We start from the raw sequence: 72,089 nt of genomic DNA, 5'->3' as shown, positions 1-72,089 counted from the left end.
ACGCAGCGAGAAAGCACTTTGTGAGTGACGGCTCGGTGCACTTATATGTGTGAATGTCAGGCCTGTGATGATGATGATGATGATGATGATGATGATGATGATATATGTGATCCATGTTGATGTAATGTGATTGAGAGAGAAAATTAAACCTGAATGGAAGAAGAAGTTCAGCGTGGTTGAGTTTGTTCGGCTTCCCGGTGTTAATGTCGGAGTGCAGTGCCCGGTGCATCACTAATTCATTCATGCAGAAGTTTAAAAATAATCAAATCAGAGAGTGGAAAATGAAATCAAATTGACCCTTATGGGTTTGTTCTGTTTCATGATACACTCTTAAGAGTTAAAGATCTATGAGGGTCCATTTGGTTACCAACTGTCCATCATTTGTGACCAGATTTGACTGAGAGCCTGCCATCGCGCAAATTCCAGCTTTTCACCAGAGGAGAATTTTCTTTTCTTTTTTTTTTTTCTTAATGAGTTAATATCACATGCAGACTCTTCACATACTAGAGCATGTCTGGAATAAGTGTCAGAGCTGAAAACGACATGTCAATATGAAATAAATGCTTAAACTAGGTGCTAGGTGTAATGTTAGAGACCACAGAAGTGAACCTTTCAAGTCTGTTTTCTCAACTTGTTGTTTTCTGCAAGACATAACTCTATAAGCAGTATCTTCAAAACTGGTGGGTCAAACTGAACAACCAATATCTCTATTTGAAGCTATGACTCCCTGCTTTCATATGATATGACAAAACGAAAATTCAAAAAAATCCAATGGCAGTCCCTCAGTCAAATTTAGTCACATTTAGCTGCATGGGGACCACCAGGAACCCCCTCAAGGACCAGTGGTGGTCCCCGGAAACACTGGTGGTCCCCGGACCACTGCGTTGAGAACCACTGTGATTATGTCTGTTCTCCCCCAACTGTATCTTATTGTGTAGTATTGCTGTTGGGTCTTCCTGTCTGCCCCTTGTATTTTGCTACCTGTCTTGTCTCACCACCTGATTATTGCAACCCTGGTCACCTGTGTCCTGTTAATCATCCAGCCTAGCGCTGTGTTGATTGTCTGGTTGAGTTCACCTGTGTCTAGTTAGTCTCTGTTAAGGCCTGGGCTATAGGGTGTACCAAAATCTCCTGGAGGGGGCGTCAACATATGTGTCACGTGGTAGCGGCCGCCATACTTGCTGGCTTGTCTGGTTTGTTTACATTGAGCGACTATCCAGTGTGCTTGTATACGTTCTTTTTTAAACTGACCTCACAATGGTGCAGACTTGCTCAGTAAATAAGTGCCACAGCAGGTCACGTCGAGGAAATGAGCCAGAAAACGGTATTAGATGTTCAGCTTTCCAGCATGGAGACAGCATCAAGGAACCCAGATTGACGAGTTTACAAAAAGACTTAGAATGGCTTGGATCGGCGCATAGACAGGCTATTTGCAACTTTAGGCTAAACAACACAATAATTCCAAAAGTCAGTGGTAGATATAAAGGACTGGAAAGAAGTCAGAGGATTTGTAACTTATGTAATGAAGCCAGAATTGGAATGGAATGTAAGAATGCTAACATTATGAATTTCAGACAAAAATACATTCAATTTTTTTGTATTACCCACCTATCTGTTTAAATTAATTGCATTACTAAAATCTGAAAAACAAAAAGTAATTTATAAATTGGGTGCTTTTCCACTGTTCAAATAGTGAAAGCCTTTCGATATGTCTGTATGTATACTTTTTATTGTATACTTTTTATGAATCTGTGCTCCATACCATGTGATCATGGTCATGAGTTAAATAAAATGAATGATGATGTAATTTGACATGTAGCCTACTATGTAGCATTGAAGTGTCATTTTGTTTCTGCCTCTTGGCCAGTTCACACTCAATGTGTTTTTACTGGCTAAATAAAGGTTAAATTAAAAAACTAAACAAAAAAACCACAACACTGCAGCCAGAATCCTCACCAACACTAACCATAGAGCACACATAACCCCGCTATTAGCTGGACTGCACTGGTTACCCATCAAGGCCAGAGTAGACTTTCAAATCCTTTTAACTACTTTTAAAGGCGTAGTGAAATGAAAAATACGTTTTTCACACTTTTAGACCATATCCGTGGTCATCGTATGGGCATACCTAACAATGGATGCCAAAAAATGGGCAAATTCTCATTTGTGTGTTTTTATATCAAAAGTCCATAAAAATATTTTTTTAATTACTTCCTGAAAACGTACTGCGTGATGACGTGTAGAGATACAGATACATTATTCCGTTTCCCTACACCTTTAAATCACTTCATGGACTGGCCCCACTATATATTGTGATGATTCTGAGATAAATAGGACACGGGGCAATGGTCAACCAGAGTCTGGGCCTTTTATGGCCACGGTTTTTATTTTGCACAAGTGATTCTCAGGCAGTCTGAGAGACAGTTCCGTGGACAGGTGGTGGGGCGAGGCCCTTTGTCCTCGGGCTCCAAGTGCCCGTCCGGGCTGCAGGGGTGAGAAGGCACTGTTAGACACTTTGCATAAGTCACAGATAATAATACTGGGGCCTCGGGTCCGCCCGAGGCGATCTACCAGATTTGGAATTAAACTCTCTTCTTGTCCTCTTCCTCTCTCTCTCTCTCTCTCTCTCTGGGCGGCAATAGCGGCAGCGAGCCGCCGGGTGGCGCTCTCTCGCCAACAGACAGTTCAGTAGCGGGGTCTAAGCCCAAACGTTCTCTCCTCTCACCACCTCTTCAGCCAAATCAAACAACGGGCTTCTCTAAAGTCTCTTCACAAAGGTGCGCTCTCTTCTTTCAGAGCGCGTCAGAATAACAAAGGGGCGGTGCCCGTTTAGCGACACTCAAACAAAGGCTGGCCAGGCTCGGTTGCTATGGTGATCTTCAACATTCTTCTATATGCCAGAGTAGAGAAAGAGGGGGCGTACAACCTGAGTGGCAGGTAGGCGGCCGGGAGGAACGAGGGGTCCTCTAGTCACTCTCCTCCTCCGCCTCGGCGTCCGGCCCGCTGTCTCCGCTGCTGTTGCTGCTGCTCGCGTTGCTGCTGCCCGCGTTGCTGCTATTATTGCTGCTGCTCCATAAAGCCACCCAAGGCTTTTGCTACGAGCGTGCTGTCTGTCTAGCCGCCCTGCGTGGTGAATCAACCTGCCCTGACCCGCGAGCCGGCAGGCGGTTATATAGTGGTTCAGACGCGCAGGTGCGTGTGGTTACCTGGCGAGTAGGCATTAGTGTCAGCTGGCCGAGTAGGAGGTTGGGCAGGTAGGCGTGTTCTGCTACGATGCCTAAAGCGGCTCTCTGTACTCGGCGCGCCTGTCTGAGTGGCGCGCTACTGGTTGCCATGGCAACGTGTGACTGTGTATGCCGGTGGTTGTCGCCGGAGACGCCACACATCCTCCCCCTAAGCTTCTTGCCTGTATAAGATGCTTCACTGACTTCCTCGTCCTCGTACATCCTCGACAACGCGTCTGCGTGTTTCAACTCCTTGCCCGGGCGGTGTTCTACTTGGAAATTATAGTTCTGCAGTTCCACAAACCAGCACGTCACCCTGTCATTCCTATCCTTGTTTGTTGACATCCACTTGAGTGGCGCGTGGTCGGTAAACAGCGTGAATTTCCTACCCCATAAATAATACCGTAAGTGGTGGATCGCCCACTTTACGGCGAGGCACTCCTTTTCCACGGTCGAATAGTTTCTCTCATGTTTTAATAACTTGCGGCTAACGTAGGTGATCGGATGCTCGTCCCCGTCGATCATCTGCGCGAGCACGGCACCAATGCCCGTGCCGGACGCGTCGGTGTGCAGAACAAACGGTTTATCAAAGCTCGGGGTGATCAGAACCGGTTCGTTGCAGAGTGCCAACTTCAACGCCTGGAAGGCGGCCTCGGCGCTGTCGGACCAGCTGACATGGTGCGGCAGGTTTTTTTTCGTCAGATCGTGGAGTGGGGCCGCCAGCGTGGCAAAGTCTTTGGCGAACTTCTGGTAGTATGATACCAGACCGAGGAATGATTTAACTTGTTTCTTTGTAACGGGCCGAGGCCAAGCTTGTATTCTTTCTACTTTTTTTTGTTGAGGGCGGATACAGCCGCGGCCTATTGTATAACCTAAATAATCCGTTTCAGTCCACCCGATGCGACACTTTGTCGGGTTGGCGGTGAGCCCGGCGGTGCGTAATGCGGCCAGTACCGCTTCTACTCGCTCTAGGTGTTGGGCCCAGGTCGAGGAGTGGATTATTACGTCATCGATGTATGCAGCCGCGTATTCTCGGTGCGGACGGAGGACTTTGTCCATCAGGCGTTGGAAAGTGGCCGGCGCGCCGTGGACTCCGAACGGCATCACTTTATATTGGAATAACCCGTCGGGGGTCGTGAACGCGGTCTTGGGCCGGGCTCGGGCCGTCAATCTCACTTGCCAATAGCCTTTTGTCAGGTCCAGTGTGCTCACGAACCGCGCGGGACCTAGCCGCTCCACGAGTTCGTCGATTCGTGCCATGGGATACGCGTCAAACGCCGCGTCAAACGCCGAGATCTCGTTTAATTTGCGGAAATCATTACAGAATCTCAAGCTTCCGTCTGGTTTTGGGACGAGCACAATGGGGCTGGACGATTCTTCTATGATGCCTAATTCCAGCATTTTCTTTACCTCCTCGCAAACCGCTGCTCTCCTGGCCTCGGGGATTCTATAGGGGCGGAGGCGCACTATTTTCCCCGGCAGCGTGTCGATGTCATGTTGTACGACGCTGGTCTGGCCTGGCAGTTCAGAGAACACGTCTGTGTTTCTATTCAGCATTTCCCGGACGTCCTGAACCTGCGGGGGGGCCAGGTCTTCGCCTATGGCCACTGGCGGGGTCTGTGGGGAAATGACAGTTAGCAATGCCGGTAATGGTGCCGCCTCGGGCACATGCCATTTTTTTAACACATTTATGTGGTATACCTGCGTCTCTTTTCTTCGTCCCGGTTGACTGACGTGATAGTTCACCGGGCCGATTCTCTCTATCACCTCATATGGTCCCTTCCAACGAGCGAGGAACTTACACTCGGTCGTGCGTATGAGAACTAACACTTGCTCTCCCGGGTGGAACTCTCGTATGAGCGCGCCTCTATTGTACACACGCGCTTGGTCTGCCTGCGCTTTCTCCATGTGCTCACGCACCAGGGGCCAGATGCGCTTTGCGCGCTCCTGAAGGGTGGCGACGTGCTCTATTACGCTGCGTAACGGGGACGGTTGGCTCTTCCAGGCCTCTTTGGCGAGGTCCAACAGGCCGCGGGGTCTCCTCCCATACAGGAGTTCGAATGGAGAGAACCCGGTGGAGGCCTGCGGGACCTCACGGATCGCGCACAGCACGTACGGGATGAGGCGGTCCCAGTCTTTGCCGTCCTTAATGTTTGATTAAAACGCTCCACCAGCCCGTCGGACTGGGGGTGGTAGACGGAGGTTCGGATCCGTTTTATTTTTAGCCAGCGATAGAGCGCCGTCATGAGTCTGGACATAAAACATGTACCCTGATCTGTCAGGATCTCGTCTACGACCCCCACCCTGCTAAACAATAGCATGAGTTTGTGGGACACCGTTTTGGCCGTGGCGGTGCGCAGAGGAATGGCCTCCGGGTAGCGTGTAGCGTAGTCTACTATGACCAGTATATATTTGTGGCCCCGGGCCGACTTGGGCAATGGTCCAATTACATCCATTGCAATGCGTGAGAACGGCACGCCGATTATGGGCAACGGTATGAGGGGGGCGTGGGCTACGGCGCGGGGGGCCACCAGCTGACACTCCGGGCACGATCTGCAAAATTGTTCAACATTTTTTTTCACGCCCGGCCAGTAGAAACGGGTGACAATTCTGTCATAGGTCTTCTGGACCCCCAGATGCGCTCCTAACTGGTGTGAATGGGCCAGATACATGACACGCAACACATATTCTCGTGGTACTAGCAGCTGCTCTACAAGCTCTCCCACCTTGTCCTTATAACAACGATATAACAGGCCGCGCTTTACTACAAAACGTGGTAAAGAGTTCTCACTCACCCCAGGGTTCAGGACGCCATCGATGGCCGCCACGTTGTTCCGGGCGGAGCCAAGGTTTGGGTCGGCCCACTGGGCGCTGGCGAATTTCCCGCCAAGATGAGCCGGGGGCGTGTCGAGCTGGGGGAAATGAGTGAACGGGTCGTCGCTTGCTTCTGCGTCAGGGGCCTCGACGGTGGCGGGCGGCGTGGCGCTGGGCCCGGGTCGGTCGGGGTCCGTGGAGCTCTCGTCGGACGGGGGCTCGGTCGGGACCCCCCTGAGGGCCGGGCAGGCCAGGCGGGGGCGGTCCTTCGTCGGCCCCGGCGGCGTCGTCCCCTGAGGGGGGGTCCAGCCCGCCAGTACTTGCGGAACAGTGAGCAGTCGGTGCCAATCAGGAGGGGCACCGGGAGGTCAGGGACCACGCCCGCTGTGACTTGGGCATCGCCTCGTGGAGTCTGCACCATGAGCTGCACTACTGGGTACTGTCGAACGTCCCCATGTACGCAGGCGACTGGAAGGGTCGGGGGCCCGTTGCCGGTGGCGAGACCTTCCCTTACCAGCGTCACCACATTGCCGGAGTCGATCAACGCATGGGTGTCTGCTCCATCCACGCGCACCGGGATGGTGGCGCATCTCAGACTGCCCCCCGTGTGGAGGCAGGGGCGGCCGGGGTCATAACTGGCTGCTGACGCCATGGAGGCGTCCGGGTCGGGTGCCCGGTCCGGGCAGGACCAGGAGAGGTGGTCTCCTTGACCACACACGTAGCATCTCCTGGGCTTCTGTGTTCGCTCGGTCTGTTGACTAGGGGGGGGGGGGGGGGGGGGGGGGTGCGCGAGGGCGTCGGCGTCTGTCGCCGCTTCTCTCGTCCCTGTCGATCATCGGGCTTCTGGGTTGGTTCGCCACGCGTTTGCTTTGCCATATCGTTGCTCACCTGGTGGTTCTCCAGCAGGGCCACCAGAGCGTCGGCGGAGGTGGGGCTAATGCCTGCAGCATATTCTTTGGCCTTGGGTGGCAGTGCACGGATGGCTTGGTCGACCACTATCCTCTCTAACCATGGCATATCCTCTCCCGTGGTTAACCAGTTCTGTGCCAACCTCATTAAACTTGCGATCTGGGGCCTGGGGGCTTCGGAGGGCGTAAACGACCAGAGATGGTACCGGTGGGCTCTGGCTGGGAGACTGTATCCCAGGCTTGACAAAATGGTCGCCTTTAACCGGTCGTAGTCTTGGGCCTCTCTAGCGGGTAGGTCGGTATAGGCCCGCTGGGGCTCTCCTGACAGGTACGGGGCCAGGATGTTGGCCCACTCTTCGGCTGGCCAGTGCTCCCTGGCGGCGGTGCGTTCGAACACCTCCAGGTATGCCTCCACGTCGTCCTCGGGGCCCATCTTGGTGAGCGTGCCCCCTCGTGGTCGGCGCTGTTCGCCTTCACGTTCAAAGGTGCGTGCCAGGTCCCTGACCGCATTTTGGAGTTCTGCCTGGCTCCTGAGTAGAGCGGCAATGGCGTTTCCATGCTCCATTGTCGGCGATTATTTGGGTCGGGACTACCCACATTCTCCACCACTTGTGATGATTCTGAAATAAATAGGACACGGGGCAATGGTCAACCAGAGTCTGGGCCTTTTATGGCCACGGTTTTTATTTTTCACAAGTGATTCTCAGGCAGTCTGAGAGACAGTTCCGTGGACAGGTGGTGGGGCGAGGCCCTTTGTCCTCGGGCTCCAAGTGTCCGTCCGGGCTGCAGGGGTGAGAAGGCACTGTTAGACACTTTGCATAAGTCACAAATAATAATACTGGGGCCTCGGGTCCGCCCGAGGCGATCTACCAGATTTGGAATTAAACTCTCTTCTTGTCCTCTTCCTCTCTCTCTCTCTCTCTCTCTCTCTCTCTGGGCGGCAATAGCGGCAGCAAGCCGCCGGGTGGCGCTCTCTCGCCAACAGACAGTTCAGTAGCGGGGTCTAAGCCCAAACGTTCTCTCCTCTCACTCTTCAGCCAAATCAAACAACGGGCTTCTCTAAAGTCTCTTCACAAAGGTGCGCTCTCTTCTTTCAGAGCGCGTCAGAATAACAAAGGGGCGGTGCCCGTTTAGCGACACTCAAACAAAGGCTGGCCAGGCTTGGTTGCTATGGTGATCTTCAACATTCTTCTATATGCCAGAGTAGAGAAAGAGGGGGCGTACAACCTGAGTGGCAGGTAGGCGGCCGGGAGGAACGAGGGGTCCTCTAGTCACTCTCCTCCTCCGCCTCGGCGTCCGGCCCGCTGTCTCCGCTGCTGTTGCTGCTGCTCGCGTTGCTGCTGCCCGCGTTGCTGCTATTATTGCTGCTGCTCCATAAAGCCACCCAAGGCTTTTGCTACGAGCGTGCTGTCTGTCTAGCCGCCCTGCGTGGTGAATCAACCTGCCCTGACCCGCGAGCCGGCAGGCGGTTATATAGTGGTTCAGACGCGCAGGTGTGTGTGGTTACCTGGCGAGTAGGCATTAGTGTCAGCTGGCCGAGTAGGAGGTTGGGCAGGTAGGCGTGTTCTGCTACGATGCCTAGAGCGGCTCTCTGTACTCGGCGCGCCTGTCTGAGTGGCGCGCTACTGGTTGCCATGGCAACGTGTGACTGTGTATGCCGGTGGTTGTCGCCGGAGACGCCACAATATCCTCAATCTTTTAAGCCCTAAGGATAATGTGAGACCTCTCAGGTCCTCGGATAAAGCTCTCCTAAAAATCCCTGTGACCAAGTTGAAGACAAAAGGTGACAGGGCCTTTGCTGTGGTTGCTCCTACTCTGTGGAATGCCCTGCCTCTGCCTTTAAAAAAATCCAAGACAGTTGACATTTTTAAAAGCGGTTTAAAAACGTTTTTGTTCTGTAAACATTTCCCACATGTTGTCGCTTGTTCCCTTCTACAGGTCTATGTTTGTTTTTGCTTCTGTTTTAATTCCTATAGTATTGATTGTGTATATTGTATTTTTTGCATTATTATTATTATTACTACTTTGAAAGAAAACAATCCGATCCGTCATATAACACGCATCGTAAGAAACATCCGGTTCCGGTTTGTGGGGTTCCTGTGGATCCTTCAAAATAAGGGTTTGCACTGGGAAAATGCTGGCCTGTATACGGGTCTCATCTGAAAGTGTTAGTTAAGGGACCAATTGTCTCGCTGTTGGTAGTCATGGCTCTCAGTTCCCACCTGATGTCATGTGGGAGTTCAGACTGATCCAGACCATACTGAATAACTGCTAGCTTACATAAGGTCTTCAGGCTAGGGCTCAAGTCTAGGATGTACAGGTCATCAGGGGTGTTATATCCTCCAAAGAGGATGACACAATCTCCCATCATGCAACAGCACATCCTGAATGTCGTAGACGGGCCTTTCCCCTTGGGCTCAACCTTCTTCCAGGAGAAGGCCTCTGGACTGAATTTCCAAGTATTATTAAGGTAATGTTTAGTACTGCCAACACCACCATATATGTACAACTCTCCATTGTAGGTAAAGGCTGAATGAAACCTGCGTGCTTCTGGAAGAGGCTGTGCAGAAGGCGTGCTCAGCCAGTGGTTGGTCTCTGTGTCAAACACTCTGATGGTGTTGTAGTACTGATCCCAACTGAAGCCCCCAAATACAAACATCTTGGTCCCGATCATGGTGGCAGAGTGACATGTAGCAGGAGGTGGAGTTCCTCTGGTGTTGATTAAAGCCCAGACCATTGTGCTGGTGTCCAACTTGTAGATTTCATTAGTGTATCTAGAATGCTTGGCCCATCCTCCATGGATAAACATGACCTTCCCCAAGACACAGGCTGAGGGGTTGATACTCTCCTCTGGAACGGTTCCAGAAACCTGTGGTTTGAACCATATATGGGTGTCAACATCAAATGTATAAAGCACGTTGCCGTAAACTTGCTTAGTCCACTCTCCCCATAGGTAGACAGTATCTTCAATGAGAACAGCTGTGTAGCCCAAGCACACGGATGGAGCCTGAAGGTGGGGTTTTCCTCTTCCTCGTGTCACAGGGGACAACCTCCTCCAGTGCAAAGACACTGTGTTGAAGACTTGAACTTCAAACTGGTCACTGTCGTTCACGTTACCGTCGCTCACTCCGATCGCGTACACCTCGTGTCCGACGGTCACAGCCGCACAATATCCTCCTGGTCTGTTCAGATTCACAGTCCACCTCCACATTTTACACACAAAGACAAGGGCGGCAAAATCTCAACTTCTCAAGTGTTGCTGTAACAGAATGCAGTCACTTTGCTCACACCACCACTTATATATACGAACCTACCATCTTGATGACATCACACTCCAAATATGGAGTTCCACCCGGCCTAGAGGAAATATGCGCTCCACTGAACAAAAACACACATTTCACCTTCATTAGTGTGTAATTAATTAGTAATTATTCATTAGTGTGGTTGCCAGAGACAACCACACTATAGTAATTGTCCGACTTTATTTGGTACAAACGTTATTTTTCCGTATTTCAAAACTTCTTAGGACTCTGTTACGTCATGTGGGTCAATACATCATCAGACATAATCACCACACCGTCATCAACAAATATACTATACTATTAGTGTGGTTGCTGTAGGCAACACACACATTATTGTTCTCTGTAATTATTAGTGTGGTTGCTATAGGCAACAAACACACTATTGTTCTCGGACAGAGAATATTAGGATATTAATGAGCCTGCTACATTAATGCCTGGACACTGGACACCGTGTGTGTGTGTGTGTGTGTGTGTGTGTGTGTGTGTGTGTGTGTGTGTGTGTGTGTGTGTGTGTGTGTGTGTGTGTGTGTGTGTGTGTGTGTGTGCGTGTGTGCGTGTGTGCGTGTGTGCGTGCGTGCGTGCGTGCGCGCGCGCGCAGGGAATTTACACTCTGCGTGAATGGAGGGGGTGTGGCTTAAGATAAGCAGTGACCATAATATGGTCACCATAATATGGTCACTGCTTGTGACCATATTATATCGGTCGTACAACGGCTGGTCGAGTTCTTACTGGAGTACCTGTTTATATATTCCCAGTTTTTAAGTCGTGTAATATTTCCTCACTATTTCACTTTTATTCTCATTGTGAAGAGATGGCGTCCGCCAGCAGTCTCCTGTCTGAAGAGCACTTCCTGTGTTCCATCTGTATGGATGTGTTCATTGATCCAGTCGCCACTCCGTGTGGACACAACTACTGCAAAGCCTGTATCACACGTTACTGGGACACTAGGGATGTGTGCAAGTGTCCACTGTGTGCAAAGATCTTTGATAAGAGACCAGAAGTATCTATAAATACTTTTATTTCTGAGATGGTGCACCAGTTTTTTTTTTAATTCTTTATTTACACAGGGAAGTAGCTGAGCACAGATGCTCATTTTCAGCAACGCCCTGCACATAGAAACACACACACACACACACACGCACACACACACACACACACACACACACACACACACACACACACACACACACACACACACACACACACACACACACACACACACATTAAAACCTGGGAGCTGACCAGTACAACCACAGTCTTATACTGTTGGCCACTAAGCAGCTCCAGGGGGAGCAGTTGGGGGTGCAGTGCCTTGCTCAAGGGCACTTCAGCGGTGTTGGGTGAGTGATGACAATCACTTCGCCACCCAGATTTTTCCTGCCCGTCCGGGGAATCGAACCGGCAACCTTTCGGCAACAAGGGCGCTCCTCTAACCCTTAGGCCACCGCTGCCCCAAAAGTTCAGGAGTCACAAGTTGAAAGAAGAATATGAAGCAAAGACAGAGGCTGAAATCCAGCAGATGATCCAGGAGAGACGAGTGAAGATTCAGGAGGTCAAACGCTCAGTAGAGCTCAGCAGGAAAGATGCAGACACAGTGATAGCAGACAGTGTGCAGGTCTTAAATGCTCTGATCAGCTGTATTGAGAGACGCCAGGCTGAGCTCATTGGTGTGATTGAAGAGAAGCAGAAAACAACAGAGAAACAGGCTGAAGGCTTCATCAAAGATCTGAAACAGGAAATCACTCAGTTGGAGAGGAGAAGCTCTGACTTGAAACAGTTCTCACACACTGAAGACCACCTCCTCCAGAACTTCATATCCATCAACACTCCTCCACCCACCAAGGACTGGACAAAGGTCAATGTCCATCAGTATTCATATGTGGGGACTGTGAGGACAGCTGTGTCTCAGCTGGAGAAGACACTCAGTCAAGAGATAGAGCAGATGGGTGATGTTGAGCTGAAGAGGGTCCAGAAATATGAGGTGGATGTAACTCTGGACCCTGATACAGCAAACCACTGGCTCATCCTGTCTGACGATGGAAAACAAGTGAGTCTTGGAAACATACTGAAGAATCTCCCAAACAACACAGAGAGATTATCTTACTATTTTGATGTCTTTTCCTCAGAAAGGTTTTACTATGAGGTTCAGGTTGGGAAGACTGACTGGATAATAGGAGTGGCCAGAGAGTCCATCAACAGGAAGGGACAAAGCGGTTTGAACCCCAACAATGGTTACTGGACTATGATGTTGTGGAAATGCATACTGGGATGAAGCTGTCCCTTCTGTCCTCCCTGTAAGAGAGAAGCTCCAGAAAGTGGGAGTGTTTGTGGATTATGAGGAGGGTCTGGTCTCCTTTTATGATGTGGAGACCAGAGTAAATCTCTACTCTTTCACTGGCTGCTCCTTCACTGAGAGACTCTATCCATTCTTCAGTCCTGGGAAGAACCGTAGTGGTACAAACTATGCTCCTCTAATCATCTCTCGATCCTGTCAATCACTTCACTGATAAACTATATCCACACTTCAATCCTGGGCCTAATGCTGGTGTTAGAAACTCTGCTCCTCTAATCATCGCTCCTCTCATCACACTACTAACTGATCCTCTGGAAGGAAGACAAGGGTTCATTTAATGGTTTTTCAATCAACTGCCAAAATTATCCAATTGTTAACACTAGCATGTCTAAGCAATATACATATATATATATAAACAATATACGTGTCCGACTTTATTTCTCCCGACATGAAAACAAAAAGTGAAATATGGTGTGTTGACTGACTGGCACGATTGTTTCCACCAAGCACATAGCTCAATATATATAAAATGTAGGCTATACACGCCATCATTATAGCATAATTCGTTGCTGTCGGGAAGAAACCTCATAACTCCATTTTTGAGGTTTTCAAAAGAAATGTGGGCATAAATCAGTGCTATTGAACACCCTTTACGTCTGTGTGTTGTTTCGAAAATATTGAACCAATGGAAAGTAGTAAAAAGTGCTTTGGACAAAACCTCTTAACTCCATTGAACCCTAAAAAGGTCTACTAAAACAACTAACTCCACCACCTCTCTCCCTCTCATGGAAGTAATATATAGTAATATAGTCCAGATGACACAGTCCAACATCGGTACTGGTCAATATTTGAAAAGGAAAAAAAAGACGAGGTTATGGCTGGTTACAGTCGTGGCATGGTCAGAGGAGGTCAGAGGTTATGGCTATGGTAGTCGACGAACATTTTTCGTCTTAAAACTTAGCCTTAGTTAAAACAATTCAGTACGTTTTCCACCACTGCCCAAAAGAGAGATGAATACATCAAGCTAGTGAAAATAGCAGATCTACAAGGTGTTGTAGATCTGCTATTTTCACTACTAGTTAAACATTTTCTAATTCATAAAATGTATTTGTTTTTTTATTGTATTTCTTCATGAAATTACTGAAAAAATGTGGGGGATTTTTTTTTTATGTTTGGAAATAATAATTAAAAACAAAATGCAGGAAACAAACTGTTTGTAGCCTACCCATACAAATTGCAGGCTGGCAGGCAGGCAGACAGACAGACAGACAGACAGACAGACGATCCAAGCCTCTTTCTGCTAAAAAAAATAAAAAAATAAAAATAAAAGGTTGCTGCTGTGAAGAAGTAAGCATGTTTACCAGGGGTCAACAGGTCATCAACATGTCCTCACACGGACAAATGTGTCCGTGGCAAAGACCTGGCCTTGCCCATGGGCAAAGACCTGGCCTTGCCCATGGGCAAAGACCTGGCCTTGCCCATGGGCAAAGACCCGTTATGGTCGTTCGGGCCTATCTCTCCATGTGTCCGCCCTGCATGTTGTATGTCCATGGGAAAAAAATGGAAGTTTGACAGAAATGTCCACCACAAGCCACCACATGGGATGAGCCCTGATGTTTACAGTGTTTCTGTCTTTGTCCAGTTTGTTCAGTCACTGCTGTCTGTTGTGACTGAGTCACGTTGGTTGTCATGACACGTGCGGTCCACAAGGGGGCAGAAATGACAACAGAATTAAAAGAGATCAGTGAGTCATCTCAAAATATGATGTGAATTTTACAACTGGAGCGCTATATATTATTATATTATATATTATTATATTATATATTATATTATATACCAACGACTTGGTTTATAGTTTTTTTCTTTTGCTTTTTCTGCCTTTATTGATAGGATGAAAGTAGTCTGACAGGAAATGGGGAGAGAGATGGGGGGAAAGACACGCGGCAAAGGGGTAACAGGTCAGGTCGCCCCAATTCCATCTCGCCCCAGCTTTTTTCCGCCGACCTCACGCCGACAGCTCGGTGCGGCGGTTCTTGTATTCTTTATTTTGTTTTACTGAGAATAAGGTTTAGGTTTAGGGTTAGGCATAGTTTTACTGGGGTTAAGTTTAGGAATAGGGTTAGGGTTAGGGTTAGGCATCGTTTTACTGAGGTTGAGGTTAGGAATAAGGTTAGGTTTAACCGTTTAAGCATATTTTACTTAGATTACTTTAGGAATACCAGGCCGCGCTGTTCCGCCGGCTGTACGCCCGCGGCGAGTTGGTAAAGGGGCGAGCAGTCTCGTATTCGGCAAAGGCCGTCGGGCTCAGCAGCCTAGGTGCCCAGACAGTTGAGCTAACCGCCCGGGCCTTGGTTAGTGTTTTAATTACAAAATAACTCGTACATAAATTGATCATCATTAAGTTATTAACTTATTAATGACACCTGAACTATGACTTATAAATAAATGTACAGTAATACAATTAATTGTTTTTTGGTGACTTGGTGGCTTAATTGTTCCAGGTGTTATTATAAATAATAAAGGCCTCTTGATTCTCTTTCCCTGTTTATCACTATCACACCACATGGGGGTCTGCAGACACACAAATCACACCTGTGTGAAGTGAGGGGCGCTACTATATTAAAGTCTAACTCATGTTGATTAGGTGATGTAATGGTGATGTAAAACATACGGTGCAAACACAAACATTAAACGCCATTAACAATAAAGAGACAATATGACGTAAATGACACATTCATTATGACGTAAATTTTCCCTTCATTGTCAATGGCGTTTACAAAACAAACGTTTTAAACTAAAGACAAACATTAAACCTGTGTAGGCTATAGGTTTAATGTTACATATTAATAGGTTTAAATACATATTAATGTATGGGGGAGAGGGGGTCCTCCTGGACAGGAACATCCCACGGACCCCCATTTGTAAAGATATGCCAGGGACCCCTATAAGGCTATAAGAGAAGATTTTCACGGCTCTAGCAGAGATTCTCAACCTGTTTAATTTCAAGGACCCTCAATTTGATATGCATTAGGCCACGGACCCCCATTTAATGGCATTTCTATCTCTGGGACCCCCAATTCATATTGTAAAATCAATATTAATTTAACTCTGAGAGTGTATACAAATGGAACTCTCAGTGTTACAGTCCCATAAGGATCCATTTGGTATAAACTATAATTTAGCTGGGGACCCCCTGGAACTCCCTCAAGAACCCCTGGGGGTCCCCGGACCCCACTTTGGGAACCACTGGTTTAAACAATGTCACACACAGCAAACCCCTATATGAGTAAGCCCAAAACAATGTATGTTAAGCAACTACACTTTTTTTTAGAAAGAACTAAACAAGCCTACAATTATTAATCAACTACACTATTTAGAAACCTAAAAACAGCTACCACCAATAAATGTTTACAGGCAACTTTACAGGGAAAAAAGAAAGCCCACAGCTGCTTATAATAAGCGGACATGGCAACACCGACACGGAGGAGGAGACGAGTCTCTGCGCACGCGCAGGTCGGGAAATAGCAGATCTACAAGCCCACAGCGACGCGGTTAGGTTAAAAGGTTCCCCCACAACATAAGATCCCATAGTTCCAGAGAAGGAAGCTGCCGTGATTGCCTAAGTTGGGTTGTCCGCCTTGCCTCTGATTGGCTAAGAGCTCGTTGCCTTGACAACTAACCCAACTCTATGCAAGTGTATGCAAGTAACCCATAGCTCATATGACGCCAGTCATTAGAGTATGATTGGCGATACCTGCGTAATGTGTTGGAAGGAAGAGACGTCACGTTACCCAGTGCAGTCTGGACTTTTTCCAGTGAAAACATTAGTACTGATAGTAGGAATTGTAACTAACGGCCTACAGAAATAGACACACCATCATCCACTACCTTAGGTAAGTTCAGCCAATGATATTGTTCTCATTTGAAACAAAGCATAGGCTACAGGTGGTCTCCGAGTCTAATGTTATTCCTCATTGTACACACAACGTTTTTTTTCTTTCCCCTCCAATAATAATAATAATAATGCACAATGCATAATTCACTTTCTGACATGGCAGGATGAGTTTTCTCGCCCCAACTTTCCGTTGGGGCGAGTTGGTAAAGGGAAAAGATAGACAGCTCGCCCAACAGTATTTTTACAGTTAGACCCAAACGTCATAACTACAGTTAGGCCCACTCTGTTGAACCTTCATAACTACAGTTATAGTTTTATAGACTAATCAGTGACACCATCCACTACCACATATAGCTCAGTCAATGCTAGTTTTGAATTGGAATACTGAAAAGAAAAAGTTTGATTACATTTCAAATGCATTTAGTTATACTTTATGAACAAACAAAAAAAAGCGTAACTTTTGAATACTAGGCATTAAGCTACTAATCAATATCTCAGTATTCTGATTCTCACTCTGTTTTTTCTTTTTTCTTTTCCTGCGGGCCGCTGCCACATTAAGTGATGGTGGGGGCTGAATGGGGCCACATTAAGTGATGGTGGGGGCCGCATGGGGCCCCAGGGCCCCATTAAGTGATGGTGGGGGCCCCAGGGCCACCATTCATACTATGTAGCCCATGGCTACATAGTAAAATGTTCTGGTGTTTGTCACAGTCCTGTGGCCCTCTGATCTCCTGTCCAGACTTGTGGCCCTCTGCTCTCCTGCCCAGACCTGTGGCCCTCTGCTCTCCTGCCCAGACCTGTGGCCCTCTGCTCTCCTGTCCAGACCTGTGGCCCTCTGCTCTCCTCTCTCCCAGAGCTGTGGTCCATCATGGCCTCGGTCAGCGGCGTCCTGTCCTCTTCCTTCCACTGCTCCATCTGTCTGGACGTTTTCAGACACAAAAGCGCGATTAAAACCGTGACCATTCCATGTGGGCACAGTTTCTGCAAGGTGTGCATCGCCCCGTACTGGAGCTGCCCCGTGTGTCGAAGCCCCTGCGATCCACCAGACAGACCACCGGATGATCTCTGCGCCAACAACAACAACAACACCGCCGCCATGTTCTCTGGGACGGCCGCCGTGCGCAGGATATTGCCCGCTAGTTGGAGCAGACCATCCTCGGTCAGTGAAGGTTCGCATCGAGACGCGGTCAGTCCGGGAGAGGAGGAGGTTCCCCGTGACGTCCGTCCTCCCGAACGCACCGCGCCCGCGAAACGCAAGGCCCAGAAGCGCAAGGTAGGGGTGTGGGCGATATCGGCATACATATCGTCGAGACGATACAATGTCTCCATGATTTCAGAGATATCGTATATATATCGTGATGCACATTCTAGGATTTGCAATTCTATACCGTAACCCGTTCAGAACGGGAACTCCTTTTGGTGTTTTAAAGCATTATGTTATACTTTATCTGTTGAAAAATAGCAGATCTACAAGCTCGTAGCATCTTGTAGATCTGCTATTTTTGAAAAATCTTGAAAATGTGGCGCAAATCTTTGAATATTCTTTCAGAGCGAATGTTTTAAACTAAAATCTTTGCTTCTGGGGGGTCCCTGCATGGAACAACATATTTTCAGATGGGGGTCGGCGGCCAAATGCATATAATTTTTGCGGTCCTTGACATAAGATAGTTTGAGAACCACTGATATGATTTAGAAGACATTTTTTTCTGGTGTCAGGTCTAAATGGCTTAATTTATACTTCTGTAGAACGTCGGTTTCACAAAGAATAATGAGTATTTAGTTGTAAATGGTCTCTTACTCCTTTTTCTTGTAGTTTTTGAGTGGTGTAAACCACTCCTACAACTGGCTTTGTTAGTGCAGAAAAAATGAGCATGGTTGCTATGTTCACCCTGTTCACCCGGGTGTGATTTCATTACCTGGCTTTGTTAGTCTGTGCAGAAAAAATGAGCATGGTTGCTATGTTCACCCTGTTCACCCGGGTGTGATTTCATTACGTCAGACATGATTTAATTACGTCAGACAGGCTATATAAGACCTTACACCACTCAGTTCACACGGGTGTGATTTTTTTGTTACATTGCAGGTAAAATTAACAATACAAACCGCATGAAAACATATTGTGATAATGTCATGCATCGTGATACTGCTGGACAAAATATTGTGATATTATATCGTTCCAAATTGCCCAACTCTAGCGCAAGGCCCAGAAGCACGTGGCCCCTGAGGCCCCCCCACCTGGGGACCCCCCGGAGAGCAGGACGTGTCAGAGCCACGGCGAGCCTCTGAACATCTTCTGCCGCAGCGACCTGGAGGTCATCTGTCTGGAGTGTCTGAAGACGGAGCACAAGGTGATGTGAAATAATGTGTATTTAAGCTGTGAAATAATGTGTATTTAACCAATCAGCTTAAAGGACAACTCTAGTTTTTTTTCAACCAAGGTTCATGTTTTAGTTTATTAGAGAAAGTAAAAGATGAGTGTTGATTGTTTTTCATTTGCTGCTTTCTTTCGTTTTAGCGATTTTAGCTATTTTTGACAGGGCATTCGAACATGATCCTAAATATGTATTTTTTTTTACCAAAAAATATGGTGATTTATTTTTTGTATTATTTACTATAGTCCTACTAGACCCCAAGAAATTATATCTGGCCACAAAAGATCACGGAATCTATTGAATGTGACTCTAGTAGGACTATAGTAAATATTAATAAAGAAGTCGCCATCAAATTTCGTAAACAAATACTTATTTAGCCCCATGTTCGAATGCCCCCGCCCCCTGTCAAAAATAGCTAAAATTGCTAAAACGAAAGAAAGCAGCAAAAAAAAAAGTGTAATGCTTTATGGTGTCGTCCACAGTCAACAGTTTTTGTATTGAGTTGTGCTTGAAATGTACTGTAATTCTCCATTCTGTTAATACATTCTTCAATCAATCAATCAATCAATCAATCAGATGCTTTCACACCAAACTAAACATGAACAACAACAATTCTTCCTCGTCTTCCTTTCTCCCCAAATCCTGGCGGCAGGCTCATGCCGCCGTGCTTCTGGAGGAAGAGTACCAGAGGGCGCACGCCGAGCTCCGCCAAATCAGGAGCGACGTCGCGGTCATGATCGCGGAGCGTCGGAAAAGAGTCCGTCAGCTCCGAGAGTTCGTGCACAAGACCAACGGCTACGCGGCGAAGGACAAGGCGAGCGCCGTCAAGGTGTTCGACGCTCTGGCGGCGGCCGTCCAGTGCCACCGCGACGCGCTCGTCGAGGAGATCGAGGAGAGGCGGCGAGCGGCCCAGGAGCGAGCCCGGTGCTCCGTGGACCGGCTAGAGGGCGACATTGTCGCGCTCCAGGTAGTAAGAGAAACCTATGAAAATATGGGAACTAAATAGTTACCAAGAAATGTCTTCACCAATGTGTTTCTAAAGGTGTCTAACATGTACTAAAAGTTTGAAATTCAACTCCCTTCAAAAGTCCAAATTTCATCATTCTTTAAGTAGCATGTGACATATGAAGCTAGGGGCTTTTCATGATTCTGAATCCATTCCAAGCATTAGTTTTGCACAAAAAATACTCATTGGGCTAAATTTGTCCATATCCACTTGACCAAATTATGTGCTGACCTCATCACATTTGTGATGACGGCTATGGCTGTTTTCCTCCCAAGGAGTGTTTTTTGTGCAAAACTAATGCCCCTAGTTTCCCCCTAGTTTCATATGTCACATGCTACTTAAAGAATGATGAAATTTGGACTTTTTTGCCTTATATACAGTAGGATGTTAATGGTATGGTCACATATGCTAATAACACATAACACATTTCCCACGGGAGTTTAATTTCAATCTTTTAGTACATGTTATTAGACACCTTTAGAAACACATTGGTGAAGCAATTTCTTGGTAACGATTTAGTTCCCAGATTGGTCAAATACCTGATAAAATGCCCTTACTAAGGGGAGAATCGACGAGATGGAGCGGTCGTTGGACGCCAAGGAGCACCACCGTCTCCTCCAGACGTTCCAGGCGCTGTGCGGCGTTCCTGAAGTCCTCGCTTTGAGCGAGGTGAAGAAGACCCCGGCGGCTCCTCAGCGACTGGGGAGCGTTCTGACGGCCGTCGCCGGGCTGGAGGAGACGCTGCATTACAAGATGGAGGCGGTTCCCAGAGCCAAGCTGGCGTGGGCGCGGCGGCGCTTCGCGCTCCACGTGACCCTGGACCCCGACACAGCCTCCGCGTCCGCCCTCGTGCTCTCCGAAGGCGGGAAACAAGTGCGGGCCAGGAGGGTGACCTGGCCGTCCCGACGACACGCCGACGACCTGTTCGTCCTGGCCAGAGATCACGTCTACTCGTCTAAGCTCTACTACGAGGTTCAGGTCAGTGTTGTTGTTTCCGTCGACTAAAAACCAAGGCGAAAAATGTTCGTCGACTACCTTGTTTTCACTGACACAAACTACATGGAAACTAAATGAAAACTAAGCTACGATGACTGAAACTAAGACTAAATGACAATTTCGTCAACAAATAAAAACTAGACAAAAATGTTAGGAAGGGACCAGTGGACAAGAGATCCAGTATAAGTCATTTTACACTTGGTTGCATGCTAAAAATAGCTGATCTACAAGCTCGCAGCGCGACGCATTGTGAGCTTGCAGATCGGCTATTTTCAGCAAGTGTAACAATAGTCATTACGACGGCATCAAGGCCCGCCAAAATACATTTTAGTCGACTCACCTGTAGATTGAGTCGACTAAAATCTCATGACATTTAGTCGACTAAAACTAAACCAACACGCAACACATTCCCGGTGACTAAAACTAAGTGAAAACTATTCAAGAGACTATGACCAAAAACTAAAATAGAAATTTGCTGCCAAAAAAACAGGTCAGAGGAAACACGGACTGGAAGCTGGGAGCCGTCGAGAAGTCCTTCAAACACGACAGGAAGCGGCAGGCGGCGAGCTGGTCGCTGCAACTGGATAAGAACGGAAACTATTCGTCCCGCAGAACCAAAAGGCCACCGGCGGCGGCGGCGGCCACCACGACCCCTCTCTTCCCGAGCACGAGGCCCGAGAGGATCGGGGTGTTGGTGGACTACGCGGGACGCGAGGTTTGTTTTTACGACGTCGACGCCAAGGCCCTGCTGCAATGTTTCGCGCAGTGCGAATTTGTGGAGCCGCTCTACCCCATGCTGTGGAGCGACTGTGACAACGCTCCTCTCGTTATCCTCTCACCTGGGGCCGTCGCCATTACACGTCTAGGTTGACGATTTGATCGTTGTCACAAATAATGAGGGCCTTTCTCGGCCCCCACCCCTCTCCCACTGTTTATATTGTGTTTAGTTTCCAAGATGGCCGCAGCACCAGGAGGGGGTGGGGCGGAGGTGAGCGGGCGGGCGGGGTCGACATATGCCCTTACTGAGCTGCATTCAAGACACTTGCCTTGTGTCTGACACCTGACTTGTGTCTGAACACAACTTTGATGGATGTGTTCTGCCCCCCTCCCCCCCATCAAACAAAATGTTTGGTCAAACCATATCCATTGGAAATGCATTGGAGCGGCCATTAAACACAGACACAAGACAGACACAAGACGGGTGTCTTGAATGTGGGAACGCAGCCCAGTAAGGGCATACTGTATGTCGACCCCGCCCGCTCACCTCCGCCCCACCCCCTCCTGGTGCTGTGGCCATCTTGGAAACTAAACACAATATAAACAATTGGAGAGGGGTGGGGCCGAGAAAGTCCCTTATTGCGCCTAACGATTTGATTGTGTTATTTTTGCGTCACTGAACATTGCCACGTTACAATTAGTAGGCCTATTTCTGTTTGCCTTTTGGTCTTCGTGATCACAAACGGCACAGGGCAGATAATGACGAATAACTTCAATATACAAAGAATTATTTCCCCAAAATGTACAAAATAGCAGAAATAGTTGTATCTACAAGCTTACTGTGTTGTAAGCTTGTAGATCTGCTATCGGCTGTGTCTGCTATTTTTGAAAAAATGTTTGAAAATGTGTGGACATTCTTTCCTAAAATGATTTTTGTGTTACTGCACAAATTACTGTATGATGATTGAGCCTAGGCCTGTACAATATTATTGTACTTATTTTGGAAACAAGCTGATATGCAGGCATGTTTGGATTATTATTATTTTATGAAAAGTGATTGCTTTCTATAGCCTGTAAAAATGGTCATATGTTATGGTATAATATAATAATTTGCCATGGTGTTTTTTCCCCCTTTTGTTTCCCAAGTCAGTTCCACTTTGGTCGATTAAAATTGCTTTACTTGAGGTGTAGTGGTCCTGTATTAACATATAGGTCCAAGATATGATAAAAGTATGATAATAAAAAAATATAAAAACTTGTTTAAGTTAAGTTTAAGTGTATTGCAGTGTCTGTTTTGCCAAAACACAAAGTCATATTTTGAATTGTGGGTAGTGTAGTTTGTTGGGGAACATTCCCTCTACAGATAGCATCATTACTGTTAACCACTGTTACTGAACAAACAGTAACATCATTACTATCAGAGCATTTAACAAGAAACGTATTTAATCAAAAAACGTTAAAACAAAGTAAAAAAGGCAGACAACAACAGTCTTGAAACCGGCGGTAGTTGCTGCTGAGTCCCACAGACACATAATGTTAGATCTTTAAATCTTGTGTGTAACATGGAACCAAATGGGAGTTAAATTATCGTTAAACATCTGCATTACCATTACTTAATTTACAAGCAGACTACACAATTAGAAAATGTAGAATAAATGTTAGTTTGATCGTTTGCCTCCAGCAATATATTGTGGACAAATATCAACCAACGATAACAAAATATTCTTTAGTTTTGGGTCTGAGAGTCTGGGTCAAATGGGTCTCTAGGCTAAATCATCAAATGGTGGCTCAAATGGGTCTCTAGGCTAAATCATCAAATGGTGGCTCAAATGGGTCTCTAGGCTAAATCATCAAATGATGGTCCGTGGCTCAAATGCAGAATACATAATGGACCTTGATATGAAATGGGTTGAAAACCGCTGGTCTGATTCAAGAGAATCACGAGGCCTTGATTTGTCGTGCTATGACAACACCTGGAAAAAGCCATGAGGTCACCAAAACCAAATGTATAGGCCTACCGTATTGTGCCGAGTATAAGGCGACTAAAAGAACATTGAATGTCAAATAGTCTAGTTCTCGATTATAATACCACCCATTTTTTTTGGATAGTTCCATTGAAAAATTAAAAAAATATTCTTCTTAAAGGAGCATTCAGTGATTTGGGTGATTTGGAAAACCACCCAGTCCGCCCCGGTAACAAAATGTGCACATGCACGCTCTACAGTGGGGGGGAAGTGCAACAGGCCAACAGCATGTGCACCAAGGCCCGCCCCCACTCGATCATGATTGGAGGCATCCTGATTGGATGAAGGCTTTGCCACCCGCCACCAAAACTGAAACTAGGGTTTTTTTGACCCCAGGGGCTCACTGGGGACAGGGAGGAACTCCTTATATGGTCAGCACACTCTATAGTAGGGAGGATTATCCAGAAAAAAATAAAAAATAAGTGATATTTAGATTAAGTCAAATCACTGAATATACCTTTAAATAAAGTCTTATATTCCGGCCAGTAGGGTATTTGTAATTCATAGGAAATATTAGCAATATTGTTCAAATGTTAATCGGGTCCATTGGGTTCCATTTTGAACACGGGGTCACGCTGTCACCCAGGATTTGACAGTGTCTGGTGACATGGATGGGCATACCATAAAAACACATGTTCTGAATAAATTAAGATTTTGTATTGACCTGTAGACTAATTTTCTTTGAAATGAACCCATTATACATACTTTGAATACATGTTTCAATCAATCAAGTTGAAAGCCACTTCTTGAAAAGGGAACCAATAATAAAATAACTAGAAAAAGATCGCTGCAAGCAGCGATAAGGCAGGACCAAGCAGGAAGGCAATAAGGTGTGTGTGTGTGTGTGTGTGTGTGTGTGTGTGTGTGTGTGTGTGTGTGTGTGTGTGTGTGTGTGTGTGTGTGTGTGTGTGTGTGTGTGTGTGTGTGTGTGTGTGTGTGTGTGTGTGTGTGTGTGTGTGTGTGTGTGTGGCATTCTTGAAGACTCATACGCTGAGTTGTCTGTAGTCAGATTTGAACCCATGAGCTAGAGCTATCCGGACACAATCAGTTGTTGTATTGTTAACAGCAAAATCATTCAAGAAGGCAATAAGCAAATATACTTTGAGTACCAACACGTAAGTACTCAAACAGATCTGCATGTGTAACGCCCAGGATTCGAACGCGGGCCTCCCGCATGAAAGTCCTACATCTTAACCATTAGACCAACATGATATCCCTCTGGACCAGGGGAGATATTAGACTTTTGAGACCATCAGGCTGAGGCTCTGAGCCACTCTGCTATAGCCTGGCTAATAAGCCAGACCGAATCAGCCGTGGGCAAAAAATAAAATTGCCTGCCGGCGGATTACGGTCTGGAGAGGCTCAATTGTACGCCCATTTCCTACACCAGAGAACTGGTGTGGCCAATTGGGACACGGTATGCAATATGGGCGGGCTTTGGTACAGTGACGTTCAATGCTTGAGACCTTTGACTGACAGTAGCTCTGACCAATTGCGTCAAAGAGAAAATGTTTGAACCCGCCCCCCGGGAAACAAGATCCATACACCGCATCTCCAGACTCAAATACCACTTGACAATGTGATTTGAGTCTGGCTTATTAGCCAGGCTAACTCTGCTACACTCACCTCCCTTCTGACCTCCTCCCACAGGGAAACACGACCCAGGTCATGGCACCAATGTAACGCCCAGGATTCGAACTCTGGCCTCCAGCATGAAAGTCCAACATCTTAACACTTTGATTGCTACAAGATCTCGGCAGGCCTATTTGGATGTTGCTACCGTTTAACATTGCACAAAGGCCTTGTTCGGGGGCCCACAGCAAAATGTTCTCTTATAGCGAGAATCACACGCATACATCAAAAGAAAGCTGAACTTGTCCACTTCAATTTAAAAAATACATTTTGATTTTACCTGGAGATATTGACCTTTTTGCAACACCTGCATTTGCCTGGAAGTGGTTATCTTGAACAGCGAGCAGAGTTATGGATGGTTTAAAGTCAGAGACATTGACAGGCAGATATAAAATTGAACCCAATAAATATCCTATACATCCTATACACCGAATGAAAGCCCTGAATGTGTACTTTTACGAGGAAAAGAGTAAACATTGATCCCATGTACAGTTAGACAGTAATTGGTTATTGAATGCAGCTTGTGCCCACCAGATAACTTCAGAGAAGACATGGACGTGAACTCCTCAATATTCACAAAATAAGGCCTATAGCGACATATAAATACTATATACCGTATGAAACAGAAGACTCTCTGCTTTCATAAGAAAAAAACTTCTACTGTAGTAATAATAAAAATCACACCCATGTGAAGTGAGTGGTGCAACTGTTCTCTACAGTTGCGCGGTGCAACGGTAGAGAACAGTTGCACCGCTCACTTCACAGGGGTGTGATTTTTATTATTACAGTAGAAGTTTACAGACCAAACTGTAAATAAAAGGTTTACATGACTTTCTGTCTCAGTCCGTATATAGCGAGCTGTAGTGAATAAGTACAGAACAGTTGCAACGCTCACTTCACAGGGGTGTGATTTTTATTATTACAGTAGAAGTTTACAGACCAAACTGTAAATAAAAGGTTTACATGACTTTCTGCCTCAGTCCGTATATAGCGAGCTGTATTGAATAAGCAGAGAACAGAATATGGGACAGAGTTGCACCACTCACTTCACATGGGTGTGATTTTTATTATTACTACAGTAGAAGTTTTTTTCTTATGAAAGCAGAGAGTTTCATACGGTATATAGTAGTTATATGTCGCTATAGGCCTTATTTTGTGAATATTGAGTTCGGGTCCATGTCTTCTCTGCAGTTATATCTGGTGGGCGCAATGTGCAATGTAACCAATTTATGACAAACTGTACATGGGATCAATGTTTACTCTTTTCCTCGTAAAAGTACACATTCAGGGCTTTCATTCGGTGTATAGGATGTATAGCATATTTATTGTGTTTATTGTTATATCTGCCTGTCAATGTCTGACTATAAACCTTCATAACTCTGCTTTCTTTAGATGATGATTGCCTCATTGTCTTGATCGCAAAACATTGGGGGGGGGGGGGGGGGGTTCATGGGCACATTGGGCAGCAAAAGTCTTGATCGTACGGCTATAAAAAGTCCCATTCCACCGTTCGGTTCAGAACTATAGTATAACGGTGAGACGCGTTGTCATCATCAGCTGATTTTGTTTTTCAAGCTAGTATGGGGAACATGCCTGGACATGCAGCTTTATTGGGGCCGATGGAGAAAAAAATAAGCTTCCAGAGAGGTGCTAAGCCCGGCTGTGCTGTCGACGACAAGGAAAAAATGACTTCCACAGATCACAACAGTGACAACACCACGGTTTAGGACGCGGAAAAGTTCGTTATACATTACACCCGGGTCGATTACGTCCCCGACGCGTTCATTGCGGTCTTATCACTACAATTATAATGAATAAAAAAGCGTTACAATCACACGTCCGAGCGATCTCCGATTATGACGGCTCTGCATGGCGAATCTTGGCGATACGTGATCCCCCAACGGTAGACTGTCTGTTGTCATGGCGGCCCCTCTCGATACTGTAGTTCGTTTGTTAGTTCGTAGTATTGTAGGCTCGGGGATCGTTTGGTCGCTACAGTATGAAGAAGGAAACATGCATCTGTCCATGTGTGTTGCAGACGTCATGCAAGCAATGCCGATCTGGTGCAGATCATGTGTTTAGGCAGCGTAACAGCGTTCCGTTCATCATGTTTTTTTCCGAGACACAGAGCCCCCATCTCGCAAGGCCCTCCTCCTGCAGGAGAAACAGGAGGGGAGGGGGGAATCGAGTAAAAGACAATAGGTGGAGGAAAGCCTGGTGAGGCGAGGTTAGGTGAAATTTGATTCTTTTCACACACCGATTAGATCGGCATGGGCGCATCCATTTTACACCGGCTTCTACACGTAAAGCGGCCCGCCCTCCTGTTTTCAGGAGGGGAGGGTTTTTTTTTTGTTTTTTTTTTTTTTCTGATCACGTGAGCGGGACTAAGCAGCAATGATAGGGGGATGGTTCTTCATTGTCCGGGTGGGTAAAAAGATGAATGAAAGTATGCTATAAAAAAGTGATTAGAACGTATGGATACGTGGTTCGCACCGGACGTTTGATTAATTGATAACGTATTGATACGCGATTAGCGTCGGCTGTGTTAACCACTAGACCATGTGGTCTACATGACATTGTTCTATCGTTAACAGCAGAATCAATCAGTGTTTGTGATGACAGTTATATGTCCATTATTCATTACTACAGTGTGTTCGCTGTTCGATGTTTTTTTTAAGGCTGGTTTCAGTGCTATTTGGCATGACCCCCTACCATACTGTAAAGTTGCAAAAGCATATGACGCTGCATGTATGTATTGGGGACAAAATAAGAATTTTCACAAAACAGCAATTTTCATTGGCTCATAAAACCTTCATTTTTTCACTAAATAAACGTACTATACTTCCATGTCCGTATAGGTCCAAAGTTCACGTGTAGAACTTTTCGTGCATTTTGATCAAAGATCCTGGGAGGAGATGCATTTTAATTGATTTTCATATAATTCAAAAAGGTGGGTGATCTAGAGGTCAGAGGTCAAAATTAAGAGCACACTACTTGCATATGTGTATCGAAGTTTCATTGCCGATGGTCAAACGGTTCATGAGCTATGCGTGGTCAAAGTTTGCATTTTCAATTGAGTGCTATAGCGCCACCCTTTGGCCAATGGTTGTGGGCTTCGCATTCTCACCGTTTGGCATGGCCCTCTAGCATGTTGCCAAGTTTCGCGAAAACCGACTGCACGGTTCAGCCAGAACTGCTATTTTTGGCGGAAGGAGAAGAAAAAAAGGGACAATAACAATAAAGGACCAAGTCCTTTCAGGACTGCTTGGTCCTTTAATAATGTTAAGGCTATCAATACATCCAAAGAGTTGAAAACAACTGCTTCAAAGGGGCTCACTTCTTTTGGGGCTTGTGTTGCTTAATTATTTCTCTCACAAAAACCCAACGTGGCAACCCTGCTCCTTATCCAGCATCACGTGACCCACACGGTCAGAGAGAGAAAGGCTGATCGGACCAAAACATCCTCCAGACCAACAGCAGCAACAACAACAACAACGTCCCTCCTGCAGAAAAAAAGACAGCTTAAAGTCGTGCATACCTGCCATCCTGCTCCACACCTGCCTGCCCGCCTGTCTGTCCGTCCACACCTGTCCTGCTGTCAGACAGGCCGTAGTTTCAATGCATCGCAGAGGAGAACAACAACAACAATTAGCATTGCTATTATTATGGACGCCTGCGACCTGTTTACGAGCTGCAAGAAGGGAGACCTCTCTAGAGTCAGGTTGGTTGGTTGGTTACCATTTCAATTAAATTAACTGTTTGTTGTTCAGTTTTATCTGTATTGTCCCTGACTCCCTCTCTAACTGCAGCTGTCTGCTTGTATTGACAACAACGTTTACTTTGTGGTGGTCATTCTTTGGTGTTATTGGGTGGTTAGGAACTACATTACATTAACGGGTTGTTGGTAAGTTATATCTGTATTGTCTCTATAACTATAACTGCAGCTGTCTGCTTGTATTAATTAACATACTGTTTACTTTGTGGTGGTCATTCTTTCAACACATGCACAAACTTGCATTGGCGTGTAATGCTGTATGGTGTCGTCCACAGGCTTGTATTGAGTTGTGCTTGAAATGTACTGTAATTCTCCATTCTGTTTAGCTCTGGTCCATAGCCCTAATGCCCTTTGCTGTTTAGCTCTGGTCCATAGCCTAGCCCTAATGCCCTTTGCTGCCGTTGCATTTGAGCAGTGGTTCCCAAACTTTTTCACGTCAAGGACCCCCTATAATTAGCCCGCGGACCCCCATTTGAAAAGATGTGCCAAGGACCCCCATAAGAGAAGATTTTTACAGATTCTCAACCCGTTTAATTTCAAGGACCCCCCAGTTTGACATGCATTAGTCGACGGACCCCCATTTAATAGCATTTCTATCTCTGGGACCCCCAATTTATATTGTAAAATCAATGTTAATTTAACTCTGATAGTGTACAAATGGTTCAATTTGTACACTCAAGAGTTACAGACCCATAAGGGTCCATTTGGTTCCAAACTATTAGGCTGGGGACTCCCTGGAACTCCCTCATGGACCCCTGGGGGTCCCCGGACCCCATTTTGGGAACCACAGCATTAGAGCTATGGACCAGAGCTATGATAAGTTACATGATGGAAGCTGAGATATATAGGCTATACTGCACAAATCAATAATGTCCCTTCACTCAATTAAATTCCATTCAAATTACATTTATTGGCATGATAAATCATACGTTTACATTGCCAAAGCAAGGGTCAAAATATAATAAAAAAACAGTTGAAAATGGGTTAAGTATATAGGCCTACAGTTGGAGGTACAGCATTGTGTAAACATAATGTTGGAGGTACAGCATTGTGTAAACAAAGTATATACAGTTGGAGGTACAGCATTGTGTAAACAAAGCAAAGTTACTATATTTACCCAGGGTATCTGGGCTAAGCTCAATAACTTGTTTCCAGCCAGGCCCTGCTCATAGAACATTTCATGGTAGTGGTTCAATGCCTTGCTCAAGGGCACTTCAGAGTAGGCCTATATACAGTTGGAGGTACAGCATTGTGTAAACAAAGTAGTTGGAGGTACTGGTACAGAATTGTGTAAACAAAGTATACAGTTGGAGGGAGTACAGCATTGAGTAAACAACTATAGTAACATACATGTTTTATATACAGGATATGAAGCTTTTTGAAACAAATAGCACCTATATTTTGCAGTAATTTTGAGACAAAATAAGTCACTCGTAGCGACATTTACAAATCTGCGGAACACAGCGAATCAGGCTGGAACCCAGGCTAGATTGTCAGTGCCATCATCAGCTAAAAGTAGGTCAAGTCCCACAGCAGGGGTCTAGTCTGACTCTACTAGCTGTTAAGTAGCGTTAGCCCAGTAAACAAGTTTGTCAAGTGGCTGAAAGTCGTCCTTATAGCCCTGACATAATGCAGTGGTTTGCAACCCTTTTCATATCAACGATTCAAGGTCCGTTCTTTATTTGGCATTTGAGCCACGGATTTGGATTGGATATTTTAGAATTGTCGTTTTTTTCACGTCATATGAAAGCAGGGAATCATAAAATGGTGCATTTATATAGCGCCTTTATCCAAGGCGCTTTACATAGATTGTGCATTACATTCACCCATTCACACACACATTCATTCATACACCGATTGCGGCGGAAGCCATGCAAGGTACCAACCAGCACATCGGGAGCAATTTGGGGTTCAGTGTCTTGCCCAAGGACACTTCGACATGTAGCCAGGAGGAGCCGGGATTCGAACCGCCGACCCATGGATCATTGGACGACCTGCTCTACCTCTTGAGCCACAGCCGCCCCATAGGCTATTGGTTGTTCAGTTTGACCAACCAGTTGTGGAGATACTGTGTGGCTTATAGAGTAATGTCTTGCTGCATATAAACTGCAAGTTGAGAACACTTGAAAGGCTTCAAATGTTCACTTCTATGCACTCTAACATTACACCTAGCTACATGGTTAAGCATTTATTTCATATTTACATGTACATTTCGGCTCTGACATTTATTTCAGACATGCTCTAGTTACTAGAGCATGTCTGAAATAAATGTCTAGAGTCTAGTATGTGAAGAGTCTGCCTGTGCTATTAACTCATTTTGGATACAAAAATAAATAAATTCAGGCAGTCCCTCAGTCAAATCTGGCCACATTTGATGACATTTAGCCTCTCGGACCCAAAACTAAAGAATATTTTGTTGTCGCTGGATCAGATTCTGTCCAAAAATTCCACGCTGTATTGATGTTGATGCCATTAGGAGAGATAACAGGCAAACATTCTCTAATTGTGTAGACCTATTGTAAATGAAGTAATGCAGATGTTTAACAATAATTGAATAACTCTTGAGAGTGTAAAATGGAAGAAACCAAAATGGACCGGTACGCTCTCAAGAGTTAAAGATCTATAAGGGTCCATTTGGTTACAGACCCTGCATCATTCAGCTGGGGACCACCTGGAACCCCCTCAAGGACCACTGGTGGTCCCCGGACCACTGGTTGAGAACCACTGACGAAATGCATGAACTCACATGACCAGCTGGTCTGTGGTCTGCCAGGAATGTCACAGCTAGCCTACTATTAAGAAAACAGCTTGTTTTTATTGTAATGCAGTTAAACCCATTTAGACGTGAGGTTTGATTCTATGAATGTCTTCTAAATCCTAAATCAGTGCTGTGAAAAACTTTATGTTTCTATGTCAGTGGTGCTCAACTTTTTTCATGTCGAGGACCCCCAGAATTATCTGTATTTGGCCGCGGACCCCCATCTGAAAATATGTTGTTCCAGTGACCTCCCCCAGAAGCAAACATTTGAGTTAAAAGCGCTCGCTCTGAAAGAATAAATATTCAACGATTTGTGCCACACTTTCACGTTTTTTCCAAAATAGCAGATCTACAAGCTCGTAGCGCGGCACTCGGAGCTTGTAGATTTAGCCATTTTCAATAGCTAAAGTATAACATAGTGCTTAATATAAATGCTAATAATGGTTTTGATTCTTCCTCGCCAGGTATCTTGTTGAGCAGAGAGATGTGGACCTCAATCTAAAGGACAACTGGGACAGCACCCCGTTGTAAGTACAGCATGTTCAATTCATCACCAGTACCCCGTTAGAACAACATGTTCAATTAAGGACATTCAGGGGTTGACACTAAGGTCTCAGAGGCACTGTGATTGGTCCAGTGGTTGACACTAAGGTCTCAGAGGCACTGTGATTGGTTCAGTGGTTGACACCAAGGTCTCAGAGGCACTGTGATTGGTCCAGGGGTTGACACTAAGGTCTCAGAGGCACTATCTCGTTGGGCAAGTACAGGTCATGCTCTACTTGCCTAAAAGGTCACGCCCACTTGCCTGAAAAGTAAACCGTCCATTATAAAATGACCGGTACATTTTGAATTTCCTTTCAATTTAACACTTTCAAAAAAAGGAACTTTCTTGTCATACCTCAATTTGTCTGCCAAATACCTACATAGTAGCTCTGCATATTAGGACATTCACTTCTAGTCATTTTTTACTAGTTGACTAGTTGCCTAGTCGACTAGTTGTTAACTACCTATATGTAAAAAAATAAAAATAAAAAACTTTTTTTTTCTTTCTTTTTTTGGAAATAAATATTTGTACATTTAAAAACTGTACATTGGTGACTATAACAAATAATCTACCTGATCTTGAGGCCTACAAAATCGGGGGGAAAAACTTTTTTTTTTCAAGTCAACTAGTACCAACAAGGTCGATTAGTGGATTTACTAGTAAACTAGTCGACTAGTTGCTTAATGCCCTACTGCATATGACTATGGGTTCACACTTATTGTCTCCACCAGGCCGTAGGCATGGGGAGAGAGTATGTTTTGCACTCCGTCCGTCCGTGTGTCCGTCCGTCCGTAAAGTCCGTCAGTTTCAAACAAAATGCTGCAAATCATGAACACATCGTGTGATTTCCGTGAAATTGTGCACGCACATTCCCACTAGGCCGAGGAAGAAATGCCATTTGAACATTTTCAACTCGGCCTCATGGTGGCGCTATAACTGGTCGAAAAGTGTTTTTACCTCCAACTGCACGGATCTGTGGATAACTTTGTATGCCAACTCCCTAGAGGCCAAGGAAAAACCTTTGCCTGGAATTTTTCACATCTGCTCTTTATAGCGCCACCAGGAGGCCGACATATGTAAAACACATTTTCTAATATTACTCCTTCAGATTTGATCCAAATTTCACGCAAATCAGTACACATGCTCTCCATAGTCATGGGATCAAGACGGGTTTGTTTGATTTCTCATAATCCACCCTCATTGGCTACGATTGGCTTCTAAACTTTTCAGGAGTAGCCCGCTTTGTACCCGTTTTGTACAAATCGCCACAACTACTCAACGCAGCGTCCGATTGCGGTGAAACTGTGCATGCATATTCCCACTAGGCTGAGGAAGAAATGCCACTTGACAGTTTTCAAATCAGCCTCATGGTGGCGCTACAACAGGCCAAGCCGCGTCTCACACACACACACACACACACACACACACACACACACACACACACACACACACACACACACACACACACACACACACACACACACGTTTATATATTACTCCTAAACATTTTGCCAAACATCACACACACTGGTGGAGACCTGTGCCCAGAAGGGCACTTTTTCTAGTTTTACATGTTTAGTTGTAGAAAGAGAAAACCAGACAAACCAGAATACTTGTGTTTATAGATATGTTGCATCCCCTCTCAAACAAGCACCTGAAAGCAAACTCTACCTTTTATTTACCTGCCAGGGGCAGGTGGGCAACCCTTAGTGTTTTATTTAGCTGCCAGGGGCAGGTGGGCAACCCTTAGTGTTTTATTTAGCTGCCAGGGGCAGGTGGGCAACCCTTAGTGTTTTATTTAGCTGCCAGGGGCAGGTGGGCAACCCTTAGTGTTTTATTTAGCTGCCAGGGGCAGGTGGGCAACCCTTAGTGTTTTATTTACCTGCCAGGGGCAGGTGGGCAACCCTTAGTGTTTTATTTACCTGCCAGGGGCAGGTGGGCAACCCTTAGTGTTTTATTTACCTGCCAGGGGCAGGTGGGCAACCCTTAGTGTTTTATTTAGCTGCCAGGGGCAGGTGGTCATCCCTTAGTGTTTTATTTACCTGCCAGGGGCAGGTGGGCAACCCTTAGTGTTTTATTTAGCTGCCAGGGGCAGGGGGGCATCCCTTAGTGTTTTATTTACCTGCCAGGGGCAGGTGGGCAACCCTTAGTGTTTTATTTAGCTGCCAGGGGCAGGGGGGCAACCCTTAGTGTTTTATTTAGCTGCCAGGGGCAGGTGGGCAACCCTTAGTGTTTTATTTAGCTGCCAGGGGCAGGTGGGCATCCCTTACTGTTTTATTTAGCTGCCAGGGGCATGTAACCTGACTCCGCCAGATGGGGCAGCAGAGAGTACACTGGGTTCCCCTCTCCTGCTCCCATCTGGGAACTCACAAAACGGCCTGGCCAATCAGCGGCAGCTAGAGGCGGGATCAAGGCATACACAGTGCTGCCTTGATCCCGCCTCTAGCTGCCGCTGATTGGCCAGGCCGTTTTGTGGCCGGGCATCAAGTCTGCCTGAGAGTTCCCAGATGGGAGCAGGAGGGGGGAACCCAGTGTACTCTCTGCTGCCCCATCTGGCGGAGTCAGGTTAAGGGGCAGGTGGGCATCCCTTAGTGTTTTATTTAGCTGCCAGGGGCAGGTGGGCATCCCTTAGTGTTTTATGTAGCTGCCAGGGGCAGGTGGGCAACCCTTAGTGTTTTATTTAGCTGCCAGGGGCAGGTGGGCAACCCTTAGTGTTTTATTTAGCTGCCAGGGGCAGGTGGGCAACCCTTAGTGTTTTATTTAGCTGCCAGGGGCAGGTGGGCATTCCTTAGTGTTTTATTTAGCTGCCAGGGGCAGGTGGGCAACCCTTAGTGTTTTATTTAGCTGCCAGGGGCAGGTGGGCAACCCTTAGTGTTTTATTTAGCTGCCAGGGGGAGGTGGGCAACCCTTAGTGTTTTATTTAGCTGCCAGGGGCAGGTGGGCAACCTTTAGTGTTTTATTTAGCTGCCAGGGGCAGGTGGGCAACCCTTAGTGTTTTATTTAGCTGCCAGGGGGAGGTGGGCAACCCTTAGTGTTTTATTTAGCTGCCAGGGGCAGGTGGGCAACCTTTAGTGTTTTATTTAGCTGCCAGGGGCAGGTGGGCAACCCTTAGTGTTTTATTTAGCTGCCAGGGGCAGGTGGGCAACCCTTAGTGTTTTATTTAGCTGCCAGGGGCAGGTGGGCAACCCTTAGTGTTTTATTTAGCTGCCAGGGGCAGGTGGGCAACCTTTAGTGTCAACGGCTGGACATTCTCTGGTCATCACATAATGTAGCGTCATCATCAATTGTAACCATTTATTTTCTCCTCCATAATTTACCCTGCTTATCGTTTGAAATATTATGTACCGTAATATAATAATGTAATAGCATTTTTTCCTCCTCCAGGTATTATGCTTGCCTCTGTGGCCATGAGGAGCTGGTCCAGTATCTGTTGGCTACTGGTGAGTCTCTTATTCTTTACATGTTTGTTTGTGGCTTTCGCCTTTTTATTTTATATTTTATAGAGGGACAGACAGTAGGCTGACAGGAAATGGGGAGAGAGATGAAGGAAATGGGGAGAGAGATGAGGGTGGGTGTGGGGGTGACATGCAGTAAAGGTCGGGAGTCGAACCCGCGGCACACTGCCAGACTGGACTACCAGCTAAGGTGCCTGGACCGCTGAGCCGCTGGTGCTGAGCCACGGCCCAGGCCTGGACCGCTGAGCCACGGCCCAGGCCTGGACCGCTGAGCCACGGCCCAGTCCTGGTAAGTTCTGTTATATCCTCATATCAAAGCGGGGAGTTTCGAGAACAACATTTAAGAGCGTGTTATTTAACCATCCTACTGCCGGGGAATTTCTTCAGAATAAAGGCTGCTAGAATGCCAAGCAGATGGGCAGATCTTACTCTGAAAAGCCCCCCCGCCTTTCATTCCCCCCACCCCCCAAAAAAAATGGGAGGTGAATTATTTCATTACTGCGTCGCACTACCTCGTCTGATGTCTCTCTAGAAGTGTTAAAGGACCACTTCACCACTTTTCAACATCTCTTCATATAATTGGTCCTCACTAATGTTCATGATAAAACACCACCATTTTTTCCTACTCAGTCTGTGTCTCATAGGAGGGCTTTGGGCAGTTCGGACACCCGTCCACCAGTGACATCATCATTAGGCAGATTATTGTTTAAACAAGATTTGTTTTAAAATATATTTAGATTTGTATTATCGTGAGAACGATGGCTTCAACTTTTGCATTGCAACTTTTCAGGAAAAGAAAGCCTGCCGTTTCTATTAGCTTGGATTCACCATCGATGATGTCACTGGTGGACGGGTTTCTGAACTGCCCACATCCTTCCTATGAGACACAGACTGAGTAGAAAAGAATTGTGGTATTTTATCATGAACATTAGTTAGGACCAATTATAGGAAGAGAAGTTGAAAAGTGGTGAAGTGGTCCTTTAACAAAAAGGGATGCTTGGTTAAGTCAGAAGATGATGACAGCCTTTTGCATACAATGCCTGTATAATGTCGTCCAGGCTACGGCAAGTGCTGCAGGCTTGTTGTGAGCCTGTGGATCTGCTGGTTTGCTGCAAAGAGCTTTGGTGCAGAGCAACAACACACGAAGGGGCCTCCTAGTTCAGAGCCCCGAGGGAACTGTGGTCAACTATGTTTGGCATGCATGGTTTAAAGTAAATAGTTTCTAAACGGAGCAAATTCAGGTCATGTTGTCAGACGTGAGTCTAGCTTGACGTGTTTTGGAGTCCTGGTGAAAGATGTGTCATTTGTGACTGATGAGCTTGACCTTCAAAACGTTGTACCCTGCTGATCTCGTTTGTTTAGAGCAGGGGTTCTCAACGTTTTTGGCCGGGGACCCCCGGAAATGCTTTGGCAATGTCTCGGGACCCCCGCCCCGCCCCCTCCCGACCCCCAATATAAATTGACTGCTACAATAACCTTAAACCATTTTGGGCGGGAACCCCTTTTGGTGTTTTAAGCATTGTTATAATTTAGCTATTGAAAAATAGCAGATCTACAAGCTCGTAGCGCGCCACCGAGTGGCGCGCTACGAGCTTGTAGGTCTGCTATTTTTGAAAAATCGTGAAAATAATTTTTTTTTTTTAAATCTTTTTTTTTTTTGGAAATAATTTGGGGACCCCCTAAAATAATTTGGCGACCCCCCGAGGGGTCGCGACCCATGGGTTGAGAACCCCTGGTTTAGAGCACATTACTATGTCATGCAGTACAGCCAAGTCTAGGGACTTTGATGTTTGTTTACACTTTACAGTAGTAAAAGTTTTGTGACGTCATGCGGGTCAATAGAATACAGTGGACGTGCCTCACTTCACACAAGTTAGAGCTGTCGCCATTACACGTTTTAGCTGACAAATTATTGTCGCACAAGTTGTGATTAATGATTTCATTGTGGGTTTTTTTTTTTTTTTTTCATTGATTGAACATTGGAATGTATTTCTGTAACTTGCCCTTTAGGCTTCGTAATCACAAATTGCACAGGGCAGATATGAAAAATGTAATAAAATAAACAAGAAATGATGACATAGTCATATTATTACCAGCTGTTTGTATATTTGCGGCTGTGGTGGTCACAGTAAAAACTAGAAAACGTGCCCCTCGGGGCACAGGTCTCCAGCAGGGCAGGTCAGGTTGTAGCCTCCTGGTCAGTGTTGGGTGTAACGGCGCTATTAATAACGGCGTTATGTAACAGACTACTTTTATTGGTAACGGAATAAAGTAACTAGTTAGTTTTGCAATTTAGTAGTTAGTTACTTACTTTTCCAAAACAGTAATCCCGTTACTATAATGTGTCCCTGTTCATTTTGTGTGCAAGATTTAAAAATAATAAAGCTCCGACTGCCCACGGAGTCTAGTTCTCCTGCCTTCTGTGTGATTTGTCTTCCCAAGCCCCAACGCACAGCGCATATAGCCTACTATACATCCTGCGTCTACTACATCCTGTAAGTTCACTTAAGAAATAAAAGTATTGTTACAAGTAGCTTTTATTTTGAAGAGGAAGAGGAAGTTGTTTCGGTTGTAGCCAGCTGCCATGACAGTGCCGGTGGTGGAATAATAATAATAACATGATTTAAGCCCAAAAAAACGCAAAAGTATTTGACTTAAACAATGTAGGCTAAACACTTTGGAATTACGTTAAACATGGTAGATCCTCCGTGGCTGCGTCATTAGGTGAGTACTAGTTTAATGAATTGTTTAAGTTTCATAGTAACATTCATCATCAACAGGCTGTTGATGCCCCCCTAGCCATGGTTCACATGACGCTCGTACTTCACGAGCATGACAGTCATGTTTCAGGGCTAATGCCCCCCCAAGATAACACGTTACAGGATTCTCATTCCGTTACTGTCACTGCCTGCAAGGATGGCCGCCGTGCCATTTCTTATAAACTATGTAGTTCATACGTGGGTCCACGGTGGTGGTGGTGTTGTTGTTCATGTGCCGCGGTGCGCGCCGTGGAGAGGGCATTATGCGCGCTGCTGGCTGGTTGGAGCGCAGCGCAACAGCCTTTCTGTCCAGTCCTACGTGTATAGGCTGGCGATTGTGGCGAATTATATTTGTTAATAAAGAGAGAGCTGTAAAGGGGATATTGTCTATGGTCAGTTCATGGTGTATATCATTCTCGTTTTTAACCATAGAGTTAATTAGGGCCGTAATAATGCGGCGCAATGGCGGTAGGCAGTAGCCTAATAGCCTACAATGTAAACAACTTGCGCAAGCATTACAAATGGGGTTTAATTGTCGGGTAACGGAAAATAATCGAACTTGTTACTTTTCTCAGAAGGTAATCTGTAACGGTAAGGGATTCTTTTTATGGACAGTAATAGTAACGACGTTACTTTAGAAAGTAACGATGCCCAACACTGCTCCTGGTGGCGCTATAATATAATAGGCCAGAAAAGTGTGACATTTCTTCTTACGCCTTGGATGGCACTTGGATGATTTGAGGTATTTTGTTGTGTTTTGCAAAAATTCACCTGTTGGTAACACTATAACAGTCCAATGTGAAAAGGGTGGGATATATTCCTCATCCTAGTAGGAAAGTCTGTGAAAGATTTCACGTAAATTGCACGCTGCGTTCATGATTTGAGGCTTTTTGTTCAAAACGGTCTAGTCCTGCAAACTTTGAAAGCCAATGTTGGCCAATTAGGATGGCATCTGAATTATCGGACAGATCCATCTTGAACACATGACATTAGAGATACTGTGTAACGATTTTTCTTTTCTTTTTTACAGAATCTGGAGGAGTAATATAAAATAATGTGTTTTTCAAAAGTCGGAGTCCTGGTGGCGCTATAACAGGCCGTTCTGGCAAATTTGGGGCAGAGGTTCATCGTTGGCATTCAGGGAGTGTGTGTGGAATTTTGCCTGTGTCTGAGATTAGCTGCTAACAGACGGACGGACGAACACACGCACACACACACGGACGGAGCTCAAAACATACTCTCTCCCCTTGCCTTCGGCCTGGTGGAGACAAATAGCAGATGTACAAGCTCCCAACGTGTCGAGATATGAATATGATGCATTGTGAGCTTGTAGATGGGCTATTTTTTTTTTTTCATTATATATTTTGTAAAGGAATGGTTTTGGTCATACAATACTAACCCTTGCCACCACCTGACGGCAATATATGGTTCTGTATCAGTATCAGTAAGTTTGAGCAGATTCCATTCCAATTGGCTACTATGACTGCCTATGAATTCCACAGGCCTGGGTATACAACCTCCAAAAACCAGCCAAGCAACTGTGGGGGAAAAAAAAGAATGCGAGTTTAAGCGTGTTTAAGCGGACTTGGCAACCCTGGTTAATGCTGGGTTACGACATTGAGGGGGCAGAAAACTGCGCGCTCGAGCGCTGTTCTTGCAGCCTGAACTGGGACAAGAGCTATGTTAAGCATGTGTGAGCCAACATTGGACTGGCCCCATGAAGTGAACGGAGTTGTCAGACGACAAACTACTAAACTAGGTGGCGAACTTGTCGTGTACATTTCCATTCTATTCTTTGACCATCTTACAGCTGGTAATCACACCCATGTGAAGTGAGGGGCACTAATATATTAAAGTCTAACTCATGTTGATTAGGTGATGTAATGGTGGTGTAAAACAAACGGTGCCAACACAAACATTAAACGCCATTAACAATAAAGAGACAATATGACGTAATGAGGCACATTATGGCGTACATTTTCCCTTCATTGTCAATGGCGTTTTCAAGACAAACATTGAACTAAAGACAAACATTACAACCTGTGTATAGGAGGGACTGGCACCCCTCAAAGAATTATAATAATCACTGATCCGTGGGTCGGCGTTTCAAATCCCGGCTCCTCCTCCTGTCCACATGTCAAAGTGTCCTTGGGCAAGACACTGAACCCTACATTGCCTCCAGTGAGTCGGTCGGTGTGAGCTCGCCACCATTGGTGTGGGAAGTGAGGACGCTGGCATCGACTGTTTGCCGCTTCACCTCCCAAATGTATGAATGAATGGACCATTGTAAAGCGCTTTGAGCACTTGGACAAACGCTATAAAAATGCAATTAAATATTACACACAAGTGAGATTTTTTATTTTTTTCTTCTTTTCTTTTCCCATTGTCTGTTTTTTTCAGGCGCCAGGTGTGAGGCCAACACATTCGACGGGGAGAGGTGCATGTACGGCTCCCTGAGCGACTCCATCCGACGGCTGCTCAAAGAGTACAAATGCATCACGACTCAGACCATGCAGAGAGACTACATCGATTACTTCATGCACACGTAAGTCAGGAGCCTGTAGAGACCAGAGCCAACACACCTTTACAGGCTACATCAGGGGTGGGCAACTTTGAAGATGGAGAGGGCCACTGTAGTTCCAAACTCACTCCAGAGGGCCACTATATTTCCAAACTCACTCCAGAGGGCCACTATAGTTCCAAACTCACTCCAGAGGGCCACTATAGTTCCAAACTCACTCCAGAGGGCCACTATAGTTCCAAACTCACTCCAGAGGGCCACAATATTTCCACTCTCACTCCAGAGAGCCACAATATTTCCACTCACTCCAGAGAGGGCCACATTGTATATTACTGTCGTAGCAAAAATAGCCGATCTACAAGCTCAAAACGTGTCGCACTGCAACGCGTTTTGAGCATGTAGATCAGCAATTTTTTTGCTATATTTGAATTGAAATCCTGAATGTTTTTTGCCATTTTTGAATTGGAATCCCGAAGAGTTAAAATTGTATTTAATTTCAAATGCGTTTAGCTACATACATTGGACATAAAAAAGACTAACATTTTAATACTATAGTACTCTACTGTACTGTACTGTACTGTACTGTACTGTACTGTACTGTACTGTACTGTACTGTACTGTACTGTACTGTACTGTACTGTACTGTACAAGCCCTCTGTGGCCTGTGTGTGTGTGTGTGTGTGTGTGTGTGTGTGTGTGTGTGTGTGTGTGTGTGTGTGTGTTAGGCCAGACTAAGCTTTAGCTACATACATTGGACATAAAAAATACTAACATTTTAATACTATAGTACTGTACTGTACTGTACTGTACTGTACTGTACTGTACTGTACAAGCCCTCTGTGGCCTGTGGGTGTGTCTGTGTGCGTGTTAGGCCAGACACGTACAGGCAGGCAGGGACACGCATAGCTACGCAATGGAGTGGCTGCACCACTCACAAATATTATTGGTACCTTTTTTTTCGCTTCCGTTGTGCTAGCCTCCACAGGCCTCCCATTGTAGAGACAGTACAGCTTACATGATCATCCGCAGTGCACGCGCACAGGGTTATTAGTCTTTTCTTCTGCTCAAACTGGGACAAAGAACCATGTTTGGGACCTTATAAAACATGAATCCGTGCTCGTGCTGAGAAAGTAAATCCACCGCACGTTGGTACACAGCCTAGAGTGAGACACATTTCACTGGCACTATAGCCTCACCATCCCACCTATGGTAACGGCATACGTTGCACTTTGCACCCACTTTCAACTTTAATTTCATGTGGACAACAAATTGACTAAATGTTTTTGAACCCATTTCTTGAGCTTTTATACTTGCTTGCATGCTTCTTACGTTCATGTGTTTGTTTTTCAATGACCTTAAAAATATATATTTGTGCTCGATCAGGTTACTATCAGGATACTGATACTGGAGCAGGGGCAGTTCAGATGTATTATCATTGTATTATCATAATATTATCATTGTATAATCATTAATATTATCATAATATTATCATTGTATAATCATTAATATTATCATTGTATAATCATTGTATAATCATTGTATTATCATTGTATTATTGTATAATCAGGTTACTGGAGCAGGCTCAGTCCAGCTGTATTATCATTGTATTATTGTATTATTGTATTGTCATTAATGTATTATCATTGTATTATTATTGTATTATTGTATTGTATTGTCATTTTATTATCATTTTATAATAATTGTATAATCATTGTATCATTGTATTATCATTGTAGTATCATTGTATTAGCATTGTGTCATTGTATTATCATTGTATTATTATTGTATCATTGTATAATCATTGTGTCATTGTATTATCATTGTATCATTGTATAATTGTATTATCATTGTATCATTGTATTATCATTGTATAATCACTGTCATTGTATCATTGTATTATCATTGTATCATTGTATTATCATTGTATCATTGTATTATTATTGTATCATTGTATTATCATTGTAGTATTGTATCATTGTATTATCATTGTATTATCATTGTTGTATCATTGTATTATCATTGTATTATCATTGTATAATTGTATCATTGTTGTATCATTGTATTATTGTATTATTGTATCATTTTATTATTGTATCATTGTATTATCATTGTTGTATCATTGTATTATCATTGTATTATCATTGCATCATTGTATTATCATTGTATCATTGTATTATCATTGTATCATTGTATCATTGTATTATCATTGTATTATCATTGCATCATTGTATCATTGTATCATTGTATTATCATTGTATTATCATTGTATCATCATTGTATTCTGAAGGAATAAATACCAGCACTCACGTTATCCTTTAGGATTCTTGTTTTATTTCAGTTTTCCCCAGCTGGCGTAACAGACAGACGGACGGACGTTTCGGCCGGGTGGCCTTCTCCAACTTTAATCTAGATGTCAATGTTTCTGTGTCACTTATAAAGGGGACCTGGGTGCGTTGCACTAAACGGTCCGGGTGCACTAAATACATCATTACATCAATAAATTAGTCATGTTCTACAAGTTATTTCCATTAGGAGAGTAGTATCAAAATAATAAAATAAAACAAAAAATATACAACACAATAACCATATACAAAATATTGAGATCCTTGACGGAAACAGTATAAACCACAATAAAAGAATCCTAACGGATAACGTGAGTGCTGGTATTTATTCCTTCAGTGTATACCTTCCAGAACCGTGCACCCGTTACATCACTACATGGCACTATTCAACTGAGTGCTTGCTCTCATTTTCTTCTTAAAATCATCATTGTATTATCATTGTATCATCATTGTATTATCATTGTATCATTGTATTATCATTGTATCATTGTATTATCATTGTATTATCATTGTATCATTGTATTATCATTTTATCATTGTATTATCATTGTATTATCATTGTATTATCATTGTATCAATGTATCATTGTATTATCATTGTATCATTGTATTATCATTGTATATCATTGTATCATTGTATTATCATTGTATCATTGTATTATCATTGTATATCATTGTATCATTGTATTATCATTGTATTATCATTGTATCATTGTATAATCATTGTATTATCATTGTATTATCATTGTATTATCATTGTATCATCATTGTATCATCATTGTATCATCATTGTATTATCATTGTATAATCATATTATCATTGTATTATCATTGTATATCATTGTATAATCATTGTATTATCATTGTATTATAAGGTTACTGGAGCAGGGTCAGTTCAGCGACGTCCGCTTCCTGGTCCACGGGGAGACGTTCCGTGCTCACCGCTGCATTCTCAGCGCTCGCTCTGAGTACTTCACCGCCATGTTTGAGACCAAGTGGAAAGGAAAGGACATGATCACCCTCAAGCACCCTTTGGTAAGCCACTAGAGCTTTTTCGCTGCTATCTACGCTCATAAACGTAGCTAGGCTAACGGTACCTACTGGTGCTATCTACGCGTATGTTCGTAGACAACCGTATACTCCATATATGAAAGCAGCGACTGTCAATTTACCTTTTAGCATTGCTCCGAGAGCCTCCGTCCTCACCAGCTATGAGATTTTTAAATCCAGCTCCATTGAGCCTCCATTATAACAGGATTTTCAAAGCACTGTATCTCAATATGACTTGAGCCACATTCAGAGGTGGTTTCAAATCTAATTCAAATCTGATTTCAGGAGATCCGTCTCAGTCTGAATGCAACAACCTGATCTAAATCGGATTCTGTGTGACTTGTATGTGACTTGTTTGCGTTTAGACTTACTTAAACAAAATCAGATTCCAATCTGGAGGATGTGGCCTGGATCTGGGCCTGGGCCTGGATCTGGTCACTTGCAAACGGCAGTGTGAACGGTCAGCTCAAACGGCAGTGTGAACGGTCAGGTCAAACGGCAGTGTGAACGGTCGGGTCAACTACAGTCTAAATTGAGGCCTTTAAGGCATATGGGACGTATTAGCCAGGGATCCTTTCAACATGTCTAATATTATTATTCTATCCATGAGAATAGAATGTGTTTTGGTTTCAGATCAACTCTGCAGCGTTTGGAGGCATCCTGCAGTATTTCTATACAGGTGAGTGTGAGTTTAGGGCTTTTGCTTCTAGTGATTTGTACTAGTTGACTAGTTGTTTAACTGCCTATTATGTAAAAAAAAAAACTAAAACGTAACTTTTTTTAAATAGTATTTGTAGGCCTACATTTAAAAACTGTACATTGGTGACTATAATCTAGCATTCTAGCTTATCTTGAGGCCTACAAAAACTGGAAAAACAACAAAAAACTATTTTTTTTAATCAGCTAGTCAACTAGTACCAACAAGGTCAACTAGATTTACTAGTTGAATAGTCGACTAGTTGCTTAATTAAAGCCCTAGTGTGACATTTTCTGTCACATCTTTTAAACACATCTGTGTCACCTTAGCTTTTAAAAGTCCATAGACTTGGCTGCCAATGACGTAATTTCAAAAAGCCAAACGTTGGATGGGCTTGTGCGCACTCCTCAAAAATCACACTTGTGTGAAGTGAGGGACGGGCGCCTTGTCTCAGTCTTTTGCTGCCACAGGGCGTCACAGAGGACATGATGATTTTGGGGCCATATTTTACTGCTAAGTACGAACATGTTCGTACCCAAAGCTTTACACCACACAGAGCCATAGAGTAAGACAGAGTTACTCCGTTCACTTCATGGGGCTTCAGTCCAATGGCGGCTCTCCTACATAGACTTCTATTGGTTTGTCCCTATTTGAAGGCTTCAATGGGGACAAACGGAAGTTTACGGAATGCATTGCAGTCTATGGGCTCGCGCGAGTACATGAACCACGTGACCGGGCTGTTTTCTGCCCCCTCAATGCCGCAACTCTTCTGTTAGATGGCTCTGACACCATATATATCAAACGGTTTAGCCGGAAATCAGCTTTTAACACTGGTCCGGTTGCTAGGCAACCCCTCAGTCACCCCCAGCACCAGGATTTATGCACACGGCCCCCACTTGCTAACAGTCAAAGTAGGATGTTCTATGCCTCGTATCTCTGAAACTACGGGCGCTGTCCGTGCTTTTGATGATCCGGCCGAGGTCCGGATGTGACCTGTGACTTTGTCTCGCATCGCTGCCGACATGTTAACGTTTCTGGCGAAAGGTAAACCGCGTAAGGTAATGCTAATATTAGCCGGTCGTTACAATGGCGGACTCCAATATATAGCAAAAATAGCCCTGCACTCTGCTGCCACCTAGTGTCACAGAAAGAGTTAAAAGTCCATAGACTTATTGGCTGCCACATGACGTCATGTCTTAAAGCCAGACGTTGGAGGGGCTAGCTGGCACCCCTCAAAAATCACACTTGTGTTAAGTGAGGGGCACCTTTATTTTCCATTGACTTTGATGTACGGATGACATTTTGTCACAAACAGTCCATAGACATGTGTCCATAGACACATGACGCCTCTCAACAAAGCCAGCTTAAAAAATAAAAATAAAAGTTTTAAGCTTAAACATTTTAACTTGATTTAATGTTTGTTTAGAGCACTAAACGCTCGTCACGTGGCAGCCAAGTCTATGAACTTTTAATGTTTGGTTAGATCATTTTAAATCAACATCACCAGGCACCTCTCACTGCACACTTTTTATCACCACTGGAATCAAATGTTCAAGAACTTTAAAGACTGTAATTAATTCTATCGTTTATCTATCCTTTTATGCTATTTTCCCACCTTCATATCCCTTCAAACTCTTTTTAATTGAATTATTTTTAAATGTGTTGTTGTTTTTATATGTAATGCCGTGTTGAAGCACGTTTTAACTCTGTTTCAGTTTCAGTGGAGATCTTTATTTTCAGCCGTACTACTGGCCTGCAAAATGAACACATTTCACAGCTTTATGTCAATAGAATACATCTGCAAGGAGCATTTAACAATTGGATGGTTTTGTCAGTCTTCCTTGCAAAGGATTAATTAGTAGTGTGATTGACACAAGAGATTATCAGAGGAGCAGAGTTTCGACCACTACGGTTGTTCCAAGGACTCGATAATGGATATAGTCTCTCAGTGAAGGAGCAGCCAGTGAAAGAGTAGAGATTTACTCTGGTCTCCACATCATAAAAGGAGACCAGACCCTCCTCATAATCCACAAACACTCCCACTTTCTGGAGCTCCTCTCTTACAGGGAGGAGGACAGAATATGGGTCAGCAGCAGCACAGTACTCATTTCCATTCCTCAACAATATAGTCCAGTAACCATTGTTAGGACTCAGTATGTTTACCCCTTTCCTGTTGATGGACTCTCTGACCACACCTATTGTCCACTCGGTCTTCCCTCCAACCTGAACCTCGTAGTAAAATCTTCCTGAAGAGAAGCTTTGTTTTCCTAAAACATATGGACATCTAGAGAATCTCTCTGTGTTGTTTGGGAGATACTTCTTTACGTTTCCACGACTCACTTGTTTTCCATCGTCAGACAGGATGAGGTAGGGATGTGCTGTTATCAGGGTCCAGAGTTACATCCACATCATATTTCTGGATAATTTTCAGCTCAACATCAAACAGCTGCTTCTTTATCTCTAGACTGAGTGTCTTCTCCAGCTGAGACACAACTGTACTCACTGTCTCCACATGTGAAGACAGTGAGAAGACAGTCCTTTGTGGGTGGAGCGGTGTTGATGGAGGTGAAGTTCTGGAGGAGGTGGTCGTCAGTGTGTGAGAGCTGATTCAGCTCAGAGCTTCTCTTCTCCAACTGAGTGATTTCCTGTTGCAGATCTTCAATGAAGCCTTCAGCCTGTTTCTCTGTTGTTTTCTGCTTCTCTTCAATCACACCAATGAGCTCAGCCTGGCTTCTCTCAATACAGCTGATCAGAGCAGTGAAGACCTGCACACTGTCTGCTATCACTGTATCTGCATATTTCCTGCTGAGCTCTACTGAGCGTTCGACTTCCTGAATCTTCACTCGTCTCTCCTGGATCATCTGCTGGATTTCAGCCTCTGGCTTTGCTTCATGTTCTTCTTTCAACTTGTGACTCCTGAACTGATGAACCATCTCAGAAATAAAAGTATTGACAGATACGTCTGGTCTCCTATCAAAGATCTTTGCACACAGTGGACACTTGCAAACATCACTAGTGTCCCAGTAAAGTGTGATACAGGCTTGGCAGTAGTTGTGTCCACACGGAGTGGCGACTGGATCAGTGAACACATCCATACAGATGGAACACTGGAAGTGCTCTTCAGACAGGAGGAGACTGCTGGCGGACGCCATCTCTTCACAATGAGAATAAAAGTGAAACAGTGAGGAAATATTACACGACTTAAAAACTGGGAATATATAAAAGGGACTCCAGTAAGAACTCGAACAGCCGTTGTACGATCGATTATGATGTGACTCTTCTGGTGAAATAATAATTTTATTATTTCTCTCGGTTTCTCTCTCTCTCTTAGGACTGACGACCTCGCATTGTGTCATCGGCTCTTAAGCCGTCACGTCATCAAACATGACGTCAGTCCCTCCCAAACGTGGAGTTGTAAAGTTTAAAATATTTTTTAAAGAGGTTAAACGCTAAGGTGACACAGATGTCTAAATGGTTTAACCCATTTTGGGCGGGAACCCCTTTTGGTGTTTTAACTAAGCATTATGTTATACTTTAGCTATTGAAAATAGCAGATCTACAAGCTCGTAGCGCGCCACTCTGTGGCGTGCTATGAGCTTTTAGTTCTGCTATTTTTGAAAAATCGTAAAAATGCGGCACACGTCTTTGAATATATATTTCAGAGCGAATGTTTTTTTTTTTACGTCAGGCCTAAATGCGTTAAAGTATTTGAAATATTTTTTTGTTTTTTAATCATTTTGAATTACGGAACAGTGTGAGAACTAATTATTTAGTACTCGTCTGTAGAATCGGCATCAGGTCTTAATGGATTCAAAGGCGGTAAAGTCCAGTCTTGTGTCTGTTTTGTTTGCAGGGCGGATGGACATTGACGTGAGCCTGGTGGAAGACTGCAAACGTCTGGCCAAGCAGTGCAAGATGGGCGAGCTCATCGAGGAGCTGGAGATCAAGTGTAAACAGGTGTACGAGTTTGGTACGTCCAGCACGCACACACACACACACACACACACACACGCGCGCATACGCACACACACACACACACACACACACACACACACACACAGTCTAACCACTTGTATTCTCCTCCTCCTAACAGTGTCTAATAAACCAGGAACCTGTGTGAAGGTGTTGACTCTGTTCTCCTCCTAACAGTGTCTAATAAACCAGGAACCTGTGTGAAGGTGTTGACTCTGTTCTTCTCCTCCTAACAGTGTCTAATAAACCAGGAACCTGTGTGAAGGTGTTGACTCTGTTCTCCTCCTAACAGTGTCTAATAAACCAGGAACCTGTGTGAAGGTGTTGACTCTGTTCTCCTCCTATAACAGTGTCTAATAAACCAGGAACCTGTGTGAAGGTGTTGACTCTGTTCTCCTAACAGTGTCTAATACACCAGGAACCTGTGTGAAGGTGTTGACTCTGTTCTCCTCATAACAGTGTCTAATAAACCAGGAACCTGTGTGAAGGTGTTGACTCTGTTCTCCTCCTAACAGTGTCTAATAAACCAGGAACCTGTGTGAAGGTGTTGAATCTGTTCTCCTCCTAACAGTGTCTAATACACCAGGAACCTGTGTGAAGTTGTTGACTCTGTTATTCTCCTCCTAACAGTGTCTAATACACCAGGAACCTTTTGTGAAGGTGTTGCCTCTGTTCTTCTCCTCCTAACAGTGTCTAATACACCAGGAACATGTGTGAAGGTGTTGACTCTGTTCTTCTAGACTCCTAACAGTGTCTAATAAACCAGGAACCTGTGTGAAGGTGTTGACTCTGTTCTCCTCCTAACAGTGTCTAATAAACCAGGAACCTGTGTGAAGGTGTTGACTCTGTTCTCCTCCTAACAGTGTCTAATACACCAGGAACCTGTGTGAAGGTGTTGACTCTGTTCTTCTAGACTCCTAACAGTGTCTAATAAACCAGGAACCTGTGTGAAGGTGTTGACTCTGTTCTTCTAGACTCCTAAAAGTGTCTAATAAACCAGGAACCTGTGTGAAGGTGTTGACTCTGTTCTTCTCCTCCTAACAGTGTCTAATAAACCAGGAACCTGTGTGAAGGTGTTGACTCTGTTCTTCTCCTAACAGTGTCTAATACACCAGGAACCTGTGTGAAGGTGTTGACTCGGTTCTCCTCCTAACAGTGTCTAATACACCAGGAACCTGTGTGAAGGTGTTGACTCTGTTCTTCTCCTCCTAACAGTGTCTAATAAACCAGGAACCTGTGTGAAGGTGTTGACTCTGTTCTTCTCCTAACAGTGTCTAATAAACCAGGAACCTGTGTGAAGGTGTTGACTCTGTTCTTCTCTTCCTAACAGTGTCAATAAACCAGGAACCTGTGTGAAGGTGTTGACTCTGTTCTTCTCCTCCTAACAGTGTCTAATAAACCAGGAACCTGTGTGAAGGTGTTGACTCTCTTCTTCTCCTAACAGTGTCTAATAAACCAGGAACCTGTGTGAAGGTGTTGACTCTGTTCTTCTCCTCCTAACAGTGTCTAATAAACCAGGAACCTGTGTGAAGGTGTTGACTCTGTTCTTCTCCTAACAGTCTAATAAACCAGGAACATGTGTGAAGGTGTTGACTCTGTTCTTCTCCTAACGGTGTCTAATAAACCAGGAACCTGTGTGAAGGTGTTGACTCTGTTCTTCTCCTCCTAACAGTGTCTAATAAACCAGGAACCTGTGTGAAGGTGTTGACTCTGTTCTCCTCCTAACAGTGTCTAATACACCAGGAACCTGTGTGAAGGTGTTGACTCTGTTCTTCTCCTAACAGTGTCTAATAAACCAGGAACATGTGTGAAGGTGTTGACTCTGTTCTTCTCCTAACGGTGTCTAATAAACCAGGAACCTGTGTGAAGGTGTTGACTCTGTTCTCCTAACAGTGTCTAATACACCAGGAACCTGTGTGAAGGTGTTGACTCTGTTCTCCTCATAACAGTGTCTAATAAACCAGGAGCCTGTGTGAAGGTGTTGACTCTGTTCTCCTCCTATAACAGTGTCTAATAAACCAGGGACCTGTGTGAAGGTGTTGACTCTGTTCTTCTCCTAACGGTGTCTAATAAACCAGGAACCTGTGTGAAGGTGTTGACTCTGTTCTCCTCCTAACAGTGTCACTGTCTAATACACCAGGAACCTGTGTGAAGGTGTTGACTCTGTTCTTCTCCTAACAGTGTCTAATAAACCAGGAACCTGTGTGAAGGTGTTGACTCTGTTCTCCTCCTAACAGTGTCTAATACACCAGGAACCTGTGTGAAGGTGTTGACTCTGTTCTTCTCCTAACAGTGTCTAATAAACCAGGAACCTGTGTGAAGGTGTTGACTCTGTTCTTCTCCTAACAGTGTCTAATAAACCAGGAACCTGTGTGAAGGTGTTGACTCTGTTCTCCTCCTAACAGTGTCTAATACACCAGGAACCTGTGTGAAGGTGTTGACTCTGTTCTCCTCATAACAGTGTCTAATAAACCAGGAACCTGTGTGAAGGTGTTGACTCTGGAGCCTCACACCTCTCAGCTCCAAGAGGAGATCGCCCAGCTCGCGGATTGTGCACTTCCTGCGCAGCTAAGAGTAAGAAAGAATATGACCAACATCACAATCCATTCACACACACACACACACACACACACACACACACACACACACAAGCTCATAGCGCGCCACCGAGTGGCGCACTACGAGCTTGTAGGTCTGCTATTTTTGAAAAATCATGAAAATGTGGACGTTTTTAACTCAAATCTTTGCTTCTGGGGAGGGGGCGGCGGCATATTACATATAATTTTTGGGGTCCTTGACGTGAAATATTGAGCACCACTGATATAGAAACATGAGGTTTTTCAGAAAAAAAAGACATTTAAAAAAAGGCATTTTTTTTTTTTTTTCGACGTCAGGCCTAAATGTTAATGTCCTCGACTGTCGCGTTGGGACCCCCCTGGGTGTCTCGACCCCACAGGTTGAGAAGCACTGCTATAGGTGACTGTGGGGAGTCCCGCGTGAAGTCGGTCCACAGTTCAAAGGGAAGTTCCAAAACTTCTAAATATCCATGAATCCAAAAAAAGTGCCTACAGTATATGTGGAGATCTCTGTCTGCGGGATTGCTTGTGCCATTGTTGTGGCCATATATGGAGATCCCTGATCCATGCCATTGTTGTGGCCATATATGGAGATCCCTGATCCATGCCATTGTTGTGGCCATATATGGAGAGAGACTGGTGGAGAAGAGATCCAGTAGAACGTTTTGTTTGGTAGCGCTCGGGTGTTGTGCTCTGAAAATAGCAGATCTACAAAGCTTGCAACACGCACAACCACAACTTATATATTTTTCCCCCGACAAAATCAACTTTTCCCCCAACAAAATCAACTGTATATTTAGTCGACTAAAGCTAGATTAAAGACTATGACTAAAACTACATCAGAGTTTGATGTAGTAACACTAGTGCTCTCGTGTGGATTTGTCTCCAGGTGGGATTCGGTGAGCTTCCCTTCGATGGAATCGACAACTTCCCAAGTTACCACGACATCTGCTTCAGAGTGGACGGCTACAACTTCCTGTGTCACAAGGTAAGGCGCCACATAGCCTCGGGTACCCAGGCTTTTATTTTGATCTAGCCTCGGTACCCAGGCTTTTATTTTGATGTAGCCTCGGGTACCCAGGCTTTTATTTTGATCTAGCCTCGGTACCCAGGCTTTTATTTTGATGTAGCCTCGGTACCCAGGCTTTTATTTTGATCTAGCCTCGGTACCCAGGCTTTTATTTTGATCTAGCCTCGGTACCCAGGCTTTTATTTTGATGTAGCCTCGGTACCCAGGCTTTTATTTTGATGTAGCCTCGGTACCCAGGCTTTTATTTTGATGTAGCCTCGGTACCCAGGCTTTTATTTTGATGTAGCCCTCTGTACCCAGACTTTCAGATCGGTGAACCAATAGGATGCCTTGCTCAAGGACACGTATTGTCGACGTGTCCTTCAGCAATACTCTGGCTGCTCTACCGACCACTCTACATTTTAGGGATAATTCACCCTAAAGCAAAGCCCCGCCCTCTACCACTTAGACACTCCCACTTGGACACTTTCCAGCCGGGCTCATTCACTCCAATGTAAAGAGCATGGATTTTAAACATTAAATAGTGGTTCATTGTTTGAACCAGACCTTCAAAATCTCTTCCAAATCTGTCAACAAGGCCTGCCACATGCACTGGAAAAATATGTGCGTGGCATTTCTTTTTTAAAACAATGTTTTATCATATAGGCAAACTATTGGTGGAGAGGTTTGTCTAACCCATGTTATGCTTAGCTGTGATTGGACCATAGCAGTTTGGGGAGGGGCTTATCTATAGGTCAATTAGTTCACCACCCGAAAATGACTTTTTCTATTGATTACTTACCCCATGGAGATTTGAATTCATGGATATCTTTTGAGGGGTGCTAGTCCCTCATATTCAGCTATTAGTGTAGATTTTCGTCTTGCACAAAGATTAAATTCCCATTGATAATTCATGGATAATGTATGTCATATGCGGACGAGCAAATCGACATGTTACGTCATGATGATGTACGACGATAAGAGCGCCCATCACTTCACACAGGTTGTGATTTTCTTTAAACTTTGTGTGTGTGTGTGTGTGTGTGTGTGTGTGTGTGTGTGTGTGTGTGTGTGTGTGTGTGTGTGTGTGTGTGTGTGTGTGTGTGTGTGTGTGTGTGTGTGTGTGTGTGTGTGTGTGTGTGTGTGTGTGTGTGTGTGTGTGTGTGTGTGTGTGTGTGTGTGTGTGTGTGCGTGCGTGCGTGCGTGCGTGCGTGCGTGCGTGCGTGCGTGCGTGCGTGCGTGCGTGTGCGCGAATGCACGTGCGTGCGTATGTGTCCCTGTGCGTCCAGGCGTTTTTCTGCGGCCGCAGCGACTACTTCAAGGCGCTGCTGGAGGACCACTTCAGTGAGGGGGAGACGCTGGCCAGTCAGCCCAGCACGCTGGTCCTCACCCTGCACAACATCTCACACCAGGTGTTCACCTGCATCCTGTATTACCTCTACAGCGACGACACAGAGGTGAGGGTTTAAATCCTCTATTTACCACGGTTCCCAAAGAGGGGTCCGGGGACCCCCAGGGGTTCCTTTAGGGAGTGTCAAGGGAATCTGCAGGATCTGTACATGCTCATAAGGACAGTACATTAAGGTTCCGTGCCAGTACTACTATTTGGCCAGGAGATGGGGTCGTTGACCAGTGCCAGCCGTATTTGGAATAGGTCACCACATAGCTAGCGGATGTCGGCTTGAACCGGAAGTGAAAGTCGGCCATTTCACAGTAGTGTATCTAGGCCTTTCTATACTAGCGATCCATTTTATTATCATGACTAAGTCAATCTACGGTGTAATCAAGCGCCGAATATCGCATTTTTTGCAGATTATGATCCATAATGCATATAGATACGGCTTGTGCGCGTGCACGGGTGTGCACACAGGATTTTGGGCCGTTTGTTACGTGAGAATCGCTCGGCGCTAGCTAAAAATGTTGCAAAATGCTAACGTGATGCTAATCAAACGGCGATTAACGCAGATTAAACAAAACCTGTCTTTACGTCTCTGGCACCGGGGACAAAGTAAGGACAATCTCGATGTAACGCCTATGGCACGGAAACTGTTAATCTGGTCTCAGGTCTAAAAAATGGGTTAACTCCAGACAACGTGTTTGACGTGCTGTTTTTATTTTATTTAGTCAACAGTTTGACTTCTAAATACGACTTGCCCAAGTTAATTAATTGTAGAACAGCTTCACTGCGATTAACGAGTTGCCCGAGTTATGTTTTCATTGTTTAGGGTTAGGGTTAGGGTTAACTCAGCGGTCGGTGCAGTGGCTGTTCAAAGGTAACTTTAACCAACTCAGCGGTCGGTGCAGTGGCTGTTCAAAGGTAACTTTAACCAACTCAGCGGTCGGTGCAGTGGCTGTTCAAAGGTAACTTTAACCAACTCAGTGGCTGTTCAAAGGTAACTTTAAACCTAGCAGGGAGGCTTGAAGCACGGCAGTTTAATCAACACGTGTGTTGACTGCAGACAACGTGTTTGACGTGCTGTGTTTTTATTTTCTCCAGTTGACTCCAGACAACGTGTTTGACGTGCTGTGTTGTTATTTTCTCCAGTTGACTCCAGACAACGTGTTGGACGTCCTCTGCATGGCAGACATGTACCTCCTGCCTGGCCTGAAGCGTCTGTGTGGGAAGACCCTGGCCAAGACCATCTGTCAGGACAACGTTCTGAGCATCTGGAAGACCGCCAAGCTGTTCCTGCTGTCGCGCCTCGAGGACCAGTGCACCGAGTTCATGGCCAAGATCATCGAGAGGGTAAATATATAACCCTTAGAGGACCAGTGAGAGTAAATATATAACCCTTAGAGGACCAGATAGGGTAAATATATAGACCTTAGAGGACCAGAGAGGGTAAATATATAGACCTTAGAGGACCAGTGAGGGTAAATATATAACCCTTAGAGGACCAGTGAGGGTAAATATATAGACCTTAGAGGACCAGAGAGGGTAAATATATAGACCTTAGAGGACCAGTGAGGGTAAATATATAACCCTTAGAGGACCAGTGAGGATAAATATATAACCCTTAGAGGACCAGTGAGGGTAAATATATAACCCTTAGAGGACCAGTGAGAGTAAATATATAACCCTTAGAGGACCAGTGAGGGTAAATATATAACCCTTAGAGGACCAGTGAGAGTAAATATATAACCCTTAGAGGACCAGTGAGGATAAATATATAACCCTTAGAGGACCAGTGAGGATAAATATATAACCCTTAGAGGACCAGTGAGGGTAAATATATAAACCTTAGAGGACCAGAGAGGGTAAATATATAAACCTTAGAGGACCAGAGAGGGTAAATATATAAACCTTAGAGCAGACATTTCATGTCGCGCACCACAAGGGGTGCACTCGCCACAGTTTGGGAACCACTGCTAGAGGGCCAGTGAGAGTAAATATATAACCCTTACAGGACCAGTGCACATTCATGGCCACGGTCATGGAGAGGGGTAAATATATTATAAACCAGTAGGGAGCGCTGTCACAATTACACATTTTGTGACTACTTTAATTAGAGGGACTGTCATTGGCTGCGTTTGCATGGACACATATTCCGCTTCACAAATGAAGGTGAGCAACGTGAGCGAAGGAGCGAGCGGCACAACAGCCCTCTGGAGCGAGGAGCGGCTTTGTCCTCCCCTCCCCTCACATGCTCTGCTCAGAACTCTAAACCAGGGGTTCTCAACCCGTGGGTCGCGACCCCTCGGGGGGTCGCCAAATTATTTTAGGGGGTCCCCAAATTATAGATCTACAAGCTATGAGCTTGTAGATCTGCTATTTTTCAATAGCTAAATTATAACAATGCTTAAAACACCAAAAGGGGTTCCCGCCCAAAATGGTTTAAGGTTATTGTAGCAGTCAATTTATATTGGGGGTCGGGAGGGGCCGGGGCGGGGGTCCCGAGACGTTGCCAAAGCATTTTCGGGGGTCCCCGGCCAAAAACGTTGAGAACCCCTGCTCTAAACGTTGGTTCGGAACTGGAACCAAAAAAATGTTCCAAGAATCTAGAACGGAACCAGTTCTACAACCAAAGTTATTTTGGTGGAAAAGTGGCCTCTGTTTCGGGAATGAATGAATTCTGAATGAATAAATATTGTCCACGTAAACGCAGCCATTGTGGATTTTCCTTTTCATGTCATATGAAAGCAGGGAATCATAGCTTCAAATTGACATGTCAGTTGTTCAGTTTGACCCACCAGTTTTGGAGACATGGCTTATAGAGTAATGTCTTGCAGAGAAACGGGGAGTTGAGAAAACAGGCCACAAAGATCCACTTCTGTGATCTGTGACATTTTCACAGCTAATAATGAATAGGCCTACTTATAATTGTAATATAATAACCAGCTGGGCTGCTGTCACGATCACACTTTACACCTGAGGCCGATTCTAAAACAATCTGAAGAAAACTATGTTTCTATATCTGGTTCTCAAGCTATTTCATGTCAAGGACTCCAGAAATGATATGTAATTGCCCTCCGAACCCCCTTCTGAAAATATGTTCTTCCAGCGACCCCCCAGAAGCAAAGATTTGAGTTAAAAACTTTCACTCTGAAAGAATATTCAAAGATTTGCGCCATATTTTCACAATTAAAAAAATAAATAATAATAGCAGATCTACAAGCTTGTATGAGCTTGTAGATCTGCTCTTTTTCAAAAGCTTAAGTATAACATAATCCTTAAAACACCAAAATGGGTTCCCGTCCTGAATGAGTTAAGTTGGCGACTAATAAATTATTGGGATTAACGATTTCATTATTTTATTACGTGTTGTGATCTTGTAGTTTGGGTCCCGGCGGGGAGACATATAATTAAAAGTTTAGGAATATAGATCTATAAACAACACAACACCAACCTCTTTATTTTTTGAGTGGTGCAAACCACTCCAACAACCAGCTTTGTCTGTATCTATGTTTGTGTACGTGTCCGTGCACAGGTGAGCATGGTTACCATGGTCACTGACATTACGTCAGACCACAGCTGATCAGGCTATATAAGATAAGTGCACCACTCAGTTCACACGGGTGTGATTTATTTGTTATCATTCAAATGAATTGAATTGACTTAAAGTGAGACGCTATGCAACGCTGACCCCTAGTGGTAGCAGAGTGGAAGTGAACAGTAGTCACAGACATCAGAAGTGGTGCTTCCTGTGAAGAAATTCTATGTTGGAGTTTAGAAGTGCTTGTTGATTTTGGCAGCAAATGTGGATTTGAGTTTTAGTCAAAGTCTCTTGAATAGTTTTAGTCACCTGGAATGTTTTACTCGACTAAATATCACAAGATTTTTAGTAAACTAAAATGTGTTTTGATGGGCCTTGTTGCCGTCGTACTGACTGATTTTACACTTGCTGAAAATAGCCGATCTACAAGCTCATATACGCGTCACAGTGCGACACATTGTGAGCTTGTAGATCTGCTATTTTCAGCATGCAACCAAGTGTAAAATGACTTATACTGGATCTCTTGTCCACTAGTCCCTTCCTAACAGTTTTTTTTGTTGATGAAATTGTCAATATATTTAGTCATAGTTTTAGTCAAGCTGAGTTTTCATTTAGTTTTCGTCAGCGAAAAAAAGGTAGTCGACGAACATTTTCTGTCATTGTTTTAGTCGACGAAGTCACCACTGGTCGAAGTCAGCGAGCTGCAGTGGCGTGCACAGACATTTAGAGAGGCAGGTGCTCAAGTGAAAAAAGGGCACCTTGTGCAGCGCGTGGAACCGGCCGGTTGCCTTAATAGTGTGAGAGTATAGATTTTGAGGCATAAATAATATATTGGAAGCTTTTTTTTAATCAAGAATTGATCAATGTCACCATGGTCCACATACTGTACACTGTACAAAAATCACACCCGTGTGAACTGAGTGGTGTAAGGTCTTATATAGCCTGATCAGCTGTGGTCTGACGTAATGAAATCACACCCGGGTGAACTGGGTGACCGTAGCAACCATGCTCATTTTTTCTGCACAGACAGACAGACAGACTAACAAAGCCAGTTGTAGGAGTGGTTTACACCACTCAAAAAAAAGGGGCACATTGCTGTCCAGAGGGCTAGGGCAGGTGGTGCTCTAGCACCCCCTAGTGTCTATCTGTGCACGCCACTGCCGAGCTGACGGAGCGTGCGTACCACCTGTTTCCAATGTGTACATAATGCAGGAGGCAGCAGGATATTTCTTTACTGATAACGATCGCGTCCAAACTCTGACACAAAAATAATCATCTGCAAGAAATGTGTTGACAATACAGTAGCTCATAACATGTCTACGGTGGATTTTTTAATGAAACAAACTCTTTGCAGATAGAAAGAGGATAATTCAAGCTTTTTGTACAGCTGCAATGTTGGTGAGTTTGACGACGTTTAATACAATCAGAGAGGACTTTTTTGTATACAATTGTACAATTTACAATTTAGGCATTTAGCAGATTTAATCCAGAAAAGCATGGCAATACATCACATACATAAAAAGTATGCGTAAGCTAAGAACGTAACTAAAAAGAACTAAGAACGTATCTAATATAATGAAACTATACTATATACTTTAGAGTGCTATGACTACATGAATTGCTATTGTAGTGCTGTCTACATAAAATGCTATGTATGCATAAAATGCTATCTAAATTACATAAGATGAGCCTTTGCACACGCCTGTAAGGTCGTCGAGGCTATAAGGCAAGTGCTACGGGCTAAAATGGAGTCTGAAGAGGTGGGAAGATTGGGAGTGAGGCTGCAGTTCCGATTGTAATGGGAAGTGCATTACATAGTTTTGGAGCCAGAAGGGAGAAGAGTTTGGGACGTTTTTAGTGAAGGTACTTCCAGCTTCCCTGCGTTGGCTGATCGGGAGGGTTTGTAGGGTCCGATCATACTTGCAACATATGGGGGTGCCATACCTTTGGTTGCATTAAATGCCAGCATCAGAGTTTTGTACACCGTGCGGGCAGCAACCGGGAGCCAATGGAGGGAGTGGAGAAGGGGGGGAGACGTGTGAGAATTTTGTCTGGTTGAAGACCAAGCGAGCTGCGGCATTTTGGATCAGTTGGAGAGGCTTAAGTGCACATGCCGGTAGGCCAGTGAGGAGGGTTTGGATGAATGGGCTGTCAATGGGAAATTGCACCTAGAATCCACTTTGCTGGCAACATGGGTGCGGTCTGACTGGTTTATTATGGTCAATAGGACATAATCGTGTTCTTTTATTATGGTCAATAGGAAATCATCGTGTTCTTTTATTATGGTCAATCGGAAATAATCTTTTATGATTCTATGCTGTCTTTTAACTAGGAGATCCTAGTTCCTGATACTACTTGTGGATGGAAAAAAACAAAGACATCTTGAATCTTCCCCTCTCTCTCTCTCTCTCTCTCTCTCCCTCCCCCCACAGCTGGTGGACAACCCAGAGTTTGCGGAGATGATCCGCGAGGACGCTGCGTCCGTGGAGAACCGCCACAAGACGGACTCCATCCCGCTGGTGGACGACATCCGCTTCCACATCGCCAGCGACGTGCAGACCTACAGTGCCATCGAGGAGGCCAATCAGAAGCTAGAGGCGCTGGAGACGCTGCTGGCTAACATCGACCTGGAGTGCTGAACCAACCAGCCGACGTTGCTGTTTAGTTTGGTTAATATGCCCCCCCCGCGACCCGACTCGGGATAAGCGGTTGAAAATGGAGGGATGGATGGAAGTGGGTGCTTGGGACGTCCGGGCAACTCCATGTAAAATTGGCTATTTTGTCCAAAATGTAAAAAAAATACAAGATATTTGGAAAATGTTTTAAAGTAAAGTATACATGATTAGAACTTGCTTAAACATTCAACATTGAGGTCTAATATTTCTACATTTGCTACAAACGGCTACAAACCTACCTGTAATTTAGGGCAAAACAAGGAGTTGAATGATACCAATAGTCTGATAATGACATACCGCATATGTTACTTAAGACCATTGTTCTTATATTGTTCTTTAACATTTTAGACAAAATAGCCGCTATAGTGCCCTCCTATATTCTATCCTTAAAGTTATCATCCAGCCCAGTTATACAGATGTTTTGTTTTTGCCCCTGATTTTTCTCATCGACTCATGTAGGTGTGCGCCAGTTAATCGATCTAAACGATACAATTGATTATATTAATATTATTTTTTTCTTTTTGTTTTTCTGCCTATATTGATGGCAGAGACAGGAAAGAGTGTGGATTCACACGTAGCAATGCTGTCAGGCTGACATCAGAGTGTGTAGATCACAGCGTCACGTTGAAAGTCAAAGTCTCAAAGTTGTACGATTTGTCACACACGTTACCGCAGTGAAATTTGTTCTCTGCATTTGACCCATCTCTGGGAGCGGTGAGCTGCAGCCAAGGAGCGGTGAGCTGCAGCCAAGGAGCGGTGAGCTGCAGCCAAGGAGCGGAGAGCTGCAGCTGTGCCACGCTCAGGAATCATCTGATTAGTGGTTTGACCCCCCAATCCAGCCCATTGATGCTGAGTTCCAAGCAGAGAGGCATTGGGTCCCATTTTTTTTTTACAGTGTTTGGTTTGACCCGGCCGGGGATCGAACCCCGAGATCCCAGTTTCAGGACGGACACTCTAACCACAAGGCCACTGTCTGGTTCTATTTTAGTTTGACTGTTTTTCGTTTTGCTATGTTTGCACGTAGTGCAAGTTTAAAACAGAGCTTGGTCAGACTAATGAATTTAGTACATTATTAAGAATAATACGGTAATAATAATAATAATAAAATGGATTGTTTGTTGATATATAAAAATATATACCGCTGTGTGCTTCTCGATTATTTGATTGTGCTGAAAAGTAATTGATATAATATTTGGTGAGACTATAACTTTATGTATCAGGTTATCATGTTGATGGTTGTGGATGATTCAAGAGGAGCTGCTTGTCAGCAGAGATCATTTTTAATTCACTTTGGGCCAAATGCCAAACACTTTGGAACACCCAGAATGAATGAAACTACATGTTGGCATAGCAGGCGGAATTAATGAAACTACATGTTGGCATAGCAGGCAAATAGAATGAATGAAACTACATGTTGGCATAGCAGGCAGAATGAATGAAACTACATGTTGGCATAGCAGGCGGAATTAATGAAACTACATGTTGGCATAGCAGGCGGAATTAATGAAACTACATGTTGGCATAGCAGGCAGAATGAATGAAACTACATGTTGGCATAGCAGGCAGAATGAATGAAACTACATGTTGGCATAGCAGGCAGAATGAATGAAACTACATGTTGGCATAGCAGGCAGAATGAATGCAACTACATGTTGGCATAGCAGGCAAATAGAATGAATGAAACTACATGTTGGCATAGCAGGCAGAATGAATGAAACTACATGTTGGCATAGCAGGCAGAATGAATGAAACTACATGTTGGCATAGCAGGCAAATAGAATGAATGAAACTACATGTTGGCATAGCAGGCAAATAGAATGAATGAAACTACATGTTGGCATAGCAGGCAGAATGAATGAAACTACATGTTGGCATAGCAGGCAGAATGAATGAAACTACATGTTGGCATAGCAGGCAGAATAAATGCAACTACATGTTGGCATAGCAGGCAAATAGAATGAATGAAACTACATGTTGGCATAGCAGGCAGAATGAATGAAACTACATGTTGTCATAGCAGGCAGAATGAATGAAACTACATGTTGGCATAGAAGGCAGAATGAATGAAACTACATGTTGGCATAGCAGGCAGAATGAATGCAACTACATGTTGGCATAGCACATTAAACGGCTTTGAAAATGCTACGAACACTGGAGACGGGCTTTAAAGCCCAAACCACACCAAAGGGTGGAGACGGTTTTAGCGTTCGTCCCAGCGGTGTGATATGTCCTGTTGCACGTCGACCCACATCGACCCAAGTGATTCAACTGGTCAATTCAACGTCCCAAACCACACCAATGGGTCACCATGCAACTAACGGTTGCGAGGACTTGCATGGTGACCCATTGGTGTGGTTTGGGCTCTAAGAAGTACTTGTTTGTAATTTAAATGTTTATATTCTTTTTTTGGGGGAGTCCTACAAAAGAGTTGGGTGTCTATAAAGAGTGAAAGTAATCTTCCATGGTCAGAGAATGAGAAGCAATGAGCAAAATGTATAGTTTATAATAATAGTATAATTTTTACTTCATATGTATGTTTTCTATGTTTTACTTAATTTATGTCTGCAATATATATTTTCAAAAGTGTTGACTTCCTAGAGCTGATATTTAGAGGGAGCCATTTATGACCGGAGGTTCATTATTATAATTATAATGATCATAAATAAAAATGTAATAATAATAATAGCAAAATAACCAATATACAAACTGTGTGTGGATTGGCTACTTTTGGCAGTGCATTTCTTAGTAGAAACAGGGCCGAAATGATTAAATCCAGGAGACGACCACACTTATTATGTTGTCTAGTCTCGTATGATGATATGGAGATACCGTTCATATTGTAGCACCACACGGCTGTACTCTACAATATGATGATATGGACATACCGTTCATATATTGTAGCGCCACACGGCTGTACTCTAAAATATGATGATATGGACATACCGTTCATATATTGTAGCGCCACACGGCTGTACTGTACTTAATTCCACACTACTCTTCTCTGGGAAACTATAACTATATACTATATATAACTATAACAACATTTGGTGAAGTGTCATTAACTTGGGAGGACAGTCAGTGGATCTGTGAGCTTTTTGTTTTTCCTCCCAGTTTTCCATACATGTTTGTGAGTTTGTGACCCAAATGAACATGAATAGATGCATAATGTCTGTGAATCAATATGTGATTTCAGAGGAATAATACTTTTTATGCTTCACATATTTTCCTTCTTTTTTTTCCACTGCAAGCCCTGCATGTGAATGGATGAATGCAGCATGCATTGATTGATTGATTGATTGATTGATTGATTGAATAAATACTTAAAGCGGAAATAACATAAAACTGTTTTTAATAGTTAATATAATATTGTCCCTGTCCCTCAACCTTATTTCTAATTGTTTGAGCCTCAATCACCACTCTGATATAACCAGTCCTTGTCATTTCTTTCTGGACTTTGAAAGCAGTTTTGGCTGCAATACCACAATGTCCTGAGGTGGTGCTGATATGCAGATTATTTAATATTTGAGTCATTATAATACTGACGCTAGATAAAACCAGGCTTGTTTCCATTCCATGCCAGCTTGAGAAATCAACAATGGCGGACATTGTAAACAAAGTGGAAATGCAAATTTGGAACTGAAGACTGAAGAAGAGGAGGAATTATACAAAGTAGGGTGACATCATTGATGACAAAATCAGTTGAACTGTTCCTGAGAGCAATTTCCATTAAAGCACCCATATGATATGAAAGCCTGACTGTTCAAAGTTCAAAACGCGTCGCAGCGCGGTGCGTTTTGAGCTTGTAGATCGGCTATTTTTCTTGCATTTATTTTTGCTATTTTTGAATTGGAATCCTGAAATTTAACATTTTTATGTAATTTCAAATGCCTTTATATAAGTTATTAAAGCGGGTCATGTTTGCATGTTGTGGAATTGTAACAGCTGAAACCAATATATCAGTATTCTGACATTAACCTGAGGGCCACATTAAGTGAAGGTGGGGGCCGCATGTGCCCCCCGGGCCGCCAGAGGAAATATACTCTCTCACACTTGTGCCAGTGATAACCCAATGATTTGTAGGCCTATAGGCCTATTTGTTAATGTTTGGTTGTTGTAGTTTTTGTGTTATTTGTTTCTATTCCTTTATGTTGTTAAAGTGTATATAACATTGTATTGTGTTCTAGGACCTTCTCGAAAAAGACATAGGCATATACCCAGGGAGCAAAGGGGGTTGACCTGCATTTGTCATAACATGCAAAGTTGTCCACCAGAAATAATATCTATGACCCCATAGGATCACAACCTATATGGACAACTCGGTCAATTTTGTAGCGAAAGTCCAATATGGCCGCCCCCAATATTAGCCCCTATTAGTTATAATGGGGGGTGAATAGGGCAAAACAAATTAACCAAGAGATATTTCCACAAAACTTCTCAGGTTGATCAATGATATGAATACGAACATTTTTTGTATTGCAAGTTTCCATGAAATCCAATATGGCCGCCACAATATTAGCACCAAGAAAATAGGTTTTGGTTCTAACTTCTGAACCAGATGAGCTAGAAATGCAAACTTGGTGTCTATTTCATGGTTTCTGACCATGAGAGACTCAATGGAATACCTATTTTTATTATTGGGTGTGTCTGGACCCTTATTGTGCATATTTACAAGATGGTGGCTACCCGAAATAGTGCTTTACCATGATTTCTACCATGATTGTTGACTGTTTTGGCAAACACAAGCAATATTAATCCATTGGCTAAGATTCATGGCACAGAAGGAACATATTTTCTTGAGCTTGCATATTGTCAAAATAGCTGCAAACATGAAAAAGAAAAGAGACATTACATTTCCTGTCAGATCCTATTACTCAGGGGGGCAAACCACCCCTTTTTGGATACGTGCATTTGCCATAACATCAAAGGTTGTCCACCAGAAATATCTATGACCCAATAGAATCACAACCTATATGGACACACCGGTCAATTTCTTTGCTGGAAATCCAATATGGCCACCACAATATTAGCCCCCATTAGCCTATAATGCGGGCAACATTTTTAACTGAGGGATATTTCCACGAAACTTCACAGGTTGATCAATGATATGAATACCATAATGGTTTGTATTGGAAGTTTCCATGATATCCAATATGGCCACCACAATACTAGCACCCAGAAAATAGGTTTGGCTCTAAATTCTGAACCATATGAGCTATAAATACAAACTCATGGTTTCTAACCACGAGAGATATATACATATTTTAGCCATAATTTCCCTCTATTAAGTATTATTGTTCTGGGGTGTTTCTTTGCAGAAAGACATCCCTCTGGCTGTATTTTGGTTTTGTTCTACTGTTTCTGTTGGCATTTCCTCTGTTTATGTTGACAATCATCCCTGGCAGGGACGTGCATCGCCAAGCTGGACATCCCTTCACTGAGTATGGATGGTCTCTCAGTGATGGTCCCCTGTCCATCTAGAGCCAGCCTGGCCTATGCCAGAAAATCTGTTCATGTGCCAGGGACTGGAGACAAGATGCAGCAGGAGCTTCACTCCATTCCTGACCCATGGGGATGCATCACCATTATCTTGGACTCTGGCTGGCATCCTGTCATGAAAGGACGCGATGAGAGAAATCAATGTCCCTGGACAGCCAAACTTGCCAGGGATCTGCCACAGGCCCTCACGATTGACTGTGTGAAAGGCCTTGGTGAGGTCGACAAACACCATATAGAGACCCTTCTGCTCTCTGCACTTTTCTTGCAGCTGGCAAATGGAAAATATCATGTTACAGGTACCTCTGCCTCCGTGGAAACCACATTGGGATCCAGGGACAACATTCTCAGCATGGCTGATTAGCCGGTTGAGGATGATTCTTGCTAAGATCTTTCCTGTGATGTTCAGGACTCAGGAGGGCTATACCATGATGGTTATCGCAGTATGCCCTGTCCCCTTTCCTCTTGTAAACATGCACTATGGATGCGTCCTTGATGTCTTGGGGGACTTCCCCCTATCCAGATTACCTGGTACAGGTGCCAAGCCTCCATTCTTGTAGATGTCTGCGGGCAACCCATCACCTCCTGGTGCCTTTCCAGAAGTGGTTTGTTGGAGTGCTTTCACTAGGTGCGTTTCCATAAAGCCGCTTTTTTGCGCATTAAGGATCTTGCGCAAAATCTCCTGGATGGAAACAACTCAAAATGCGAATAAGAAAAAACACTTTTTCGCTTGAAGATGGCGGGTTTTGGCTTTTTCGAAAAAATGGAAATGCGCAAATAGTGTATGGAAACACTTGTGGAAAAGGTTTTTAATTAGAAAGCATTGAACTTGCATTATATCGCTTTTGAACATCGTTTAACAAAATAAACGATGGGGAGGCAGTGGAGTGAACGGTGGATAGAGAGGGAGTGATGTTGTGCATACATATAAGGTCCCAATTTACTACTACCCGACCGGCGACCTGTCCGATTAATAATTGTGTAGTGTGTTCAAAGATCCCATATGAAGTCTGAATCCTCCCGAGTTGATCGGGGCGCTCCGATCATTTTGATATCTGGATCGCTACTGTATGGATGCAAGACACACACACACACACACACACACACACACACACACACGGACTACGAGTAGTGTAGTAGACTAAACTTTTATATAACCTAGCTGCCTTGGTCCCTGCAGGCTATTCGATCCATCCATGCATATGCTTCATCTATTCTTATTTATATTCATTGTATAAGATAAGCAACCTAAACGTGTATGCTAGGCTATATAGCCGATTAAACAAGTTATTCACAACTGTTTGCAGCTGCAATCAATCAATTTACAGTATAAACGACCAGTATGCTCCAATCGAGTCCCGCGACATATAGGCTACATGTGCCCCGAATATATTAAGACAAGCATTACACAACAAATTGTTCTGTGTATGTTCTTTGACTGTAGGTGTCGTCAATACTGTGAAAGCAGCAGATGCCCGCCGGCGAGCTGCTGACTGGCTGACGGTCGGTCGGTCAGCCGCTGACCAGGGATCAGATTACAGCGCAGTATACGGGGTCCCGTCCGTTAAACTGAGAGCAGGCACAAAGCGCATCAAATCAATGGTGTGAACATCGATTAGGACTACTTTACATGAGCCTCACTTTACTGGCAAAACAGTCCCACCTACTGCATATTTCATGAACTTATTTCATATGCGCATTTTATCAGTTTAATGGAAACACCGACAATTCGCTTTTCTTTTTCCGACTTAATGAACATACGCTTCCTTTTTTCGCAAAGGCTTAATGGAACCGCACCTACTGTCTCTTCGGAAATTGAGGACTCTCTGTTTAAGACCTAACTGAAGTGCTCTTCCCAGTGTGCTAGGATGTCACTCTTGTCAGTGAGCAGGACACTTGTCAGAGGAGCGGACTGGAGTTGAGCCAGTGGTTTTGGGCCCATAAAGAGCACACAGAATGATGCATGCATCTGAGACATTCCCAGTCAGGAATGGAGTGAAGCATCTTGTCTCCAGTCCCTGGCACATGAACAGATTTTCTGGCAGCCTTTGATACAGCTACATGATATTGTCTTGTTCATTGACATAGGCCAGGCTGGGTCTGTAGATGGACAGGGGACTGCATTCCCGTCACTGAGAGACCATCCAGACTCAGTGAAGGAAGGGATGTCCGGCTTGGCGATGCACGTCCCTGCCAGGGATGATTGTCAACATAAACAGAGGAAATGCCAACAAACAGTAGAACAAAACCAAAATACAGCCAGAGGGATGTCTTTCTGCAAAGAAACACCCCAGAACAATAATATATTCTGTGGTTAGAAACCATAAGTTTGTATTTCTAGCTCATCTGGTTCAGAATTTAGAGCCAACCCTATTGTCTGGGTGCTAGTATTGTGGTGGCCATATTGGATATCATGGAAACTTCCAATACAAAACATTCTCAATCAACCTGTGAAGTTTTGTGGAAATATCCCTCAGTTATAGGCTAATGGGGGCTAATATTGTGGTGGCCATATTGGATTTCCAGCAAAGAAATTGACCGGTGTGTCCACATAGGTTGTGATTCTATTGGGTCATAGATATTTCTGGTGGACAACCTTTGATGTTATGGCAAATGCAGGTATCCAAAAAAGGAGTGGTTTGCCCCCCTATAGGATCTGACAGGAAATGTAATGTCTTTTCTTTTTCATGTTTGCAGCCATTTTGACAATATGCAAGCTCAAGACAATATGTTCCTTCTGTGCCATGAATCTTAGCCAATGGATTAATATTGCTTGTGTTTGTCAACAATCATGGTAGAAATCATGGTAAAGCACTATTTCCGGTAGCCACCATCTTGTAAATATGCACAATAAGGGTCCAGACACACCCAATAATGAAAATAGGTATTCCATTGAGTCTCTCATGGTCAGAAACCATGAAATAGACACCAAGTTTGCATTTTAGCTTATCTGGTTCAGAAGTTAGAGCCAAAACCTATTTTTTGGTGCTAATAATGTGGCTGCCATATTGTGGCGGCCATATTGGATTTAATGGAAACTTGCAATACAAAAAATGTTCGTATTCATATCATTGATCAACCTGAGAAGTTTCGTGGAAATATCTCTCAGTTTACATTTTTGCCCTATTCACCCCCCATTATAACTAATAGGGGCTAATATTGGGGGCGGCCATATTGGACTTTCGCAACAAAATTGACCGAGTTGTCCATATAGGTTTTGATCCTATGGGGTCATAGATATTATTTCTGGTGGACAACTTTGTATGTTATGACAAATGCAGGTTTCCTAAAAAAAGGGTGGTTTTTCCCCCTGGGTAATAAGGGGTTATTATTCCTATAAAGAATTCCAATCATCAATCACCATCCTTGTATTCAGTAACAGTTACACACCTCCTCCACCAGGTGGCGACAGGCAGCAGCACCTGCATCCTTTTTGCGCATGCTCGTGACACGTTGACACGGAAGTAAATGTGTGTGGTTTTATTTTCGAGGTGGAAAGTTGTGGAACCTCTGTTTGTGATCCTCGACGTAAGAAAAGACACATTTTACACATTATTAGTATATTACAGTAGGAACCGAGAGCTTTACACATGTGAAAATGTCTCCTAAAAGAGGTAAAAGTAGTCAAATTGAGTCTGTACGGCTGAAGATAAATGAACACATGACGTCGGTGGGAGAGGAGATATTGTGTGTTTTGGACAAACAGCGTGGTGTTGATGTTTGTAGTGTGACGCTTAATGTCAGAGTGTTTGTGTTGGAGCGCCTCAGCGCAGTGGGAGAGTTCATGTACAACCTCTTCCAGAGAGAGATGGAGACACTAGAAACTCTGCTGGAGAAACAGAACAAACTGCTGGACGTGATGCTACAGCCACACATCAGACTACACAGAGCAGGTTGGTAAAAACATGGGGCCCCATTCATTAAAGGGCTACTTCCCCCCTTTTGCAACCAGATCTTATTTTAATATTTGTATGTTCTGATGAATTGCAAATGGAGAACCCTGATTTAAACAAGTCTTAGTGCTTTTCCTGGTGATATCATCGCAGTAGCAGTTTTTGTATTGACCTGTACTCTCCTAGGCCATGGCTAGAGCTTCAGTTGAAAGGCTGTGAGAGAGTTGACAAGGTCTGGGATGCATACAAAAAAGATAGCCTCAAAGAATCAACACGAGAAAAGAGAGGACATGGTGTCCGCCAAAAGGTTGGTGAGATGACTACGCTTCCCCACAGGTTATCTGTGTTCCTAAACGACACAATGAACAAGGAAGAGCTCTTTGAAATGTCTACAACATTCGCACAAGGGAAGAAAGTTTATGCGACTAAAGGTAGACATGAGCTTTCATCAGGTGCTCTAGCCACAATGCCATACTGTGACCATGAGGAGGCAGACACTAGAGTATGCATCCATCTGAAAGATGCTCTAGAAAACAGACAAAAGTAATTTGAACAGTGGATACGGATATCATAGGGATTCTCGTGGGTCTGTTTGGACAGCTTATTGAAGAGTATCCAAATATAGGCCTATGGGTTGTTTTTGGTATGGGGCAAAACTTCCAGGAGATATGCATCAACACCATTTTCAACAAGCCGGGGAGGAAAATGAGTTTGGCTCTACCGGGATTCCACTCATTCACAGGCTCTGATACAACTTTGCAGTTCCAGGGTAAAGGCAAAACAGCCTGGGCTGCATGGAAATCATTTCCAGAAGTGACTGTCACTGTTATGATGGTTAATCCTTTTGAAGTGCTTAGCCAGGAATCAAACAGTTTTGCACTGCTAGAACGATACACCTGTGTACTGTATGACAAGACAACTGACATTGAAAATGTCAATGATCTAAGGAAGGACCTGTTTGCTCAAAAATGTCTCTCAATGGAAAACATTCCTCCCACACAGGCTGCACTGCTACAACATTCAAATCGAGCAGTATACCAATCTGGCGTTTGGTCCAGAAGCCTGAAAGCTATCCAATCTCTACCATCTCCTGAAAGATCTGGATGGATTAAAGTCACAGATTCGTGGACACCTTTATGGACACTTTTGCCAGAGGCTGCCAAAGTTTGTAGAGAACTCCTCATGTGTGGCTGCAAAGCTGAACCCCTCTGTTCGAGAAAGTGTAGATGCCGGGATGATTACCTTGCACAGCATTATGCCAATATGCTGGTAATTGCGAAATGGCACACAACACATAAATAACCCCTTCTAGGACAATAAGGAGCACTGTATGTACATACCAAATTATAAACTTATCTTTATGTGTTTTTTGCATCATCTGTCAACACCATTTTCAATTTTATCAATAACTCACTTTCTGTTTCATCTTAGAAGCACGCCTTCTAAGATGTATTAGGATGACCCAAGGGACATTATGTGCCAAATTGCCAACACTGTAGGCGGCCATTTTCAATTTTGTCAATAATTCACTTCCTGTTTTTTTGGCAAGGACAGTCTAAGAAGGACGAGACGCGAAGACCGTACGGGCGACGCCATGTTGCTCACATGGTGCTCCATGGAAGGAAAGAAACATGCGCAGTTGAGACCAGGAAGTTGGACATGACAAATCATAGATATGGCGCAAATGGCCCAGCAGATGGCGTGATGCCACTGACAGGAGATATGCTTGTACATATCATGTCACGTCATTGCATTTTACCTTTTATATTAACGTTTTAACAGCAAATGGATAAGTAAGTCCCAGCATGGATCATCACACAGACAGTAATGTTGGTCGGACGTGACATATTTTAGGGGTTTTCGGAGATGATGTATGATGACATAATGATGATAAGAGCGCCCCTCACAGGTGTGATTTATCTCTCTATTGAGGCTGGCTTTTTGGCCGCAGTATGCCAGGGGAGCGACCCGCGGGCCCGAAATTAGATTCTGGAAAAAGTACGGAATTTTGAAATTCCAAATGTGTAGGAACCCGATTGCACATGAATGCTGCAGCCGCACTGAGACCCTCTTAAACAGATCAAATGAACTACTCACCTAATGCCACGGATGTTCCATGTTTAACGTACTTCCAAAGTGTGTACATTGTTTAAGTCACAGCTGCATGGTTTTCATATTGTAAATACATGAACCTTGGATAAAAGCTTGTTCTATGTTGTGCCTTTGGGACCCCCTAGCAATACAAGTTGCTGCAACTCAAGGGACTTTCACCTAGTGAAATTTCCAAATAAAAATAAATACTTGGTTAGACTACTAGAGCTTCGAACGGCATTATCATTACAACTTGTCATGGCAGCTTGGTTACAACCTTTTTTACTTCCTCTTCAAAATAAGAGCCACTTGTAATGATCAGTCAACACTAGTTTTATTTTTAGATGGACATTTTTAGTACGTT

General features: G+C 44.2%; 2 protein-coding genes across 6 annotated transcripts; both read left to right on the top strand.

Annotated features, from left to right (window-relative positions):
* The first annotated feature begins 16,297 nt into the window (after nucleotides 1-16,297).
* Nucleotides 16,298-21,733, top strand: LOC306917109 (E3 ubiquitin-protein ligase TRIM21-like). Of its 4 annotated transcripts, none has more exons than XM_079495241.1 (6): nucleotides 16,298-16,434; nucleotides 17,176-17,709; nucleotides 18,632-18,784; nucleotides 19,461-19,775; nucleotides 20,376-20,792; nucleotides 21,301-21,733. In XM_079495241.1, exons 2-6 carry the CDS (start codon nucleotides 17,305-17,307, stop codon nucleotides 21,679-21,681), a joined length of 1,671 nt encoding a protein of 556 aa, XP_079351367.1. In that variant the 5' UTR covers nucleotides 16,298-16,434; nucleotides 17,176-17,304; the 3' UTR covers nucleotides 21,682-21,733. The 4 variants fall into 4 exon arrangements, with proteins under 4 accessions (XP_079351367.1, XP_079351365.1, XP_079351368.1 ...); XM_079495239.1 differs by having other exon boundaries at nucleotides 19,461-19,778; XM_079495242.1 differs by having other exon boundaries at nucleotides 16,319-16,434; nucleotides 17,415-17,709; nucleotides 19,461-19,778.
* A 6,898-nt stretch (nucleotides 21,734-28,631) lies between these two features.
* abtb1 (ankyrin repeat and BTB (POZ) domain containing 1) lies at nucleotides 28,632-61,494 on the top strand. Of its 2 annotated transcripts, XM_079495274.1 has the most exons (13): nucleotides 28,632-28,904; nucleotides 32,181-32,243; nucleotides 35,645-35,700; nucleotides 40,875-41,019; nucleotides 44,211-44,370; nucleotides 45,019-45,064; nucleotides 48,936-49,052; nucleotides 51,062-51,090; nucleotides 51,545-51,628; nucleotides 52,520-52,618; nucleotides 53,929-54,096; nucleotides 55,185-55,385; nucleotides 60,006-61,494. In XM_079495274.1, exons 1-13 carry the CDS (start codon nucleotides 28,849-28,851, stop codon nucleotides 60,210-60,212), a joined length of 1,431 nt encoding a protein of 476 aa, XP_079351400.1. In that variant the 5' UTR covers nucleotides 28,632-28,848; the 3' UTR covers nucleotides 60,213-61,494. The 2 variants fall into 2 exon arrangements, with proteins under 2 accessions (XP_079351400.1, XP_079351399.1); XM_079495273.1 differs by lacking the exon at nucleotides 51,062-51,090 and having other exon boundaries at nucleotides 51,516-51,628.
* Nucleotides 61,495-72,089: the final 10,595 nt, after the last annotated feature.

Source organism: Electrona antarctica (genome assembly GCF_951216825.1).
Source record: "Electrona antarctica genome assembly, chromosome: 2".
Classification (NCBI taxonomy): domain Eukaryota; kingdom Metazoa; phylum Chordata; class Actinopteri; order Myctophiformes; family Myctophidae; genus Electrona; species Electrona antarctica.
This window is presented reverse-complemented; position numbering and strand designations above follow the sequence as displayed.

Coding starts and splice junctions, on each gene's coding strand:
- LOC306917109 (XM_079495239.1), top strand. CDS start 17,305: ATGGCCTCGGTCAGCGGCGTCCTGTCCTCTTCCTTCCACTGCTCCATC. Junction 17,710..18,631: donor GCAAGGCCCAGAAGCGCAAG/GTAGGGGTGTGG, acceptor GCCCAACTCTAG/CGCAAGGCCCAGAAGCACGT. Junction 19,779..20,375: donor ACATTGTCGCGCTCCAGGTA/GTAAGAGAAACC, acceptor GCCCTTACTAAG/GGGAGAATCGACGAGATGGA.
- abtb1 (XM_079495273.1), top strand. CDS start 28,849: ATGGACGCCTGCGACCTGTTTACGAGCTGCAAGAAGGGAGACCTCTCT. Junction 49,053..51,515: donor TAAACAGGTGTACGAGTTTG/GTACGTCCAGCA, acceptor TCCTCATAACAG/TGTCTAATAAACCAGGAACC. Junction 55,386..60,005: donor TGGCCAAGATCATCGAGAGG/GTAAATATATAA, acceptor CTCCCCCCACAG/CTGGTGGACAACCCAGAGTT.